The sequence below is a fragment of the Solanum dulcamara genome, chromosome 2 (genome assembly GCF_947179165.1).
Source record: "Solanum dulcamara chromosome 2, daSolDulc1.2, whole genome shotgun sequence".
NCBI classification, from domain to species: Eukaryota; Viridiplantae; Streptophyta; class Magnoliopsida; order Solanales; family Solanaceae; genus Solanum; species Solanum dulcamara.
The window spans coordinates 80611875-80666345 of NC_077238.1; the positions used below are offsets into that span (position 1 = coordinate 80611875).

Here is a 54471-nt window from a genome sequence, read left to right on the forward strand (position 1 = left end):
AAAATATGCTTTTCAGATGAATTTTCAAAATTTTAGGTTATAAAAGATTTTTAAAAAAATTATTTGAGTTAAATTCTCAAAATGACAGAATTGGCTGATGGAATGTGAGGTAAAAATGGCAGAATGATAAAATGAAGTGTCTGTTTGGCTTAGCTTATTTTAAGCAGCTTATAAGTTATTTTTAGATTATTTATACTATATTAAAAGCATGAAGACCTTTAAAATGTTGATTGAACTTTTTATCCTTCATTAAAAGACTGCACTTTAAACAAAATCGTCTTTTCACTATTTTTGTTAAATTATTATTTATTTTTTATTTATTTAATTTTAGGATTCACTTTCGGAGTAGAATTTCTTTATACCAATTAATATATTGATGTTGTCCTTTTAAAAAAAAATTAATTTAGTATCACTTTAGGAGCCCGTTTGGATGGTCTTAAAAAAAAGTAACTTTTATGTATGAAGTGCTTTTAGAACTTTAAAGTGTTGAAAGTTATTTTTATAAATAAGTAGTTGGGTGTTTGGATAAAAGTGCTTAAATGAGGAAAATGATGTGAATTTTAGGGTTAAAAGAATAAAAAAGGCAGTTTGGGAATTTAGTTAAAATATAAGGGATATAAAAGTAATTTCCATGGTCAAAGAAAATGACTTTAAGCACTTAGCAAAAAAAGTTAGGAATCCTAACTTTTTATTTTTGACTGACTTTAAGAACTTTATGGCTTAAAGTTAGCAGTAAACAAACACGTCCAAAAGCTAAAATGGGGCTTTAAGTTGGTTTTGACCAACTTAAAGCCCATCCAAACGGGCTCTAGATTTAGGACTACTATTCGACCTAAACTTCCAAGCAAAAATATGAGGTTAAGTTTTACTATTTAATGTCATTTTAGTTTTATAATTCTTTTACTATTTAGGTTTACCTATGTTATTTTAATCTACAAAATATCGTATATTAGTATTTTTCATTCCATATTCATTAATACAAATATTGATATATGAATCTTGACATTGTGTATGAATGCAGAACATCTATATTATATGTATCAAGTTTTAATCTCGTCGCCTAAATCTTTGTTTTACACACGTCTTTCACAGTATAACATATTTGCATCATATCTGAGCTTTATGCATCAACTAATTATTTTATTTATCATGCTACAAAGTATTGATTGTTGTGATTTAGTATTGTAGTTTCAGATGATCAACTCAATTTTAAAGGTGAAAAGTCCAAAAAGAAGGTGGGAGTATATATCAACATACTGAAACCCTGCATTATAAATGATACTATGACAAAGTTACATTGTTATTTATAGAATCAATTAATTTGTCAAGTTGAATAACCTATTCAAATCAATACAATCAATTAAAAGTTTTATAATTAAATACTCTCTTCGTAAAACCATTTAATATTGAATATAATTGTAATATTGCATATAATTATTCAAAATGTGTGCAACTAATCACCCTATATTTGAAATAATGTGTTGTAAAAATAATGAAGATATTGATGAAGCTGTTAAGGAATTGCAAAGAGAAATGAAGAATCACGATTTTGTGAATGTATTTCAAGCTAAGTTCTATTGGTTTAAATTATAATACGGTTTGATGTATTAGTTCAAAAAAGCTCACTTTCGATTTTAGTGGCAAAATTCTAACTTTATGTTCTCTGTTGTGACTTCTCAATTTCTTATGATGCTCTTTAATTATTTTTTTTCTTTCAGTTTTCATGTTGCTTATGATATATCACATAATTTAATGGAGATCAACTTAAAATTTTAAATTAAAACTAAATAAAAATACATATTTATTTATAATTTCACTTAAATAATAATTATTGATATTGATTAGTGGATGTAATAATACTGGTGGTGATAATAGAAAATGACGGATAATGGTGATGACAGTTGATTTCGGTGATTGGCGATAGTAGTGGTTGTAGTTGGCTAAGGATGGTGGTTGTGGATAGTAGGTGGCGGTAATTGACGATGTTGATAGTTGTGGGTGGTGGGTGAATTTAGATAAAGTAGCGGTGAACTGTATCTTTACAAAATATGTAACAACGGATGTCAAAATAAATATCAGCCAATTATTTGAAACCAACAACATCAAAAGGGAAGGATAAAAATGTATAACTGTACTTCTTTTTCAATGTTCTGTACAAATTACACACAAAAGAAGATATAAATCCAATGTAATTTAAAGCATTCATAAATTAAAATCTAATCAATTAAAAAACACATGAAAAATACCATAAAACACGAACACAAACATAAAATTTAATTAGAATAACAAAACAAATTTAGAAAACATACTCCAAATTGTCATTTTAGGTTGATGCTTCAGAAAATAATCTAAATTGTTGGATTAAAAAAAAGTAGAATATGTTAAGATTCAACAATCAATATCACTTTATGATTCAATAATTCAAACAACATAATAATATGATTTAATTATTTTTCTTATTTTTGTAAACTTCGTGTCAAGTCAAAATTAGACAAATAAATAAAACGAATATAATACTATTTATGAGATTTTTAAAATTATGTACTCATTAAAATAAAATATGCGCATGAAACACATCATACACCAAGAACATTATCTATAAAACTTTTATATGAAATGCAAATAAAATAAATTGTTGTCTTCAGTATTAACATATCTCTAAGTACAATATTTTCTTATCGACGTGGCACACACGTGCAAAGAAAGTATTTAGACAATATCATTTTTTTTTATTTATTAATATTTAAAAATACTAATTTAATTATTTTTCTAATATTTAGACCACTTTCAGTTACTTTTGGATTTAGAACTCTTTGTATATATAGAAAGAAAAACATCAAATTATTGAAAAAAATAAATGAGTTACTTACGGTGATCATTTAAAACACTTGCTTTAGACTTAAAAGTCTAAAATACTATAAAATCAATTTGACTAATATTTTTAATAATTTGAAGTCAATTATAAATATGTCACTTTAAGATTTCATTAATAGAATTTCTATAATTTAAATATAACAAAAAAGAAGGTGAGAGACTTCCAGTTACTTTAGGATTCCTACCTATATAACGGGAGTATGACTAAAAGTTAAAAGAAATCTTATTAAATAATATGTTTAAGTTATAACTCAAATTAAAAACAAAGTGTAACTTTTTTAAAATGATAAATGTTGACCATGAACTTTCGAATAATTATCAAATTAATTATTATCCTAATATTTGAGGATTTTAAAATCAATTAAAGTTATAAATATTAAATTTTTATTTATTTGTAAGATGTTTGAACTCCTAATATTTAATACTTTAAAATTAACTTAATTTTTGCTTTTTTTTTTCTTATTTGAATTATATTAAAAACCCTAATATTGAGACTTTAAAATAACTTACAATTTTGTTAATTTATAGCAATTCTTTCTTTATTAAACTAACTAATCACTAATCGTCATTAAAATATATAAAAGAAGTCCAATTACTCACAAACGTGTACAAGAAAAAAATATTGAATGATCTTAATTCATTTTTGCTTAAAACTTACGTTAATTTCCTTCTTTTTAATTATACAATTCGACAAAGGACAAATAATAAATACGAACAACATATTTTGAGTTTTTTTCCTCCGATTAATTGAGTGTTCTTTTTATTCACACTTTTTTGTCATTTTCGTTAAATCTACACTATTATAAAATTATGAAATCATTATAGACAAATGAGGCTTGCTCAAATAGTTGATAACCTCTGGCATTGATCGGTAGGTTGAATATTCAAGTCACGTTAGAGGGTAACTGAGAACACTATAGATAAAGAAGTTGTTTTTGATAGACATTTGGCTAAAAAAGAAAAAAAGAATTAACTAGCATAAAAAAGTCATGTCGAAATACTATAGAGAACATGTTAAAGCATGCTAAAAAAAGGAAACTACAATAAAAATAACTCGATAATAAAGTGCAAGAAACATAGCTAATAACGGGCATCAAACATTATAGATTTTAAAATCAATTAAGATTTTGATTTTAAATCTTTCAAACAATATTTATTGTCCTAATATTTAAGAATTAAAAATCGATCAAGATTTAATTTTATATAAATTATTTTCTTATCTGAAAATGATAAACAACTAAAACGACGAAGAATAACATAAACAATAAATTATTTATTAAAAAAAAAAGACCACATGAAACACAATAGACAATAACGTATTTGAGATAAATATTTATTTATATTATTTAAATATATATAACATTTATTTTAATGTCAATTATTGTGATTTAATAATTTTAATCTTCTTGAATATCATTTTATTAATGGTCGACTTGACGTTATGTACACGTGCAAAGCACGTACACTAAATTAGTTAGCTAAAAAAATGGCTGCCTATAAGCTGTTTTCAGCTTATAAGTTGTTTTAAATAAGCTAAGTCAAACAAATTCAATTATTTTTTTGAGTTTATTTTAAGCATAAAATGACTTTAAATTGGTCAGTCAAACACTTATAAAAGCTAAAAACAGCTTATAAGCAACTTATAAGCGCGGGCTCTAAGTTCCTAACTTCATCTTTTAATTTCTCCTTTCAAATTCACAATTTTTTTTGACGTTTTAGATATTCCGTTGGAACTTACAATAATTATAAGGGGTAAAATATAGCATTAAATATTGGTTCTAAAGAAAATTTGTCTATTTTGATGAGATATTATTATGAGAAAATAATTGTTATAAAGATTAATACATGAACAGTATTTTTAAAGATTAATACATGAACTCATGGTAGGGTTAGGTGAGAATCAACTTCTTTTGTTCCCTCTTTTTGGTTCTTATGGAGCAGAACACTAGAAACTTCCTATATATGCACCACTTTCCGTCCAATCTTTTAGCAATCAAAGTATCCCTGAATAATATTCCATTTTTTTTATTTAAAGAAATCTCTAGTACTATTGAGAATATATTTGTAACCAGAAGCATTAATCATTTATCGCTGTTATACTGTTCGATAAGAGTAACAACAATAATACACCGGATAAGCGGGTGAATTTCAAGTCAGGGAAAAAAAAATAAGGAAGGAAAGCGAAGTCAGCATCCAACTCTGGTACTAGCAAATGTGTTGAAGTGTGGTGTAGTGGTGCGATTGTTGGGTTTCGAATTTGAGCTTTAGGTATGGAAAAAATTATGTTGAGAGCGTCACCTCCGAATGGGTTCTGCAGTGCGCGATTCAAATTTAGTCGGAGCTCCACGGACTCCGAACACCAGATGAGAAATCAAAAAAAATAATAAAAAATAATACAATATTTGATGTGTTCTTATAAATGAGGTCTAAAGAGGGTGATCAGTGATCACATCTACACAGACCTTATTTTTATTTTGTGAAGATAGATAAGTTATTTTCGATAAATTTTCGTTTATAAATAAAATATTTTAAAGTAGATACAAAAAAAATATAGTAGTAAAATGAAAAAAATTAATACTCTTATTATACTATAATATAAGTAAATTATACAAGACTCTGTATAATTAACATGTTATAACAAAGTATGCATTTATTTATTTTTAGCTTACTAAGCTACTTTATGTACAGCTACATATAGTTATTTTTTTAGATAGGAGATATAGTGGTATAAAGGCATAATATATATGTGCCAGCCTCAAATGTCCATGAGATACCATGGGAATGAGTTAAAGTGTTTAGTCGTTAGTTGAGATTAAATTAAAGTGTTTAGACATGCATTTTTAAAATTAAAGTGTTTACTTATCAGTTGACGCTAGATTTAAATATGTATAAACATATATATAGATATGCATATACACATTACATATTGATCAAAATAATTAAAATCAGAATTATTTTTTATTGTGAACTATGTCTACTGTTGTGTAGTATCAAAATCTCTATATATAAAGACCATACCACACACACACATAAACCAACCAGATCCAAAACACAAGATATATATCTTCATCAACATTCAAGCCAAATGATTGAAAGTGCTAAAAGACCAAATAATATACATTATGAATTGATAATTAGAAAAACTTTGCAACTTGTAGTCCTAATATCTTTCATATCCTTGTTTTTCTCTTACACCTATGATTTCTCCTTCTTTTTCACCTATAATTATTTTCACTTTTTCTCAAATCTTTTTTTCCTACTCTGCGCACATGTCTTTGATAGGAAATACATGTTTTTGCTATGTAATAGTATCCTTGCATTTCTTGTCAAGAACTTGAGTTGTTGTAGCTTTGATAAACAAGAAGATGTATTAATCATAGGTGATTTTTATGATGAGGGAGTAGCTTTTGAAGAAGAAGATGTAGAAGAAACAACATGTTTATTATCAGACAAAATACTAAAAGGTATGCAAACTCAGGAAAGCGATTTATGTTATGGTCTCTGGCAAGATAAAGCAGACACCAAGAGCATTGCAGAAGAAACATGTTTATTGTCAGACAACCCAACAGAAGGTATGCAAACTCAAGAAAGCAATTTATGTTACGACCTCTGGCAAACTAAAGCAGACACCAAGAGCATGGTAGAAGAAACATGTTTATTATCAGATAAACCAACAGAAGTCATGCAAACTCAAGAAAATGATTTATGTTACGGCCTCTGGCAAGCTAAAGCAGACACCAAAAGCATGGTAGAAAAAACATTTTTATTATCAGACAAATCAAAAAAAAGTATGCAAACTCAAGAAAGCGATTTATGTTACAACTTCTGGCAAGCTAAAGTAGACACCAAAAGCATGGTAGAAGAAACATGTTTATTATCAAACAAAACAATAAACGATATGCAAGCTCAAGAAAGAGATTTATGTTATGAGCTCCAACAAGTTAAAGCAAGTGCCAAGAGCATGGTAGAAGAAGAGGGGAATGAAGATAATATAAGCATAGAAGAACTCAATAGGAAGATTGAAGAATTCATAAGGAAGATGAAAGAAGAAATTAGAACTGAAGCTAGTTAGGCATTCAAGGGTGTAGTCTATGGTAAATATGGAGAAATATGAAAATAATGTGAGATTATGGTTCGAATTTCAGTAGAGATAAAAATAAAGTGGTTTCTTCTTATCTGTTTAATTTATGCGAGATTAGGATTCAAATTTCGGTGTAAACAAAAATTTCGTTTTCTTTTCATTTGTCTAATTGATAAGAGGTCTTGGTCCAAAACTCAACAAGACAAAAATCACAACAATTTTTAATTTATGAGAGAGGGTTTAAATCTCAACTCAACAAGACAAAAATCACAACAATTTTTAATTTATGAGAGATCAGAGTTTAAATTTCAGTAACAATAAAATAATATTAATAATTTTTTTTATCTGTCTAAATATTTATGTTGATAAATAATAATATGTATCCAATGAAATAATTAAAATGAGCAGAAATCAATTCGAACATCATCTTTATAATTTTAAAAAAATATAGGACTGAAGCTCAGGAACAGCTTATAACACTTTAATCCCTTCATTAGGTCAGTAATTTTCAAGATGTCATGTCACTTGGACCTTGTCTAAATAATAATAAAATAATATAGTTTGCTTTTTGTTTTTTATTTTTGATTGTATTATGTTTGATTTGATATGTTTGCCTTTTAATTAAATATTTATCCCAATAATACAGGCATCTTGGTTTAGAGTCTGGAGGAGTATTGAAGTTACTAGAAAAAGGAAATTAGCTAAGGTAGACAATGGATCTTGTAAAAACCCCACAAGCTAGCATAGAATAAACCATATAATGGAAAGTAAAGAATTTTTTTTTAGTAACAATCTCTACTAAAAATTCAATTTTTAAGTAAATTTAGCAATTGGTTATGAGTCAAAAATGATGTTTTTTTTTAGTTCTTTTAGTTACTCTCTAGTTATACAGTTCATTATGATGTTGGCCTTTTGTGATTGATAAAAGTTGATGTAGACAAAAATAAGATGAATTTTAGTGGAAATTAGAGAAGTTAAGCATACCAATATATTGAGCAGAAAATTCTTATGGGATTGTGTAATTTTACATCTTGGGCCTGCCAATGTGGTCTGATATATACCAAATGGGTCTTGGCCCAAATATTACTAAACATAGGCAGGGCAGGAGACGGCTGACGAAAAATTACACTATTTATACATGGTTAAAATGATCTTTTAATATTATGAAATAATAATGATAATTTATAGATAGTAAAGAAAGAAAGTTTAATAAAGGGAGAAGGAGGGAATTTGCAAAGGAAGAGAGATAATTTTTTCAGATCTGTGTGCTGAATTGGACACATTCGTTAGCTATTTATAGCCAAAGTTAAGTATGTCAAATTTGACTAAAAGGGGTTAGGGAAAAAGTGGGGGTAGGGAAAAGAAGAGTAAAGAAAGGGACATTCATATTATTACACTCCTCCTTTGATTTCCATGTAAAAGAAAAATAAATTTTATTGAAAGAACGAATATATATAGTTATTCTCAATACGCATTGATTGATGTCTCATTAAGAACCTTGCTAGGAAAATTCAATGGGACAAAACATAGACTAAGAAAAAAAGAGTGTAGTGTGTATTATACTCCCCCTGATGAAGACATCATTTAATATCTCGAAGATGACGCATTCCAATCTTGTATCTCAAAGGTTGAAATTGGCAATGCCTTGGTGAACATATCTGCTAAATTATCACTTGAACGAACTTGTTATACATCTATTTCACCTTTCTTTTGAAGATCATGGGTAAAGAAAATTTTTGGTAAAATATGTTTTGTTTTGTCTCCTTTGATGTATCCTCCATTTAATTGAGCTATACATGCAACATTGTCTTCATACAATATTGTTGGAGCGTCTCTTGTCAAAGAAAGACCACATATTTCTTGAATGTGCTGAATTATTGATCTTAACCAAATGCATTCTCGACTTGTTTCATGAATGGCTATTATCTATGCATGATTTGAAGAAGTGATAATCATAGTTTGTTTTGTTGAACGCTATGATATAGTTGTACCACCACATGTAAATAAGTAGCATGTCTGCGATCGACCTTTATGGGGATCAGATAAATATCTCGTATCTGCGTAACCAATCAATTATGACGTGGATTCATTTGAGTAAAACAATTCCATATCTATGGTCCCTTGGAGGTATCTGAATATATGCTTAATTCCATTCCAATGTCTTTATGTTGGGGAAGAACTAAATCTCGCTAATAAGTTTACTGAGAAAGCTATATTTAGTCTACAATGGTTGGAAAGATACATTAATGCACCAATTGGACTAAGATATGGTATTTCAGCACCAACAAGCTCTTCATCATTTTCATGAGGTCAAAATGGATCTTTATTAATATCAAGAGATCTCACGATCATTGGGGTACTCAGTGAGTGTGCTTTACCATGTAAAATCTCCTTAAAATATTTTTTGACTATATTGATTAATGGACAAATATCTCATTTGCAAAATATCCATGCAAAATTTTGTCTTTCCGAGGTCATTCATTTCAAATTCTTTTTTCAGACATTTTACTTCCTTTGAAAGTTCTTCACGAGTTTCAATAATATTCAAATCATCAACATATACGACTATTATGAAAAAATTCAGATTCAGACCTTTTCATAAAAACACAAAGGCAAATTGGATCATTTTTATATCTTTCTTTTAGCAAATATTCGCTAAGACAATTGTATCACATTCGCACTGATTGTTTTATCCCATATAAAGATTTTTGAAGTTTTATTGAACAAGTTTTTTGGGAATCTTTATATATTTCAGGCATTTTAAATTCTTTAGGAATTTTCATAAAAATATCGTTATCTAGAGAGCCATATAAATAGATTGTAACGACATCCATTAGATGCATTTCAAATTTTTCATGAATTGCCAGATTTATAAGATATCTGAAAGTGATTGCATCCACCACAGGAAAATATGTTTTCATATAATCAATGTCAGTTCTTTGCAAAAATCTTTTTGCCACAAGTCGTGCTTTATATCTTACGACTTCTTTTTTCTCATTTTGCTTTCGCACAAAGACCCATTTGTACCCCAGTGGTTTTATACCTTCAGTGTTTGGACTATCAGTCCGAAAACTTCGCATTTTTCAAGCAAAGCTAATTCAACTTGAAATGCATCTTTCCATTTTAGCCAATCATTCATCTGTCTACATTTATCGACAGATTTTGGTTCAAGATCCCAATTTTGTTGCATTATTTCAATAGCAACATTATAAGCAAAAATATTATCGACAATTACATTATTTTGGTTCCATATTTTTTTTATGAGACATAATTTATTAAAATTTGTTCATCATTTCCAGGTGCCTTAACTTCTTCCAAGGTTTTATCAATTGTTATGTCTCCTCGCTTTTCTTGAGCAGGTTCTTTCATATCATGATCATCTTGATTGTTTGCTTCTTTTTTTGAGAATTTTTTTATCTTTGGAACCGATCGGTTTACCACCTTTTAAATGTGGTTTAGACTCATTTGCATTCATTAATTGTCTTACTGGGACATCAACTCGAATTGAAACATTAGCAGCTGGAATATGAGATTTAGTAACTTTTGATAGGTCAGTGAATGCATCTGGCAGTTGATTTGCAATATTTTGCAAATGAATTATCTTTTAAACTTTCAGTTCACATGTATTTGTACGAGGATCTAAATAAGGTAGTAATAATGCATTCCAATCTATTTCCTTTTTCAACTGTTTATTTTCTCCCCCTAATGCTAGGTATACTGATTCATCAAAATGACAATCAATAAATCTTGCAGTAAATAAATCTCCAGTCATGGGTTCCAAATATTTTATGATAGAAGAAGATTCATATCCAACATATATCTTCAATCTTCTTTGGGGTCCCATCTTTGTGCGTTATGGTGGAGCAATTAAAAATATACTACACATCCAAATATTCTAAGATATGAAATGTTCAGCTTCTGACCAAACGTCAATTGTAATGGGGAGACTTTATAATAATTTTTGGGTCTGATTCGCACAAGACTTGCTACATGCAAAATAGTATGATCCCATAATGAAATGAGAAGTTTTGTTCTCATAAGCATTGGTCTAGCAAATAATTGAAGATGCTTAATCAATGATTCTGCTAGACCATTTTGAGTATAAACATGAGGAACCAGATTCTCAATTGTTATCCCAGTGGAAAAACAATAATCATTAAATGCATAAGATGTGAACTCACCAGCATTATCAAGACGAATTGTCTTTATTGCATAATCTGGAAATTATGCTCTTAACTTAATTATTTGAGCAAGTAATCTCGCAATTGTCATATTACGAGTTGATAATAAGTACACATGTGACCATCTTGTAGATGCATCTATTAAAATCAAATAATATTTAAATGATCCACATGATGGATGAATGAGCCCACATGTATAACTCTGTATACATTCTAGAAATGCTGGGGATTCAATTCTCACTTTGATTACTGATAGTCTAGTAATCAATTTGTCTTGAGAACATGCAACACAAGAAAATTCTTTAAACTGAAGAATCGTTTGGTTCTTCAAAGAGTGTCCATGTGAACTCTCAATTATTTTGCGCATCATATTAGAATTGGGATGGCCCAATCGATAATGCCAAATAATAAAATTATTTGAGTTAGTAAACCATGACATGTGTTTCAACTATGATAATACTTGTGAAGTATAAGCCGGATGAAAGAGCGGGTAACTTTTTAAGTATAAACTTTTTACCCGACATCATTGTAGTAATGTAAAGATATTTATTATTTTCATCATTTGTAGTCTCAATATGATAATTATTTTGATAAATATCTTTGAAACGTAATAAGTTTATTTGAGACTTACTACAATATAATGCTCATTAATTGTCAAATTTGTACATTCGATAAGTACAACTTTAACTTTTTCAGATCATTCAATTAATCTTGTACTACCAGATATTGTATTAACATTAACTTTTTGCATAATCAAACAAGAAAAATATTTTTTATCTCTTAAAATAGTGTGTGTTGTGACACTATCAATAAGACACATATCATCATAATTGATTTTGGATATAACTGATGACTGGAGAATTTTCATATTCTTCATAAACAAAATGATACATTATAAGAACGTGAAAAACTAACAACATAAGAAACTTTATGAAATTGCACTGCCTTAAGAATTTATTTTTTTTACGAAGGACAACATAATATCAAACATAATAGAAAAATAATAACTATTTTATAATATTTATCCCCAGTTAGATATCAATTCTTCAATCAATATTCATAAAATCTTCAGTTTCCAAATGAGTAATATTTGATAGATCTTCAAAATCATCATCTTTATAAGCAAGATTTGCCTAAATATCTTCATATTTATTTGAGGGAGTTGCTTTATTATCATCATTTCGAAAATTCAAGTGCGCCTCCACATTATTATCTCTTCTTTTGAGAGAGGCTTGATAAAGTTTCAAAAAATTATCAAGCGTACGACATTCACATGCCTAATGACCCTTCATACCACAGTAGTGACAAATATTGAATTTACCTCTGGAAGGGTAATTTTTGAGGAACTTTATTGTTCTCATGTTTATTTTCATCATGATGACGATAATTGTTTCGTCCTCTACCACATCCACGACCGCGGTCGCGATAATTATTTTGTCTTGATTCAGATCAATTATGTGCTGCTACAACATTCGCTTCAGGAAATAGAGTAGTCCCAATGGGACGACCTTCATGATTTTTCATCAGTTAAGTATTATTTTGCTCAACCACAAGTAGACATGTAATTATTTCAGAATATTTCTTAAACCCTTTTTCACGATGTTGTTGTTGTAGTAACACATTTGAAGCGTGAATAGTGGAAAAAAGGTTTTCTCAAGTAAGTCATCATCAGTGATAGTATCTCCACATAATTTTAACATGGAACTTACCTTGTGAATAACAGAATTATACTCTGTCACAGTTTTAAAATTTTGAAATCGAAGGTATATCCAATCATATCGAATTTTTGGTAACACCGTAAGTTTTAGGTGGTAATATCGATCCTTCAAATTAGTCCATAATTCAAGAGAATCTTTCACAGTTAAATATTCAACTTTTAATCCTTCATGAATATGATGGCGGAGAAAAAACATGACATTTGCTTTATCTTGGCTTGATACTTTATTTTCTTGTTTAATAGTATCACCAAGACCTTTAGCATCAAGGTGAATTTCAGCATCAATGATCCATGAAAAATAATTTTTTTTGGTAATGTCAAGTGCCACAAACTAAAGTTTTGATAAATTTGACATGATAAAAACTGAGATAAAAATTAATTTAAAAATAACAAAGACAACTAAAATTAAATTTCTTCAGTAGATATACCTGATATGAAAGTTAATTTGTCTGAAAAAAATTAGAGTTTCGTGCTGATAAGGTGTTATGAAACAACAACAACAACAACAACAACAACAATAATAATAATAATTTATAGATAGTAAAGAAAGAAAGTTTAATAAAGGGAGAAAGAGGGAAATTGCAAAGTAAGCGAGATAATTTTTTCAGATTTATGTGCTAAATTGCACACATTCGTTGGCTATTTATAGCCAAAGTTAAGTATGTCAAATTTGACTAAAACGAGTTAGGGAAAAAGTTGGGGTAAGGGAAAAGAAGAGTAAAGAAAGGGACATCCATTTTACAACACTTTTATGTATATATAATAGATGACTAGATTTTAAATCTCTTTCGGCTATGTGTTTATTTTTTCGAACTCCATAGTGAAAATCCTAGATACGCGCTAAAATAGGAATGCTTTATTTGCAATAGAGTGTATCTGTCTATCAGACATACACGAAATTTGTATCTCAAATACAGTCACAGCTAAAAAATACAAAAATCGTAGTAGAATCTTTATCGAACGTGACAATCACAACCCCTATCTTTATCAAATGTAACTTAACTATAGATACATGGAGTTTATAGAAAGGTGAATAAAGAGCAAATTTGCTATGTAACAAGTAATTATCGTTGCATTTAGTAATGTTTTGAATCTATAGTTATGTACTATAAATATAATAGCTACATATCCTTAGATTGATAAAGTTGATATCCTCTACATACTTCTAAGTCATAGTCAATTGCAAGCTGTCTATTTTCCAAAGTTTAATATTTTGTCCATATATATAAAATGTTATTGGACTACTGTGCTATTTTTGCAAGCTGGAAGCCAAACATTGTTAACTTTAGCTTTTTATTGTCCTTGTTGACATTTAAAGCAACATCACCTTATCAATATGGTACAATTTCCTTCATCTAATAATGTAAATCTTTGAGAAGGTCCTTTTTCTAAATGTCCATTTTGTGTGGCCATTTTTGTTGAAATCTTGATTTACAATCGAAAAGAAATCATGTACGAATTTGATGAAAAGTTTTATTAAGGACAGATCATACACGAAGTATCCTAGAAGAGTTGCACAAGAAAGTGTAATGATGAAAGCTTTCAATTATTAAGATATAATAATGCCACTTAAAGCAAATAATGATACAATTCACCTTAATCATATTTAAAAACACCAAACACTACAATAAATATGTGTAAATGTTTAATATTTTTTAGAAGGCCAAATATTTTTCTTTCCTAGTCAGGCTTTCTAAAATAATAAAATAATAAAATAAAAAAACAATTTTTAATCTATTGATTATTTATACATTGAACATTTTTCTTAATCAACAACCACTTTCTTAGCACCAAATTAATCTCAGAAATATCAAAGAATTATCTTCATTATGAAGAAGAAATAATAGTTAACAAAGTGGTTTTATTAATAAACTTTTTAAGTAATTATGTAACAAGACAGTTAACCAGTAATCTGGTCACCAAATTATTCTCTCTTAACAACTTTTTTTCTAAACGTAGGAAACTATACATTATTTTTTCTGTAATCTATAAATAATGACATACAAAAAGATAGCCAGATAGATCCAAACTTTGTTTGAACTTTTGGTGTGGTGGCCCAATTAAAAGGTAAGTATGGGCCCTAGTAAAGGCCCAACATGATAGATTCACATAATTGAGCATCCAGATGCATTATCTTCACTAAAGTAGTCACATTTGTTCACATAACAGCCCTTTGGGAGTCCGTACGTTGCGGGCCCGGGACCGGGCCCGATCTCAGGCCCGGGCGCATATCCATATGAATGTGTGTCGTAACATGGGCCCGGTGGTGGTGGAGGTGGTTGTTCTCGTCTTCCGTACCAATCATCATAACACGGGCCCCCAGTATAGCCTTCGTAACATTGCCCACAACAATGCGTCCCCGGAGGGGGTTGGTGTGGATATCCTTGAATTGGCATCACGATCACTGGCTCTGGAGCTGGTGGAAATTGTGGTTGTGGTTGTGGTTGTCGGGGTGGAGCTACCGGTGTTGGTTTAGGTGCTTCTTTGGGCTTCTCAGGTTGCTTAGGCTTTTCAGGCTCTTTGGGCTTCTGAACCTCCTTAGGCTTCTCTGGTTCCTTGGGTTTCGCCGGTTGTTTGGGCTTTTCAGGTTCTTTAGGCTTTTCCACTACTTTGGGTTTTTCAGGTTCTTTAGGCATTTGCACCACAACCACCTTGGGCTTCTCAGGTTCTTTAGGCTTCTCCACCACTACTTTGGGTTTCTCAGGCTCTTTGGGTTTTTCGGCTACTTTGGGCTTTGGAGGCTCTTTGATCTCAATGCTCTTGATTACTCCCCCTCCTTTGCAACACAATTTGTCACGAATCTTTTCAGGATTGCAACAAAATACACTGATGGTGACAATATTGGCCTTCTCATCATACATTTGGTCTCGAATTTCTCTTGTCCAAAATATTTAACACCAAAATAATTATATATAAAAAAAGAAACTCATGTTTTATCCACACATATCTTGTTCTTATAATAATAATTATATGATCATTATTTAATGAAATATAAAATTAAAGAAAGTGACTTTTTTTCAAAAGAGACATTTAACTTGTGTGACAATTGTAAAAGGAAAATTTTGCTATAAATTAAGAGTTGCAAAAAAGAGACTCACGAGGGAATTTGCAGAGAATTTTTTTGACTTTCTTGTAGCAGCGTGAACATTGAAGATCAACCTTTAGCACCATTATGGTGATCTATTTATCAAAAAAAAAAAAAGTAAAATAGTATAGATTAATATATATTGGTCAAGTAAACATAATTTCACATATATTATAATAATTCAAAAACATCTGAAAGTGTATGTAACTCTTCAAAATTGCTACCGCATTCAGACACAGAGCTAAGATTTTTAATTTATGAGTTCTAAATCATATTTTTACTCCCACATACATAGGACTTAAGTCAAAATTTACTAAATTTTATTGAACGTATAATTACCCCTTTTAACTCCACCCTGATCACACTGGTGTCAAATTCTTTAAAATATACTCTCTTTTTTTTAGAAAATTCGACTTATACTTTTTGTTTTTTTTAAAGAATTCGAGTAACATGAGCTAAAAGTAACCTATTTTAATGTCTATAGAGGAAATTAGAGAGTAAAAATACATACCTTCTCAGACTTGTCACCACCCATAGTTAAGAATAATCTTGATACTTGAAAGTGATGGAGGATCAGAATTTAGAGAGAATTATTGAATTGATTCTCTTGGTTATATAGCTAATCAATGGTTTTGGGGAAACTTGGGAAGGGAAAAGAAAAGAAAAGAAAAAAAAGGTGTAGTTTTATATAGTATGAATATGAATGATGGAGAGATGACTTAAGATAGAAAAAGTTGTATAAAGTTGAAATTCATGAAATCATCAAGATTGGTAGCCTCTATTGGTGATGGGGTGGGGTAGGAGGAGGCGGCTATATAAATTTTGTTTTTTATGATTTTTTTTTATTAGCATTTTTAATTTTTTTTGATTATTGATAAATTTTAATTTTGATTCTTGTAATATCTGAATAAATATAGTTAATTTTTAATTAATTAAATTATGCGTTTTTCGTACTCTTATGTTGGAATATTTTATATTTGAACTATTTCAAAAAAATTATTACCAACAAATATTGAATAATAAAGCAAGTTTAACATAATATATTGAGTAATTAAGTGGTGATAAAATTAATAATTATAATAAATTTATAAACATTTATGTGCAAAAACTAAATTAAAATATGCCTTGCCAAATATTACCAAATAAGAATTTACTACTAATCTAAGGGTCAAAAGTGTTAAAACTATAATGTCAATATTCAGGTCATCTTGTACATGCTTTTACTATTACATCAGGTTTTTGAACTTTCTATTAGTATAAGTATCATATAACTTTGTATACTAAAATTTAATAAATGTTGAAAAGTCATTTAATAATTTTTTTCTTCTAATATTTAAACCTTGATTGGCAATATTAATTGCTAACTATATACTCCCCATGCATGTGATATGGCTTTGATAGTCACACATCTACATGCCTTTGTCTCTAAGCAAAGAAAAAAAGAGCTTTTTAAATAAATTGGAATAGTAATAGAACTAGTACTAGAAAGGTGGAGACTGGGGAAAATAAAGCTTTAGTTTGGTTAGTGTAAATGTGTAATAATGGAATATGCACCCCCACATGCTGCTATAACTAACCTTATTTTGTGGTTCTGGAGATTTGTGTAATATGGTCAATTGATCTCAAATGCCTTTCAATGCTTCAATTTGAATATTTCTTATCATACTAGATTTTTTTTCTTTAAAGTAAGAAAGACAGAGATGTGGATAATTATAGTTTTGCTCCTGTAGTTTCTGGTCATTTAGTTTTTATTACTATTTGTTGTTTCTTGTAATTCGATTATCATATTGTTTGGAATGCTTTGTTACATTTCACTTACGTTACTTCTCTTTTCGGGGATTTCTTTAGATTGTTTTTCTTTGAGTCGGGGACTATTGGAAATAATCTTCTTAACTTTAAGTTAGGAATACGATCTGCATACACATTCTATTCTCTTCAAATCTCACTTTGTGCAACTACACAGAGGGTATTGTAATTATTTTTAAATGGTTTTTACATATAAAAAGACACCCATACAGGTTGTATCAGTTACAAATTCGAATTAATTAAAGTAGGTATTAAACGTTAAATGAAAAATAAAAAAAGGTTGATATGATTAGGTATTTTAGAGGATTCTTTTACTACTATAGTTATAATAAGTAGTATTAAAAAATTTGGAATCTATTATAAAACATATGTGCTATGTTCAATGATACTAAACTTTTCAAATTCTTTATATTTTTCAAAAAAGAAACTTTTTTCTTCTTTTTCACTACTTATTTTTCTTATTTATTGTTCCAAGAATATAAACACTTTTCACTGGAGTTCGAAGCTTCTAAGCAACAAGTTAGATACCAGTGACACATAATTTGAAAATGATTTAAGTTATATATTGAGAATATAATTTTTAAGTATTAATAATGCAGTTTAATTTATGATATTGAATTTATTATTAATTTTTATTAAATTATAATTAATATTTATCATAAAGTATACTTATATTTCCTATGAGTGACTTGATTGTGTAGTAAATATTACTATTATTTACCTCGTTGATATTTGAAATTTCGTATTTTAAGAAAAATATTTTCTCATCTTTTATTTAAAGCTAATTAATTACATGTGTCCGTAACAAGTTATACTCAAACCCCAAAGGATTGTGAATGAATAAAAACCTTTTATCTTTAATTTAAGATCGATATGGTTCAAGTGGTCAAATATTAAGTATATAAAAAAAAATTCATAGAGAACATCCGCCCTTTTAATAAATTTTATGTAGTAAAATAAATTTAAATTAATCAAATTTCAATATATAGACGTCCAACGAAAACGAACACTGACAAATTATACTTGGGAGAATTTTTCTTTTGGAATGAGACTTCCCATATGCACTGTTCAAGCCTTTAAGTGATTTGGTACTATTCTGTTTATCTGTACCTTCCAAAAGTGACAAATGTGATAGTTAAATTCATCTAAATAACTTAAAATTTCATGATTAATTTTGAAAAAGAGGTAAAAGAATAAAATTAATTATACTTTAGTCCAAGCTATAAATGATGGTGAGAGAACAAAAGAGAATGAAAGTTCAAGTTAAGCACGCAAGAAAATTTTAAAAAAATTCTTTGAATAATTTTTTCTTTGTCGGTACATCTACGTAACACTATTCATGTTAATTTATGTTTCATTTTTCTTGCGACCTTCGTTTAAAGCAAATTATGTGGGATAAATTTATGCAAGGCGAAGCGAAATAAATTAAAAATTAAAAATTATATAATGTGACTCATGTGAGATAAGAGAGGATAGAGTAAATTAAAATCCTTATGAGTTTATGCGGATTTATCTTGTGACTGCTCCGCACCATTTAATTTACCTTCGAAAAATTATTTATAACTATATAAATAATTGTAATTTATTTTAAAGCATTTTAAAAAAAGTTCTTTTTTTATAATTATTTTTATTAATTAAATATCATCATATAAATTATAATAAAAATGAAATGTCTGGAATCAATTTAATGGAAGCTCTGAATAATTAATACTATTGGCCCGCTGGTCATTTTCACATCGTCATATAAGCTAAACAAACAGAAAAAAGTTGTTGGCTGAATACATTAATTAACGGCCTTCCAAATTTGTTAGCAAATTGTATTTATATATTTAAATTATAATTTATTAATTAAATAGAGTATTATTATTAGATATTTTTAATTTAATTTAATTTTTTATATATATTTGTATTTTTAAATGTCCATTCCGTAAATAAATTTATCACATCTTTTAGTTACACGAATTGGTCTCAATAAATTATAATGTTTCAGTTAAAGATGATAATTAAATATGATAATATATTTTAGATGATTAACTACTTATTTACATAATGATCACTTAAAATGATACGTAATTTATTTTTAAAAAAATTTAAATTAAAAATATCTAATAAATATGTTTTATTAGGCCAAAATTATTTGTACATTGTCTTTTGGGAAACGACAACTCAGCTTCTCCAAAGATGACACGACATAGTTTTCTGGCTGCATCATTCTTTTTTATTTGACTTTTTGACCTTTTGTTTAGATTTTACGTTAAATTCGAGAATATAATTGACACAAGAAAAAATAACTCTTTTATTCACTTGTTTGTATTTTTAACATGTCCTTCATAATTTGGTCAAATTCGTTTTTTATGAGTTAAACACGTAATAATATTTTCAACTGATTTTGTGATTTTAATTGAAATTATTACTTTCGACATTAATCAAGTATATATGTGATCTTTTGAAAGATGAATGTACATAATAAAACAATAAAATCGCGCTCATTCTAAATCTACTATAATAACACGCATTCTAATTTTATTGATTTAGATCTTGAATTCGTTTTTACTACCTTAACTCAAAAATATCTGTCAAGAATAATTTATATCCCAACCACCCTGAGTTTTTTCAAAGGATTAGCCCCAGATGGATTTTTCAGTCATCCAAAACAAGAATAAAAAAGAGCAGTCCGATGCACTAATGCTTTCACTATGTGCAAAATCCGGGGAGGGCCCGACTAAGAATAAATTGCACATATTTCATACTCTTTCTATTTTAAATTGTTTGTCCAATTTTAACTTGGTACAGAGTTTTAAAAGTAAAAAAGATTACGAATTTATGATCTTAAACTAAAGATATACATAATATACCAAAATGTCTTTTAATCTTATGCTCTTAAACATGTCTTGTGGAAAGTTGAAATTAAAGAATTTGCCAATAAAAATGAAAAAGACGTCTTTTTGAAAAAAAAAAAAACTAAAAAAAAATAGAACAAACAAATTGAAGCAAAGGGAATATGAGGAGGAGGAGGTAAGGGATGTTGTGTAAATAAGATAAACATTTCAGCTTGTAAATTATTCTTGATTGCTAATGCATAGTGCAACGAGCACCTCCGTTTTCAACATTTCTTTGAGTTGAGTTGAAGATCTATCAAAAACAGTTTTTCTACCTTCACAAGGTAGAGGTAAGGTCAATGTACACACCACCTCCCTAGACTCCGCTCGTGGGATTACACCGGATATGTTATTGTTGTAAATCATATAAAGCAATGTCAAAAAAGCAAGATCTTAGTTCATAAGAAGAAGAAAAAGAAGGAATTGGAATTTGATCAAATTGTATGTTAAACAAAAAATGGACAAATGAGAGAGATGGCAAAGTAAATGGAGTCACAAATCAAGCTTTGCTACTATATAAACTTCAAAACATTACCTCTATTGCCCTTCTTTCTTTTTTTTGGCCTTTTAGCTGCAGAAACCATGAACCAACATGCTTGACTTCTAATATTGTGCTACTAGTATTCGAGTTATTTAAGACTATCGAAAAGACTAAGTTTATCGAGCCTTCACCTCTGTATCGACTTGTAAAGAACCACGGTCACGTATTTGGACAGGAACCGGGTAGTTGAACCGAGTGCTACCACGGAAGGGGTACTCCTGTCTTTCTGCATGTAGAGATGGTTAAGTACCACGTGCTGAGGTCTTGAAAGTGGAGGTGGAATATCCATGTGAGATGAAGGAACGTTAAGCAAAGTCCTTTGTAGATGGGGTGGTACCACGGGTGGTTCCTTTGCGTAGTCCTCCGATACGAGATGCAAGTTGTTGTAGCTGGAATCAGGAGACTGAGGAGGTTCGAAACCAGAAATGCTTTCAATGTCTTCTGGAACGTAATCCTGCACATTACATCAGCAAGGACAAACTTTGTCAAGATATAGCACGTCAACGCAAAGGAGAAAACATTGACGTGACCAGTGTTATGCCCATCTGGAAAATCTAGCTTTCGTCAGTGTGAGATTAGTCATAAAGGCAGCTAAGCAAGTTGAGTAAGACTGTTATGATTCATTCGAGCAAGGTTTAGCTAACACTAATCAGAGAACAACCTGTGTCATCAAACAAAGTCGAGTTAATCATGCTTGCACTTTTTCGTTTTGATATGGTAAACCCTGTCCCTCAGAACCCTTCCTATCCAGGAGCCGCTGGTGGAACTCTCTCACTTCGCTCCCTTTGACTCGAATCCAACCAAAGGTTGGTTGAACCACGCGACAAAAGTGTAATAGTCTAGTGAAACGATTGTCCCTGAAGAGAGGTCTGGACAGTGGCGGAGCCAGAAATTTTACCAAAGGGTGTGACAATATATATATAAAAAAAGGTAGACACATGTAGAGAATAAGGGGAGTCAACCTAATTATATATACATAAAACTAGAATTTTGACCGAACTAAACAGTGTAATTTTCCAGCTGACACCCCTTAGCATAAGGAGGCTCCGCCGCAGGGTATAGAGTGCTGGTGTTTACAATATGAAAAAGAATTGGAACGGATCATGCTTCTCTTGCTGCATATTTAACCGTTCCTCCACAAGTGTTGTTAGTTTTCATCGAAGTGCTTGAATGCCGTTTAATCTAACATGAATATCTACTTTAGAAACAAATCAAGTTATGGACATAAAAATGAAAAAAAGAGTCACATGATTACAGAAACTAAAGGACTCGTAAACAGCCAAGACCTCTCTTTGCAAAGGGGGATGATGGGGTTACGTTGTATAAGTAAGGTTTACAAGCCTATAATTAAATAGCAGCAAATCAATATGTGAAAAATGTTTTAGACCTATGAAAAATAAATAAACATACTAAATATACCCTGCTTGTGGCCTAAGTGATCCAAGATTTGGTGGATGAGAATGAAAAAATAAAAAAAAAAGAATAGCTTTGTGGCCATTTGCTTGCAGGCAACCCGTGTGACGAGCCATGATGTCAATACTGAACGGAGAAGAAACAGAGAAAAAAGAAGTGTCTAAAGTGGGAAATTATCAGTAACACCTATACGCCCGTGAAAATAACCCCTGAGGTTGGGCTGCATAAGGCACTAAAGAACAGATTTCCCCAAAGAAAAGTTCATCTCTTCACTTTGAACCTAAAAGAAACGGGTATCAACACTGTACAGCTTTCCCCATTCAAACGACTTACCCCCGGACAGACAAATGAGAAGGTATTCTAGTTTTACACAAAAAACATAAAATATCACAATAAAGAGTTTAAGACCGCTTACACATAATCTATGCAAAAGCACAAAATAATAAAAAATAACAGAAATTAAGATAGACGTTATGGGAGAAAAATTGAAGATGTTAAAAAGTCTACACAGGATACAGTGACTCGATGAGAAAGAGAGATCATTGGGGAACACCCACAATGTTAGCCATACCATACGGACATTAAAGACTAGAGCTTTTCTTTAAAGGTAAATGAGTTAAACACATCATTTAAGCAACACAATGATGCATATATGATAGCCTCCACCAGGATCAATTATGCCCGGTGATGTTGTACATGTTCCCTCCAGGGCTATAAATTATTGATATTTTTACTTAACCATGATTTTTTAAAAATGTAATGGATGCTATTCAAATAAACTCTTCATGAACTTCCCCATGATTCTTATTTGGAAAAACAGACATTAACTTCATGAACTCTCACCATATTTTCTATCACACAGACATGAACAAACTAGACAACTGAGTGACAGCTAAGGTTGAGTCTAAGATAAAGCAGAACTCAGCAGAGATTAGACAGACAGACACGTAAAATCTTTTTCCATATCATTTCTGAAAGCCAAATCCTTAGACAGCCCAAGAACACAGGCATAAGCACAATCCATGAGGAGATTTTGATCTATGAAGAAGAGACAAACGGAATTTCAAAAACCTCTCAATTCCAATTATCTAAAACTATATGTATAAGAAGGAGCCATGAAGAAACAACTCCTTCAGAAATGTCTCGATCTCATCATGTTTTTGAAGTCATCTTTCATATTTGAGATGTGAGTTCAATAGGCAGACACTACTTATTACATGTAGACTAGCTCTCTAAAGTGTCGCAAATTACCTGATTAAGAACATAGATCTAACAGAAACTTGTATTCATGAAGAAGCATGAAGCTTCCGATCATGCAATCACATAAAAATAATTACTCCTCCCATGTCTTCATAGACAACAAACTGTTTGACTTGGTGCAGTTAATTTGACTAACATACTATATCTAGTAACGTGATTCAGGAAAAGCATCTTCAGATCGATCTAAAGGGAATTCAATCATTCCGTATTGGATCTGTGTTCCATCGAAGAAACCGTACAACACAAAACTAGACTTAGAATTGAATGGATTACCGATAATGCAGTAACAGACATGACAAATGTACCTTCATGTCTAAAAGGTTGTAAGTATTCCCTGCTTCATCCTGAACACATGGCAAGTCGGGGGAACACCTCCATTGTCCGTCCACTATAAACCTATATTGGTAGACCCCTGAGGGAAGCACCTTCAAAATGGTGAAATCCTTCCCTGATTTTTGCAGAGGCATCCTGGAAAAAGAGTTTGAAATTTCAACATTAACTTGCAACCTTGACGACTAAGAAGAGAGATCATGGATGAGAAAATTGTCTTTTTTGCTGTAGAACGTGGATGAGAAAAGTGAACTTATAACCTTGACTTCCAATTATCCCATGATCCCTCCACAGCGACTTCTTTGCCATCAAGAGTCCAAGATATAAGTGTTGGAACTCCTTGCTCGTCACAAGGTTCTTCATGACCTGAGGTGGTTTGCGACCATGAAATGCTTGGGCCGTGCCCCTCATCAGGTCTCTGTAGAGGAACCACTGGCATCTGGGGCAAACATTTGAAAACCAAATGATGTCGATCATACAAATTATCTCTTATCAGATAAATCAACATGATAGGCATTAATTCCATGATAGTTGGTAACAGAAAGCTACATTAGCCAAATATCAAAAAGTGGAAAACATAATTTAGGAATTGCTTCAGGGAGCTCTTCTAAATCTCAAAGCTTTTATTTTTTCTGCTTAATGTCAATGTTTACATCGGCTGCTTGTAGTTTTATAAATCAGATAATCCTCAAGGAGAAAAGCTCTAAATTAATTATAAAAATCTCTTTAATCAACTCTCTTCAAACTTTTAGGTATACATGAGGTTCCTCTTTAAGAAAGTCCCCAAGAGGGTGTAGTTGATCCATGATTTATGTTTCATCTTTCATTTCCTTTTCGTTTATTTCAGGAAATCTATCGATCAATTCCAATAGTTACTGAATGTAATTTTCACTTTTCACCAAAAGAAAATAGACCAATTTAAAGTGATGACCTTTATTATGAGCTAACCATCAATTCACAGTTTGAATATGAACCACAAAATAATTCCAGTCTAAACCAACTAACTTCATGAAAAGATTAAAGCTTCAACCTACACAAGCAGCAACAGCAACAACAACAACAGTGAAGTCACAGCCAGAAACTACTTAGGTTCAGTTATATAAGTCCTCACACTCATCTCGTTTTGTTTCGACCCATATCTCTAATACCCAAAAATATTGAAAAATAAATAAAAGGAAGGAAAATAGAAATACTACCCCATTCAACCCTCGTTTGTGAGAAAGAATGCAAAGGCTAACAACTGACCTCACATCCAAACATCAAAGGTGAACGGGAAGTCTTCACATTTCAAAAGCAATTCAGATTGGAGAAGATAGTTTTCATCAAAAAAATACCAGCGATTTAAAGTAATGACCTTCATTCAGATCTATAACCATCAATTGCATAGTAGCAACATTCATGTGTGAAATGCTAGAAAGTTCCAGTTTAAATCAACTTAAGAAAAAGATACAATTTTACGCTCACACAGCCTTAACATTTCAAAAACAACTCAGTTATCAGAATTCAGAACTAGAAGTTTTTGCCAAAAAGTACAGCAATTTTAAGAAATGACCTTTACTTGGATCCAAGCATCTATTGCATAGTACATCATTCATGTATGTACCACAAAATAGCTCCAGTCTAAGTCATACTTGATTCCACAAACTTCAAGCAGTTAGATAGACAAAAGATTAAAACTTTACACCTAAAAAAGCACAACAACCACTATGCCGCGATCCCAAACAAGTTTCACCCAATTAACAGGAAAAAAAAATTGAACTTTACACAACTACATAAGCAACGACAACTAATATGCCTCAACTCCTAACTAGTTGAGGTCGGCTATATGAATCCTCCATATTCATTCGCTTCATTTGAACCCACTTCACTATAAGGCACAAGCAGTTAGATAGACAACAATTGAAATTTTACACCTAAACAAGCATAACAACAACTACATCGCGATCACGAACCAGTTTGAACCAATTGAACAGAAAAAAGATCACTTTATACCTACATAATGAGCATCTAATATGCTTCAAATCCTAACTAGTTGAGGTCTGCTACATGAATCGCTTCATTTGAACACACGTCATTCCAAGCAATTAGATAGACAAATATTAAAACTTAACACCTAAACAACAATCCTAAACCAGTTTCAGACAATTAACATTATAAAGATCACTTTACACCTACATAAGCATCAGCAACTAATATGCCTCAAATCCTAACTAGTTGAGGTCAGCTACATGAATCCTCAATATTCATTTGCTTCATTTGAACCCACTTCATTCCAAGCAATTAGATAGACAAAGATTCTAACAACAACAACTACTCCGCAATCTCAAACTAGTTTCTAACAATTTAATAGATAAAGATTTGAACTTTACACCTACATAGGCAGCAACAACAAATATGCCTCAAATCCTAACTAGTTGAGGTCAGCTACATGAATCCTCAATATTCATTCTCTTAATTTAAATCCACTTCATTCCAAGCAATAAGATAGACAAAGATTAAAACATTACACCTAAAACAAGCACAGCAACAACAACTACACCGCGATCCCAAACTTGTTTCAACCAATTAAACATAAAACGGTTTGAACTTTACACCTACACAAACAACAACAACAAATATGCCTCAAATCCTAATTAGTTGAGGTCTGCTACATGAATCCTCAATATTCATCCGCTTCATTTGAACCCACTTCATACCAAGCAATTTAGATAGTCAAAGAGCAAAATATTACACCAAAAAAAGCACAACAACAACAACTACGCCACGATCCCAAACTAGTTTCAACCAATAAAACAGAAAAAGATTTGAACTTTATACCTACATAAGCAACAAACAAATATGCCTCAAATCCAGCTACATGAGCCACTTCATATCAATACAAAAAAATAAAATCAAGAACAATAAGATAAAACAAAAAAGAAATAAAACAACCCATCCACCCCACATTTCCAATAAAGGCTAAAAAGATAAACAAACTAACCTCAGGTCGAAACATCAAAGGTGAACGAGATGCCCTAGGGCTGGACGGTGGAGATTGACCCATAAACTCTCCATCAACCTGATGAACGGCCATGGTATCTTGGACCCCACCAGAATCAACCCCAGATGAGATATTTCCCTCATTTTCTTCTCTTCCATTAACATTCCCCATTTTCTTGAAACTTTAACACCACCCACAAAAAAAACCACTTCGAATCTACAAGAAGAAGAAAAAAAAGATTCTTTTTTTTGTGTAGTTCTTATAAATACATTTCACCCACCACCACTATATATGATTATTAAGGACAAGAAAAGTGATTAGATTAGAAATTTTATGGGATTTATTTGGCTTTGTATTGTGCTTTTCTCTATGATTATTATGGGATTAAAGATTAGATAATTAAGTTTTTGCAAGATGAGTGAAGTGAGCAACGCACAGAATAGCCGGTAAAAGAAAGGCAGAGATGAAAGCAAATATTTGTGTACGAATTTGGAACTAATTTAATTGCTTGTGTTTATGCATAATAATTCCAACTATAATTATTAATTAAAAACTTACTTTGCATAATAATTCCAATGATAATAATATCATTTTTTGCGAGTTTTTGCGAGTTTCATATTAGAACTATTATATGTTTGTGTTTTTTAATAGAAATCATCACTAACTATTTATTAAAATACAACTCAAAATTGATCAGATCAAGTGTTTGAATACAATTGTCGAAAGAAGCATGATAAATTAGTTTGTCCAAAAAAATTATTCCGCATAGCAGTTGACTCATTAATTTCGAGGCATATTTTGATAATAGTTATTAATAATACAAATAAGCAACTCAAATACATGATAGTTCAAGTAAGAAACATATAAAAAGGGGATACTTCAGTATTTTTTTCTTTTTACCACTTTCTTTTTTAAAAAAAAAATAATCCAATTAATTCCTTTGATTATTCGTATAGAGTTTCGTTTGACACCACTTTTAAAAAAAAAAAAGAGAAAGGCTCAAATATGCCATTGAATTTAAAGAAAAAAATATTTTTAGTTTATAAATAATGGCATGGATGAGCTTTTTCTCAAACGGAAATGGAATAAATTAGTCAAACTTTTAACGGATTACATAAATGAGCCTTTTCTCAAAGTTCGATGACATATTTGAGTTTTTTCTCTTAAATAAAAAAAGAGAGTGTACACCATACACCATCAAATACTAGTGAGGTGTGTTTTGATAAATAGTTGATGATGATTTAGATAAAAAAAAAACGCAATTACTTAATAGTTCAGATAAGAAACTTATAAAAAATGTGATTCTTCAAATGTATTTTTGACCACTATCTCATAAAAATATATAAAAATACATTTTAATGAACATATAATGCAGGCATTACTTTGAGGTAAATATTTGATGTAAACCATCAAAAGAGGTTAATTTCTCATATTGTATTTAAACTTTACTTATTATTTCAATTTTGACGTACCCTTGATGCATCAAGTAAGTACATACTTATTATGGGCATCATGTATACATCATTTTGTGGTAAATTTAAATTTAGTCAAACTTTAATATAAATATCGAATATTGAATGAAAAATCAAACTTAAAAAAGGCGTAAATTGCTAAGTAATAAGTGAATGTGTTTAATCTTTTACATAATAATTATCACTTAACCATAATAATTATTAAGTAATTTACTTCAACTCATCACTTAATCATAATAAATTGACATAATTTAGTGTATAAAACGGATCCAATAAAACTTTCCACCTTGGATTCTTGATGCTCAAAAGGGTTGTTGCACATCCTATTCAACATTTGAGTAGTTTTGGACAAGTTAATGCAAAGTCGTTGTCCAATGAGAGCCACAATGACACATAACAACTTACTCCCTCGCTTCACTTCTACTTATTTACTTTGAACTTTACACGCTTCTTAATAAATAATAATTATTATAAATATTTACCATAATATTCATATTAATTGATGTATAAATTTCGATCTTGAAAAATAATTCGACGAATAAGTAATTAATGCTAAATGTAAAAAAAGAAAAAAATATTTTTCTTTCTTAATATGTTAAAAGTAACAAGTAAAAGTGAAAATTTTAATTTTTGGAATACTAGTCAAGTAAAAGTGAAGGAAGAGAGTATTATTATGGTGAACCAATCTAGGTTGTGATAGGATGGTACAAAATTCTTTCACCTTTAATCAGAAGTCTCGAGTTCGAATTCTTGATAGTAATGGGAAAAAGTCATTGCGAGCACCATCCCATGAAATGGGACCCACAATGCACAAATCCGGATTTAATTAGCTCCAATATAAATATCAGACATCGGGTGACGAAACTAAAATCACATTATGGTGGCCATCTTGCGGATTACAAAATCAAATTGGGCCCTAAGAAGTACCAAGTCTAATAAGCATTTCTTGTTTGTGTTCCATTCTATCTATCAATCTGTTGATGAGACAAAGAGGTTTCATAAAAAATGATAATCTCAAAGCATTTCAACGCTTGCTACGCCTTTCCTCGTCTCTAAGTTGTATATCGAGATTTTTATACTATTTTCGAAGTATTTAATCGATTACTGCGCTCTTCCTCATCTCCGGGTGCCTATGTAACCACCATAAGGCTTCCGTTGTTCAAACCCCGCCCTTCACTTTTAAGGTGATAATTGCCCTATGAAGACTCTCTTTCACCACAAATCCGATGGATTACCTTTAACCAAGTGGCCTATGACTCATTCTTTAACAAGTACGCCGTCAGGAGCCAAGAGGAGGACAACAAATTTAAATATCCATATGAGATAAAGTTTAATAAGTAGAAGATAGTTCCAAAGGCCAATCAAAGAAACTTCAATAAATTAATAATTCTTGATGTACATTTGATGCATCATGTATCACATACAAAAAATGTGTACCTGAAAGCCAATTTTCCCATCACAAAACACTTTTGATCCCATGTTTATTCCATCAATACTAAAAAGAATTGCACCTTTATAAACTTCATTGAAGTCACAATGACTCGAACTTTCTATCCATATTTCTTCCTTTTTCAACTTTTGGGAGAGGGAAAGAATCAATATTTTTCACATTAGGGGTCGTCGCTGCTACTTGCTATTCATGTACAAGTAGGTTTCCTTCGCAGAAAAACTGGTTACTGTTGGAACTGACGAGAAGCCTGTATACTTGCCCTCCATCTTCGCCGAGCATATGTCAGAGATGTATCTGAGAAGATCATGTCCTTGGACAAAAGGCTGAGCTGCATATTGTTCAAATGGCATCCACTGCAAGTAGAGGAAAAACAAAAAAGTATAACGAAAAACACGAACTTGGAGCATGCAGCTGTGAACTGCTTATTTGACGCATTTGAACTTTGCCTATATACAAGTTTTCACATAAATTTCTTCTTTTTTCTCTGGAAAAAATTGTTTTATAATGGTGGTATCTAAGTCAGTTTGCACACATCTCAACTATTTCATCGGTGCCTTCTATCTCCCACCACTATAGGCAACCAGGACTTGGGCAGATGACAAGAAATCGAAATTTGAATTCTAGTCCCCTATGATTTTCACTCACTTGACTAGCCACTATGCCGCACCCATAGGTGCAAGTTTGCTCATATTCTTTTAAGTAGGTAAGTTTTGCACGTACGTTTCTTAGAGTAAGTTACATTGATCCAGGTTAACTTCCTCCTTTCATCTACAATAAGGCTTGTGTCAACTGTTTCTACTTGATTACTTTGTCCAACAGCAAAACCAAATGAATTCAGCTAAAATATTCTAAAGAAACTGCAAGATTTCCCCTGAGGGAAAAATGCTGTTTGTTAAGGTTCCTGGAACTTCTAATGGACTGCGAACGAAAAAGGAGAAATGCTGAAGTCTAATTTTTTACCAGTTTCAAGAAAAAAAATGGTGAAGTCTATGAGCATTATTTATTTAACAGCATTGACATGGAAAATCCTAGTTCAGAACATTATTTTGAACACCATGTACCTGGGCTGCCTCTATTTCTCTCTCTTGCATCTGGATATCAAAGGAGAGAGGTTGCAGCATACAGACGAAAAATAGATCTGATTTGTCAAAGAATGACTTGTGGCTTTGCCTGCAATTCAATAAAGTCGTCTTTCATACACAAACTAAGCATCTTAGTATGAAATGCAGTAAGGATAAACAGACTGAACATGTAAGGACGACAAAAGGTTTCATATTTGTATGTAAAAAGAGGAGATTGTAGCATTTAGTAATGTTGGAGTCCCACCTCGTTTGTGGGTCATGAGCTAATAAGGCTTTTAGAGTTAAGTTAGGCCCAAGATCTATTTATTATTTTTTTGGTAAAGGGCCGAAGATCCATTTCTTTACATGGTATCAAATTCCAATTTACATATCCGATGTTGGACCCACATATTAAATTGTTCACGCACCAGATGTCCAGCTATGGGTGTGAGGGGGGGGGGGGGAGGTGATTCTGGAGTAGCTTTATCGAGATCAGAAGCAAATTGTGAAAAGGCACAAAGAGTCCCACATCGAGGGTCAAAGGAATGGGAGGTCTCTTTATATAGTTTTGGGAAATACTCACCTCAAGAGCTAGCTTTTGGGGTTGAGTTAGACCCAAAAGTTGGCTCAAGATTCATTTCTTTGCATGGTAAGGGAGTCAGGCTCATCCCAATTCATTGGACAGCTCCAAATGTCTGGGGGGTGGGGTGGGGTGGGGGGGTAGTGTTGGAGTCCCACATCATTTGTGGGATGAGAACCCAATGGTCTTGGAAAATCCTCCCCTCACGAGCTAGCTTTTGGGGTTGAGTTAGAGCAAGATTCATTTTTTTACAAGTAACATCATGATCCTCTCAGTGACTATGTTGTTGGCATTCGAATCAAAAGGGAACTAGAGCATAGACACCAGTACACCACGATATACATACATATTATCAAGAATGCAGTACATTTAAGGCATAAGAGGAACTTAAAATAACTAAAAGCGAAAGAGAACCTGAATGCCAGTATTTCTACAAACTTCGCGTTAACCTGTATCAATGGATACCAAGTGACTGTTGTTACTATATCCCAAATCAAACTAATATTTGGAATGACTAGTTTTTATTCAAACATTAAAAAATAATATCTGAATTCTCTCTCACCCCTGTCTCTTCTTTCACTTCTCTGACAGCTGCATCAGATATATCTTCACCCTGAGGATGGAAAATTCAACATAAGAGCAAATATTCTTGAAGCTCATTTCCTTTATATTTCCTCTATTTTACTTATAATTTGACTTACTCATATGACATAGAAGTTTTCATTCACACATACCTCATCAACAACTCCGGTAGGAAACTTCCACACACCGGTTCCACGGAATCGTCCACTCTTTTCTTGGACAACAAGCACCTAAGATTTTTTTTTAAAAAAAAAAATTATTACTACAAGTACTCCAATAACTAATATGCACTATGATACCTTAATTGAAGTTTTTTTAGAAAAAAAACATGTGTTGTGATACATACATAGCCGGATAGATGTATATAAGTACAGAAATGCACGTAAGCTGGATACTATCTGAATGATGTACGTGGAGAAAGCAAAACCCTTTTCTAGAAAATAAAAAGAAAAAAGAAAGGGTGCAAGTGACCAACAGACAAGAGGTGGGGTAAGGTGGTCTGACATACTAAAAATGATATGTAGAGAAAAATTTCAACCAAGAGATTTTTCAGTAATAAGCCATGAGTATATAGCCTCGACATATACAAGTTTTAACATATCTCAGGTATTCTCTCCTTACACAGTTATACACACTTCCTCAGTTGCTATCTACAACCTTTGCTTTCTTTGACTGTCTGCCTTCAATCTTTCTGTCTTCTGCTTTTGTCTTTGGCGCTTCTGTCCCTTCTAATTAGTACATCAGTGTTTTGGAAGTTAACTAGTTCATTCACATTTAAGATGAAAATACAAGGAGTAACACCAAAATATACCTCATTCCTTTCATTCACGACGAAAGCACCAATACCCACTCTATGTGTAGCATTTGCTGGAATAGTGTTAGCAGTTCCAGGCAGCCAACTCACAAGCATCAAGTATTTTGGTTCTGCATGGTGGTAATAAAATCCTTCCTGCAAAGCAATAGGATAATTGTATCAGAAATTGAGATCGAGCCAATATAATTTAACTACCATAAAAAAGAAACAAACCTACCTTGACAGCAGGTTCAACAAGCGTTACAAGCTCAATAGGCAATTTGATCCAAACACCTTTTTTACCCTGCAAATATGTCCACCTATTATCAAGGATGAAATATTAATCAAAATCTTGCTATAGAAATTTATAAGTCCAATTGATCAAGCAATACAATCAGCCTTTTCAAAGACAGGTATTTCTATTCTCTAATAGACACGTGTCACCCCCAACCCCAACCCACCCCAATTTTGAAGCCCCGAATCTGGCAGTATCAAATGACTTGACATCTTTCAAACACCAGGTCCTACTTCTATAGCTGTGAATGAGCTTGTGTTCAGCAGATTTTAAATGTTCCACAACATTTTTTCAAGGACGAAGTCACCGCATGCACAATAGACAACACCATAAGGTGTAACATCAGCTCAGGTGATATTCAATTGATAGCCACATGGCAAACACAGAGTCCTCTTCTTCTGCTTCTATTTTTACTCCAGAAGAAGAGGACTCTTTGTACGTTGTCATTTGGCTTACATCTCGAGCACTCACATGTAATCCAACCCCCCTCCCACAAAAAAATGGGTACATCTTAAACTTTTATGCAGTTACATTTCAACCACCATTAAAACTGTATAACAATCCTAAATTTGTGATTTAAGATGTTCAGGAGCAAGAAACAAAAGGCTTAGATGTTAAGGAGCAAAAAAAAATGAAGATGTGCATGAAAGGAACTTTTTTTTTTTCTTTTTTGCAGGCATAGAGAACAAACCTACCAGATTTAGCAAAAGATGTGGCAACTCAAGAACAGTTCCCCAGCCCCACCCACCCATTAAGGGGGAAAAAGAAAAATAACTCATCTACAGTTTTATATGATTCTTTAATAATTGTTGTGTCCCGGACAATTTTCACACACTCGACTATTCTAGAGAGTACTTATTATCTCGCACCAGCACATGTACCCAGAAATTCTGCACACCAAAACTAAGACACCAAAACTAAGACAGATAGAAATAAGTCTTTGTTGAAATTTGAACACTGGTAGCCAAAGTTTTGCCCCACCCTTAGGTACAGTACTTCTACCTTAAGATAAAAGAACCTTTTGCCAACTTTATTGTTACTTTTGGGTAAGGAGACACCATTCAAGAACCTGCAACACTTACGACGAAGTATGCCAGACTCGCTGAAAAAAGTTCTTTTTATTTTTACAACGGTGGTAACCCGGGCTACCTTCTACACACCTCAATTATCCCATTGGATAGTTGCTATGTCCCATACACAGTTTTAGATAACTCTATCCAATTAGGGCATGATAAAGAAGAAGGGGGAAAAAGGGAATCTTCCTTTCTCAACTTATTCGCCACCTTTATTTTGGATTAAAAAAAAGATATCTTTGCTCAACTTATTCACTACCAAGGGGAATCTTACATGTACATTTTATATAATATTTTTAGTTTAAGATCACAAAATTCAAAAAAAATTCTTTACTTTCTTTTAAAGTCCATCCAAGTTAAAACCAGACATATGAATTGAATTGGAGGGAGTATATTTGTACTACCTGTTGTCTCCAATGAGAAAGTGAAGCTCTAAGCAAAGAAGCAAAATTAGAAGGGTCCAAGGGCTCATTAGTCATTTCAATCGTCACCCCACCATAATCATCCTCTTTTGCAGCTAATATTCTATCCGCTTGTTCCATTTCTTTCTCCTTTGCCACTGCCGGAGTTGCAGAGCAACTCATTGATGACCTTGTATTTAGGTTGATTCCGTACCTAATCTTGGTCAATTTGCCTTAAAATATTCAAAAAAAATGGTTACACTTGTTCAAATCTCTAAAATCACAAAAGGGTCGAATAAAGAAACTAAAATATAGTTAAATCTTTGATGACGACAACAACAACATACCCCGTCCAATTCCACCCCTTGACCCCTACCTCTAACCTCATAAATGTAAAGCGGGCGGTTGTTTCTGAAAGATAATCGACTCAAGTACAACAAGCAGTTATGCAAAAGGAAATATGGCAGGAAAGAAAACAAACACAATAGACAACAAATGGTAATAGATATCAAAAAGGCAAGAAACTACATGTATCCGACTAATACAACGACAAACACATGCTACTAGACTCCTACCAAGCCTAATCCCGCCAAAAAGCAAGACTAGCCTTGATAATTTGCCTAAAATATTGACAATAATCAGTTACACTTAGAAAAAGCTGACCTAATATTGAACAATTTGCCTAAAATAATGACAATAATTGGTCAAACTTAAGCAAGATTGAAACTTTCACAAAATGGTATACTAAAAATAGAAAAATAGGAAAAGGGTCACCTTGATTTTGGCAAAAACTGAGTTTCACCGGACGGCATGAGAAGAAGTGACGTTTTGAGCTAAAAAATGAAGTTCTTGGTGAAAGAAAAGGAGTGCGACATATAAATTTGATAATCATTTAAAATTTAAACAGATTATTATTGGGACAACATATACATATATATATATATATACATATATATATATATATATAATATAATTAAAAATCAATAATAATGGAAGAATGAGGATGAATCCAATTCAGTAAAATGAGTCAACGTGGAGGCAGGGAGAGAGAGAGGCTGAGATTGGAAGAGGGAGTGAAGAAATAATTTTAAAAAAGAAATTCGAATGGTAGTTGTGTACCAAACTCTTCAAAATGTTAAGTGACAGTGAACCACCCTTCTTTTTTTTAAGTACCGAAATCCCACATAGAATATGTTATTATTATTCTTGTATAATTTTTTAGTATCTTATAAAACTAATTACTTTTTGGTATTATAAGTATATATATAACATATTTGATTTTAAAAAATTATCTTTTTAAAAAACTTTGGACAAGATTTTTAATTTATTAATTTGGACTAGATAACAATTCAATTTTGATAGACTGAAATGGATAGAATTGAGCTAATAAATAAAAGTCAATAAGCAACTCTAATTTTAATTAGCTAATTTTGTAGCCTTATGAACTCTAAATTCATTCACATCAACAACAACAACAATCCAGTGAAATTCCACAACGTGGGATCTGGAGAGAGTAAAGTATATGCAAACCTTACTCTTATCAAGGTAAGAAAAAAATAAAATTGATATTAGTGCATTTCTAACGAGTCATTATATAATTCATTTGTCCTTTTCCAAATTGGATTTTCTTATATATGCCACTTAAAATTAGTGGCTTCAATCTCACCCCCTTAATGTGTTTCAAATTATTTTTCTTGCTAAGATTTTAGTTTATGAATCAACAAGATTTAATACAATTAGTATTAATGCTATACCACTGATCAAGTCATCTCACAATGACTTTCTCCTCATTAGTTTGAATTTCACGTTATAATGACGATTGTATGCTCTATCAATAATAGTGGTGTTATCACAATTAATAGAAAACATAAAATTGATTTCTCATAAAAAATCAATTAATATAATAAAATCTCCAAATCAATTCATATTTTCGCTAGGTGAAATTAAAGCAATAAACTAAACCTTCATGGTAGAGTTAATCATTATAATTTTTTTTCAACAAATAACACCAATTTTTCTCATTCGGTAAATGTATCAGATTGTACCTACTAAGTACTTTTACTGCATATACAATATCAAGTCAAGTACAATTAGTCACACATCTCTATTTTTTTTAAAAAATCAGGCTAGCAAGACTCTTTTTTCACACAGTTGAGTCGAAAGGAGTTGCAAGACTCAACAACAACAACAACATACCTAGTGAAATTCCATAAGTGGAGTCTGGGGAGGGTAGGATGTGCAGACCTTACCACTACCCCATGAAAATAAAGAGGTTGTTTTCGAAAGACCCTCGACTTAAAAGTCACAGTCCCAAATAAGAGAGAAAATATATATATATAGCATAATGGCAAAAAACGAAAAGCGATGCAAATTTTACAAGACAAGTACAATAACGATAGTAAAGTAAGGTGATAATCAAGGCAATAATAACACAACTATAAAGCCACGCCTAGTGTGTTCACAGATCTATCTCAGTATCCTCATCTCCGCAATATGCATCTTCTGAATATGAGAGTTCTTTAATGGCCAGCACTCCACTTCATATAACAATGCTGGTCTAACCACCATTCTGTAGAACTTACCTTTAAGTTTAGGTGGTATTTTCTTATCACACAGGACTCCAGAGTCAAGCTTTCATTTCATCCACGTTGCCTCAATGCGGTGCGTGACATCATCATCGATGTTTCCACTACTCTGGATGATGAATCTAAGATATTTAAAGCTTTCTGTCTTGGGTATATGTTGAGTGACAAGCCTCACTTCCATACCCTCTTCGCTTATTGCAACACTAAATTTGCATTCTAAGTATTCTGTTTTGGTCCTGCTCAATCCGAACCCTTTGGACTCCAGCGTTTGTCTCCAAACCTCCAAGCTATTATTAACTTTGTCCCGAATCTCATCAATCAAAATTATGTTGTCCGCAAATAGCATACACTACGGGACCTCCTTCTGAATAGACCGTGTCAGCTCATCCGTCACCACGAAAAAAGAAAAGGACTCGGCACAGATCTCTAATGTAGTCCCATTTCAAGATGAAAATACTCTGAATCACCTCCCACCGTCCTAACCCGAGTCTTGGATCTAACATACATGTCATCTATCACTCTAATATACACCATCGGAACACCTTCAGCTTCCAGACACCTCCAGAGAACATCTTTTAGAACTTTGTCATAAGTCTTTTCTAGGTCAATGAACACCATATAGAGATCCATTTTTTCCTCTAAATTTCTCCACCAGTCTCCGCATTAGATGGATTGTTGCAGTAATCGACCGCCCCGACATGAATCAAAACAAAATTGTATTTCACAATTTTCTCAATATGACATGACTTGTCAAGATAATTTCATCACATGTTTTATGATATTTTTTGCATTCCAGGAATGAAATTTATCACATCTAAATATTTCATATCAAAATGGCTACTCAACATTTTTTTCACGGTTTTTTTTATGACACTCATGTTAAAGCCAAAAATTATATGCAAACAATAACATGTGATTTATTCCAAGATAAATATATGCACTTGTGATTATCTTTTTAGAGCATTGCTCAAAAATGTAAAAATTACATTTTTCATGATGAATATTTTCTCTTCATTACATGAACCCCAATATTTCTAGAATTTAAATATCATTTTTTCTCCATGGAAAAATAGTATCACTTTATTCATAAAGAATATTAGCTAAACAACTTTTAAATCTTTTCTCCGTTTAAATTGAGCGAGTAGAAAAATGTTTTACCTTGTTTCTCATCTTTCATCTCTTGAACATACCTAGCAACGTTGAAGTGGAATAATGTTGAGACATTCGTACTTTTTCAAAATGAATCTCATTTATGTTCTTCAATTTTGGATATGTATAAAAAAACACTTAAACTTATATAAAGTTGAACATGTAAACACACACATCATACATAACATATACAAATCAATTCAAGTGTGTCTCACACAAATTGTTATATAAATATATATTATATAAATTTAAGTGTCTGATTATGCACACCTATAAAAATTATAGATTCTAACAGGTCATAAGTGTCCGTTAAAAGTCAAATGAAAAGACATAATATATTATATTTTTTTCTAAATTACTAATGTGTATCATTATGTAAAATTGATACTATAATCTACCTATCTATTTATTTAAATATTATATTTATCAACGATATATAATACCATACGTTTAAGAAACAAATAGTAACAACCATCTAATCAATGTGTTAATCTTTTTGCCAACTCTTATGAAATCATTGATGATTTCCAGTACAAAGGGTCCGACTAGAAGTCAAATCAAATGTCTCAAATGGTTTTCCAAAGATCACAGTTGTACGATATTCCCCTGTCACCGTCCACACCGAATAAGAGAACCTCTATATATACTTTTCCTTCTCATGAAGCGGCTCTTTCAACACTCACACTTCACACTCAAAACCTTCCATACTCTCCACTGAAAACCCTAATTCATTTTTCTCCATGAAGAACCAATCATAATTTGATTGATTTATTGAGAAGAGAAAGTATTCGAAGCTTTCGTTTCAGAAATTGAAGCAAAAAAGGGGGAAAAATCGGCGTTAATGGAGGTTTCTGTGAAGGAAAACGAATTTGTGGTTTTATCGATTTCGGAGGTTTCATCTTCTTCATCTACTTCGTTTTCGAAAGTGGAACCGGTTTTTGCTCGGTTTGGTTCCGGTTCTGGAGTTCCGGAGCTCCGATTTACCCAGGAGTCTCAATCCGGTGCCGACATTGTGTTCGATCTTCGAGCTTCGCAGGCATGTATTTGAATTTACATATGCTAATCCGATTTGCATGAGCAAATTGAAATTCGATTGTTATTAATTTAGTTTTCATGTTAAGTTATGCATTTTGTTACTAATCAAAGGTGAATTTTGTTAAATAGGTTGATGTACTGTACTATAAATAGTTGAAGCTAAGTCTACACTTGTACTCGAAATGGATGCAGTAGTTGCTCTGCATGCAGGGAAATTCTCAATCTATATCTGTTTAGTTAAAAATGCGAGACAGTGAGAGCGCTCGTTGTTTATAATTACGATTAGTTCACACTTATACTCTAATGGATACAGTAGTTCTCTGTTTGCAGGGATACTCTCAATCTATATCTGTTTAGTTTCATGTGAGAGTGCTGTAATTTTGTTAGTTTCTTCGGGCTATCATGATTTCTCTCGTGTTTATAGCAACAAACGAGAATAAGAGTTGGTTACATGAGTTTATCTGTGTTTTTAGCAGAAAATTGAACAAGATGGAGGATAGGACAGAAGAGATGATATTTTTACTGATTTTCCTTCAGAACATGTTTGCTGCATGCGCTAAATAGGAACATTATCTTAATTTTGCTTCTTCTTTTGTATTTTCAGTTATTCAGGTTAGGACCTGCAGAGTCTCTGTTCTTATCTGAAGTTTTTGAAGACAATAAGGAGGTACCTGTTGATTGCATAAAATAATTGATGCTTGGACAAACTAGTTGTCTTTAAGCTATTAATAGTCGAAATGCTTTAAATTCCTGTTTGCATGAGAAAGATTTCTAGAGATGTTATACCATCTACAGAGATGACAAAATTTTCGTTGTTGAATGCTTGCATATGTATTTACCTTTATATGAAAGAAAAAATAGGTCGAATCAGGGACCAGTTTCTTGTTTGATTGGCACAAAAAATTAGCTAGCGATTGTAGTAGTTTTAACTGATTATCTACTAAACGTTTACCAGCGTCATGCTCCTTTAAGCAACACTGAGTATGGCTGAAAACATGTAATAGTGCACACTTATGTCCATCTTAATATTGAAAACGAGTCAGTATGTTATGTGTATGTGTCTACTTTACTGTTATAAGTTTACCTTATCCTGTTACGGGGAAAGTTGAAGGTGCAACTTATTTATACTTCATTGGAGTTAATGTTATGAAGTTTGTTGCTGTCATAATAATGTCCATTGGCATTGACTTTGGTTTTTTGAACCAGACAGGCTATTCCAGGGGAATCTCCATTCAATTTAAAAACAAGGAGGAAAGTAGGGCCTTCCATTGCGCATTTGGGCAATGGAAGACAGAAGTGGTTGTTCAAGGTCTGTTTTGACATTTATGTTATTACTCTAAAAGTTTATTGGTACATCTTGTGGAATACAATCAAATTCTCTCATTATTTGCTTCAATAGTTCTTAAATAGTGACTGAGATGTCAGTGATGACTCCTTTTTTTTGGTTGAGTAAAGCACTATCTTTTACTTGATGCAATTTTGGTTCTTGGTAATGTGGAACAGGATAAACATTGAGCACCTTATGGATAGTGAGATGATGTATTTTAGGAGGAGATTTTCTGTGTTGCCTTGTCAGTTTCTATGTGATGAGCTTTTACTATGCATTTCTTATTTTCTGTGTGATAAGCTTTGACTGTGAATACTAAATTGTGAATGTCTGACCCACTTACTGTTGAGGTGTCATTTTAAAAAGAATTACATTCCATTAAGTTGTTGTAACTTTGAAATTTCTTTGACGTTATACGAAGCACCACTTGTTAGATGAATTAAGATTTTATTGAGAATTTAAGTGTAGTGAATGAATTTTGATAGACCATTAGTCATTCTTCTGATATGTTATAAAGTATTATAAGCATTTTAAGTTGTTAGCATTATTATCATCATGGTCTATTATGCACATGATCTTAGTATTTGTAGTCCACATTATTGTTTATTGTCTTGTATTTGGGTATAATTTTCCTTTATTTTGTTCTACTCTATGACATAAGCTTGAGTTGTAAGTTTTACTTGAAAAATAAATAAATTGTGGACTCCATTTTGCATAATAGAAAGTCAATGTGAAGTTCAGGAATGTCTAGATTAATATCTGCATTTACGTATTCTTTTACTTGTGTAAGAATGTCTTTTCTTTCTTAGTTTCGGGAAATACAGAACTGTACTGCTCTTACTAATTAACAAAATGAAATAAAGAAGAAAGTGATCATTTCTTGTCAAAAACTTAGAATGTAGTATGTTAGTGACACATATTGATGCATGAGTGAACTTCTAAATTCTGCATCTAAGAGGATATTATTCCTTCTCTCTTTGTCTGGAAGTTTCAGCTACTATGTGAAGTTAAATACTGCACAATCAATCATAAGATATTGAAGTCATGATTCAGTCCATTAGCAGCATTAGCAAGGATGCTGACACAAATAATTGTAACTTGCAAAAAAAAAGAGAATAATAATAAGTACAACTTATTCAAGTCTTCTTTCTTTCAGGGCCTCCTCTGCCAAATGGAGCAGTATCAACTTCAACAAGTAAATTTGATGAAAAAATAGAGGCATCTTCTGCTAAAATGTATTTTCACTACTATGGGCAACTATTGCATCAACAAAATATGTTGCAGGATTTTGTAAGGACAGGTAATGTTCTGAACTTTGGTCTTTCCTGTGGTTTGACTTGTTTCATGACCTAGGAATTTCTAAGCCTGTTTCTCCATGAAATAATTTTCTCAATATTTCAAGTACTGAAATAATTATTTGCTAATAGTAACTTGGCCATGAATTTTTGGATTTCAAGTGAAATATTATTTGATATTCAAGTGAAATGTTGAAATACTTACCTGATGGCGTATTTCAAGTTCATTTTATCAAATCTTCAACTTACTTACAATCTTCAACTTTGCCTAACCTATTTCCAAGTTTAGTTCGTGTCGAAGCACCAACTTCAACCCTCACAAACTTTTTCCAACTTCATCTACTAACATTCTTCTTACAACTTCAACTCAAATATTATTCAATTGCGTACATATTTCTCACTGAGGCTCATCTAGTGTCATGAGAGGTTTTCAAACTCCTTTTGTCCTTGAATGTTTTGAACTGTTGTCCTTTTGCCTTTCTTAAGGAGGAGCTGAATAAAGCATTAGAAATCCAATTATAGGAAGATTGATATGGTAAATATGAAACTTGCAGGAACCTATTATGCTGCTGTAATTGAGAACCGTGCTGATTTTCTTGGTCGTGTAGTGGTTGATGTTGGAGCTGGTAGTGGTATTTTGTCATTATTTGCAGCTCAGGTTATCTTTTTTATCAATGCCACGAGGTTTCATTGAATAATATGACCATAGCTTAGCCGCTTCCGCTGATATTTGTACACTGTATTTTTTTTCCTTCCATTTCTTCCTCTTTGATAAAAACCCTCTCAGGCTGGTGCAAAGCATGTTTATGCCATAGAGGCATCTGAAATGGCCGAATATGCTAAAAAGCTTATTGCCGGAAATCCATCGTTGAATGAGAGAATTACAGTAAGTATACATTCTCTCATTCTGGTGTCTTTCAAAAAAGTTCTAAATATATACTCCTTCTGTAACTAGGCTGCTAAGGTTGCTCACTGTTTTTTGGTTTTCTCTGTTCTATGAATGTTTAGGTAATCAAAGGAAAGGTTGAAGAAGTAGAGTTACCTGTGAAAGCCGATATCTTAATCTCTGAGCCAATGGGTAAGCTTATATATTTCAATGGGTTCTGAAATTTATATTTAGAGCAAGGTAGGTTTGACAATGCTGCAAGTTTTGTTCAAAATTTAGTAATTCCCCCTGGTTGACAGCTAAAGTTCTTTTGCGAACTTGAATTAAAAATTGATTGATTATTTGGTGAAATGATTTAAGGAATTTGTAGGTATTACATGTTTCAACTGCCTCTACTACCTGGAGAATATACTAAAACACGACAACAATAGCTTCTTGGATAACTGCTTATGCAATCTTGAGGGAAAAAAGAAAGATAAGAAGGACGTTCAGTTGTGCTTATGTGCAACAAACAATTCCAATACTCTCAAGAAGATGAATGAATAAACGAAAATTCACTATTTTGCACCCAAGGGTGTGGCCTAGTGGTCAATGAAGTGGTTGAGAACCATGAAGTCTTAGTATCAATTCCCAGTATCAATTCCCAGCGGAGACAAAAAACACTAGGTGATTCTACTGGTACCTGTTGCTGGTGGTAGGTGGTAGGTATCCCATGGCATTATTCGAGATGCGCGAAAGATGGCTTGGACACCACGGTCATTAAAAAAACAAAAAAAAAAATCACGGAGATATGTTAAGTTTGGTAGTTTGCATGTTGAAGACTGACTTTAACACTTCTACTTCACTCTGAGCTGCAGCTAAATTTGTATTTGAATTGTCATAGTTCATTATTTGGCTTATGGGATTCCGCTGTTTCTGTTGTTTTAATATATGCTAGTCTTTTTTTTGTGTGTGTGTTGAGAAATGAAATTTTGCTCAAGTTTCATGCGACAAAATTAGATGCATGCAAAAGAGTTTGATAACTGAAACAATAGATTTTTGCAGTTTGCCCTTTATAAATGAGCCAACTTTTTCATGTAGAATAGTGCTTTTTTCCTATACTTTACCCAAATCATTAATTGTATTAATAATCCGAGTAACATGATTTTACTTTTGAAAATTTCTTTTTTCAATTATATGACTTGAGGAGAGGATGCTTTGTTCATTTCATGTAAAATTGTAGACAAATATTAGCCCAGCATTCCCCCCCCCCCCCCCCCCCCCAAAAAAAAAAAAGAAAAAAAAGAAGAGGTAGGGCTATCACATGTCTGTTGGCAACAATCTCTGATACATGGACACGTTTGCTTTGCTTGTATTGTGAGTGTTATTAAGTTTCCCTTTTACATCTTTCATTAAAAAACATTCGTTTTCATATTTTCATGAAGAGAGTTCAAGATATTTATCTGTAAAAATATGGTTCAGCCTGTCATCCCAGAATCCGATCCAAACTAACTACAATCCAGTGGTTAAATTATCCAAATGAAACAGGTTTAACCTGTTGGAAACAATCTCTGATACATGGACACTTTTGCTTTGCTTGTATTAGAGTGTTATGAAGTTTCGCTATGAAAAATGAATTCCTTTTATATTGTCCTGAACAGAGTTCAAGGTATTTATCTTTAAAGATATAGCGAAAATGTTATCTCTGAACCCAAACAATACAAACACAATCCAGTGATTAGAATATCCAAATGTAACAGGTTCAAACCTGCTGGGTGTGTGATATATTGATTTTGCTTTGCAGGTACTTTGTTAGTTAATGAAAGAATGCTGGAGTCTTATGTGATTGCAAGAGACCGGTTTCTAGTTCCAAATGGAAAAATGTTTCCTGCAGTGGGAAGGTAGTTTTTTTTTCTAGTCAGAGTTGACTTGTGAGATTTCACTGGGTATGTTGTTGTTGTCGTAGTTGACTTTGAGGAGCCTCGCCTTGTCAATTCACTAATGAAGCAAGTAGTTTGCTTATGAGGTTCTTTGGTTCTTATAGTTTTTCTTCCTGGATTATGTGCTTTACTTTTCTCCCTTCAGAAGTTTGACACATTATTTTTCAATAGATTTTTGTATCATAGATTATTTTCTTTTCGGACAAGCTATCAGCTTTTTCCTTCCGTGAATCATTTAGGAGGTCGGAGTACAATGATATGACTAAGATTGACTCGCAAAATTGTGGAAGCTCAAGTTGTCTATTTCATTCTCCTTTTTATATGAGATGAGCCTTCAAGCTTAATTCTAAGTCTGGTATCCATAAATATGTTTCAATGCTGCTGCCCACTTCTCCCTCCAAGCAATTTCCCCTCTCAGCCTCGTGTTTGGTTGATTATTCCCACCTTTTTTTCAGTCTTGGTAACTCTATCCCCTCTTTCTAATTGATTTTTATGTTTTATCATCATACGATCCAGTTATCCAAGCTGCCCCTTCTCAAACCCAATCTCCGAAAAGAAAATCTTTTTCTTTCATTTTCAATTGCTTTTACTCGTGTTTCGAACTTCTTTGTTAAAAAAACATTTTTCTTCCACTTTCTTCTATCAGGCCTCTCTTTTTTTCACTTTCCTCTATCCAGCCTCTTGACTTTGTGATACATAAACTAGTATGTAATATTTTCAAGTTTTTTTTTTTCACTTTGTGGTTTCTTATATGATTTAGTTTTCCAAATGCTTATGGTTCTTTTATTTTGTAGAATACACATGGCACCATTCAATGATGAATATTTGTATATGGAAATTGCAAATAAGGTAAATTTGATCATATCACTGTTTTCTTGTTCTCTAGGTCTATCTCTATAACATTTTCTTCTTAAACTGGGGCTCTTCCCCTATGGAATAGGATGGTGGGTGCTATATGAGAGGAGTTTCATTCACAAAGAATGTTGCCACTTAGCTAAAGGCTTCATGCATACATGCTATATTTCCAGATGCAAAGCCATTTGTCACATGTTGCTTAGTGGTGCCTGACACTGTCCTAAGAAACTATTTCAGCAATGTGAAAGTTTCTCCGGTGGAACAACAACATTAAATTTAGATAACAAACCAACAAGTCCAATAAAGTAAAGAGAATGAACGATTAACAATTTATATAGGATAATGATCTATTGTAGAGATGTGGATGCTAAGTTGAATGTGCAGTCGTACAAGATTAGATAAGATTAAAAATGGCTATATTCGCTAGAAGGTGCGAGCATTGATATCAAAGGCGAAAAGCGCAAAAAAGCTGTAAGGTCCGTTGGCACTTTAAGCACAAAGTGCAGATAAAGCATGTGCTTTAATGGAAAAAAGGACAAAGGGAGAAAAAAATACAAATATATATGTTTAGTCCAAGACTAAGAATTATAACCATGAATGACAACTATATGACCAAAGAAATTAAAAACAAATTATGATAAAGTGAAATATCAATTGTTTAGTGTCACTTCTTAAGAAGAGGTTCATTGGCAAGGAAAAGTTTGCTTTAGAACCTTGATGACGACACTGAAGCGCACATAAAGCGAGGCGAAGCGCTCAACACGTTTTGAGCTTCGCTTCAGGGCTAAAACGCGCCTTTGACTACACTGGGTGCGAGTAGCACTCGTTGAGGATAAAATGAGAGAAAGTCTCTTGAGATGGTTTGATTATGTCCTGTAGGTCGTACAGATGTGCCTGTCTGTAAGTGTGAAACTATGGTGAATGAAGGTGTTGAAAGAGAAAGGGATAGACCTAAAATTACATGGAAGAAAGTTGTCTTGAAAGGCCTACACTTATTTTTGAAATCAATGTACACTTAGCTAAAGATAGGACATAATGGAAGAAAAAGATCCATATGGGTGATATCTACTAGTTGGGAATAAGTTTTAGACTTATGGGAGAACATCATATATATATATATATATATGTATGTATGTATGTATGTATATATATGTGTCAAATTTATTTTTAATTTTTATTTTAATAGTGGGATTTCACTAGGTATGTTGTTGATTTGTTGTTGGTAGGATGATGATATGAGTTGAGCTTAAATGAAGAAGTGAGGATTCATATACCCGAGCCAACTTTTATAGGACTAAGATGTAGTTATTGTTTATAGGATAATGATTGTAGGAGATGAATGATAAGCTAGAGAGAGATCATGAAGACATAGTGATTTAGGGAAATTTGTGGTGTGTAGTGATGAAATGATAATGGCCTTTTCACAGGAATGATTGCATGTTTGCATGTTAGCTATGTGACTAACCAATTTTTCCACTTAGCCAAAGGTGTGCATAGATGCCATATTTCCATATTTCCATTTGCCCCATTAAAAGTATACCTTTCCATGCAAGCCACTTGTTCTTTGTTGCATGGAAAGGCCTTGATGCAACTTGGTTTGCATCATTGGTCCTTTTCCACTTGTTCAAACTTCAAAGCCTGCCATGCAAGCCTTCTAGACATAAATCTTGTGTATGAATGCCACATTTCTCATGCACACACGCTTATTTATGAAGATGGTATCTTTAATTTGACTTTTACTTTGTCATACAGGCTATTTTTTGGCAGCAACAGAGCTATTTTGGGGTTGATTTGACACCCTTGCAAAGATCTGCATATGAAGGATACTTTTCTCAGGTCAATCTCGTACATATTAGGAATTTAATGACTTGTCCTCTGATTCATTCACTTTGAATTATAAGCTTTTAAAACTATTTTTGTTGTTTTTACTTCCATAGTCCCGTGTTGTTCATGACCCTCATGTTGTTTTTTAGTAGAATTCATGAATATGCAGTCTATTCTAAAACATAAAATGTACTGTTAGTCGTTCAGAATTTTAGGATCGTTTCATAAATGCCTATCTTGTGTTGGACAGTCAAATTATCATGGAGAAAGGATAAAATAAACAAGCTTATGTTTGCATAATTTCTTAATCATGTTTGAATTGATGGTCCTTAATTTGATGTGCTGTGTTAAGAAGCATCTTTCAGCATCCAAGTTGAATTTCATTGTCAAAATCATAATTGTATGTGCTGAACCTACCCCTTTCCCCACTCCGATGTCCTTTATTTAGTTTCTTCAATTTGTACGAATGATTTCCAAAACTTGTACAAAGACGAGTTAGCCTTAGATTCACTCACTTGTTTGGATGCTCATGTTCTTTGCAGCCAGTGGTTGATGCTTTTGATCCAAGGGTATTGGTAACTCCTGCAATATCTCATGTGATCAACTTCACTTCCATAAAGGTATTACTAGAAAATTCATTCTGTAGGTCGTAAATTAGAGTTGAGAGAGACATTCTCTGTTTTATTTATGTTTTTCTCGGTAATTAAAGGAAATCCTACAGATTCGAAAATCAGTCTAAGAGAGTTTTCTAACATAAAGAAGAACCTTTATTTCACAAGGAAAGAAAAACATAATCATCAGAGATACAAAGGTAATGGAAGTGATAGACCTAAAATAGCTCTTCCTTCTATTTTTGAGGATAATTAACTCTATATATGTGCTTTTTCTTGACTCGTAAAATGAACAAAGTTCGTACTTTGTGGAGTGGGTGGTTGATAGCGGAAAAATAGCTGGTGGAATTACTCATATATACTAGCCACAATTTCTTGAAACATATTACTGGGTGAAATAATCTTTTTCCACAAATATATTACAGGAAGAAGATCTATATGAAATTGAGATCCCATTGAAATTTTCGTCTTCTATAAGCACTAGAATTCATGGGCTGGCTTGCTGGTTTGATGTACTATTTAATGGAAGGTAAACATTTGTATTTCTTGCATCATTGTTGCTGGGACTTCTTGTTGCTACTTGGCAGTAAATTGCATCATTTCTTTACTCAGCACTGTACCGAGGTGGCTGACTACTGCTCCTGGTGCACCTACAACTCACTGGTATCAGCTTCGGTGTGTATTGTCACAGCCACTTTATGTCATGCCAGGACAGGAGATAACTGGCCACTTTCGCCTGGTTGCCCATAAGGCACAAAGTTATACGATTTACCTAACATTGTCAGGTAGGTTTTTATGATTGTCGTTTGTAATATTTGAATCATATCTTGTTGATCCCTTTCTCCCGTAAAATCTAACATATCATTGATCAATTTGAATAGCTACTGTTGGAGATATGCTCCAAACTTCCTCTGGAAAACTTGATCTGAAGGAACCATATTACCGGATGTCCCAACCACAAGTATATTCATCGGCACAAGATCAACAACCTAATCAGCTATTGCAAACGCAGGTATTGCTTCCTTTTCCGTCATAGTGGTTAAACAATGGTTTCTTTCTCTCCCTTATCTTACTTGTATGGTTTTAAGCTGCAAGTTTCTCAAGGATTTTAAATTAATACTATTTTTCTAGGCACAACAAAGATTCTTTTTAAGTTTGTAGCTAACCACTCCTTGAATGTAGTGATAGTGTTGGGCTTGAAATTTCTGGTAATTGAGCTACTTGAGAAATGAGATTGAGTATCTTTACACTTGACTTTAGTCTGTTGGCTTTGAAGATCCTCCAGCTGGCCTGTTATCCGTTGGTTTGTCTATATACGTAGATACTTTGAGGAGCACTCACTGGAAAAACTATTATCAATTTATAGATGTACATTTCCAACTTTCGGAAACAGCCTCTCTATCTCTATGAGGTAGTGGTAAGGTCTGCGTACACCCTACCCTCCCCAGACCCCACTTGTGGGATCCCACTGGGTATGTTGTTGTTGTTGTTGTAGTGGAGTAAAGAGTTAAAGTTGCCTTTTCTATCCTGGACAGGATGTACCAACACAATCTTGGGTTGAAGATGGCTCAGTCCCAGTCCAACAACCTTCTCCAAATCATGGCGCAGAGCTACATTCACTTTGATGGTGATATCCAAGTTAAGGGATGTGCATCTCGATAATCCCCCTCTTTGTATTATTAGAGTGCTTGGCTAAGCTAAAGAATGCAAAATTTTAATCCTGCCAAGTTCTGACTTATCCATTCTCCCCTTGCGTTAGGATTGCTTGTAAATCGTTGCTCATGTGCAATTATCTTCCTAGTTTCATGTACTATTTATTATCTTTCATTAGCACTTTCAACCTGACAATGTAGGATGCTTTTGTATCCAGCTTGATATAAATGGCTATTTCAGCTGTGCAAGGCTCCAGTGACCCCTTTGCCGGATCTACAGGTTAGATGGGTTTCATGTCACCTTTTCCCGTGTATAAATAGCAATGAAATTATGGACCTTACTTTTATTTTCCTTTACATAATCTCCAAATGCTAAGGAAATTGTCTCACTATATACATTGAACTTAAGGACCTGGTCCAGGTGATTTACACATAAGGAACATGACATGATAGTCCATGGGAAAAATAAAAACTGGGACAGAGACCTCAAACTTAATAATTTAGATGAGAAGATGTTAGTGAAGTCGTTAGTGTTTGTTGGCTTTGCTTTATTATGATGTAAATGAGGTCATAACTAGACGTTTAATAATATTTTTAGGTGATCCGATGGTGTAACAATAATTTTACTATATGTATATAAAAGTTGAACACATAATTAATAGTCATGGACTAGGCGCAAATTTTGGATTTCAATTGCTGGAATAGTGCTTCTCTGATGATCATCGTAATTCGTAATGGACAATGTTGAAGAATCTAACTCGAGAGAATACTTACACAAGTAGCAAAAATTACAAAAGTAGTTACACAAAAAGTAATTATAGACAGGATGACTACTACACTTGGATTCTGTCTCTCTCCCTCTCTCTCTATACACACACACCCCCACCCCCCCACCCACACACACCCACACACACAAAACTCTCTTTTTAATTTAATAAAAATATGAAGTGCAAATCATAGGATTATGCATCCATTTAGTTTCTCCTCGCTTAAGAAATTGTAATATGAGTGAGGCATCGCCAAAGATGGTGGCGATAGTGGTGCCTGATAGTAACCATCTGGCATTGCCGAGGATAGTGGCAGTGGTGGTTCCTGATAATAATCAGTGGGCATTGCCAAGGATGGTTGCGCCTGAAAATAGTCATCTGGCAAAGGTGGGGCCGATGGAATATTATCATTTGTCCATATTGTCCCTGCTGATGGAGAAATCCTATTTGCATAACAAGAACCATAACAAGTACTGTACTGGCAAGGGTAATTACAACATGAGTTTCTGTTGTGTGCACAACAAGGACCAGAGCTAGTATTATTACCATATTGGCTATGGTAATAACATGAGTTTCTTCCCTGTGCACAACTAGGACCCAAACAAGTAGTTTTACCATATTGGCAACATCCATGATTAAGATTATGACTCATAGCAGAGTGACTACCACAGCATGATGAAGAAGCACCACAAAGTCCCCCACCATGGGAATGATCACCATGATCATGTGGAAGCACTTGATCATGAGTTTCTTTCACATTTTTGGTGGTGGTGTTAATCTCCACAACTTTTTCACTAGGGCCGTTTCTTGATTCTCCTTTGAAAATCACCTTAATAGTTTTGGTCACCTCCACGCTTTTAACACTGGAATCATCAGAAAATTTCTCTAGTTGTGTCATAATGTCAGGATCATTCAGTGGATCAATCACTTTTGATAGCGCATTATTATCTTTAAGAGGTCGTTCTTGTTCACAGCAGAGTTCTGCTTTTCTCCCAACCTTTTCAAACTTGGTTAGGATTTTTTTAGGGTCTACTTTGCCTGAGATGATTACTTTTCCAAGTTCTTGATCGATTTTCACCGAAAGAACCCCCTTAATTTTTAGCAGCTCTTTTTCCAGTTCCCTTGCACAATACTTGCAGTGCACTTGTAGCTTTAGAGCAAAGGTGTTGAAAGGACGTGCCATTGTTTTAGTTCTCACTTCTCTATCAGCAAATATGTACAAGCCTTCTTGTTTTTATGTTTCTTCAAAAATAATACTGCGGCAAAGAAAGGCAAGAATAGTTGAGAAACGGCATTACGACTACAACATACCTAGTCTAGTAGGGTCTGGGGAGAAACGACATTACTATAACTGAATATTATCCAATAAAACAATTCTAAAAATTGAATGATAGAAGGATGGTGATCTAAAAAAACACTCTAACTATAACTGCTGTATTATGAAGTCCTTTCTCGATTTGTGTGTGGCACCTTTATGTAGATCATGTTAACATTCTCTGCTTCTTGTTAAAATTCAGAATTGCAAGAAGTTAAATAAATATTTCCAAAGGAAAAAAAGCTTACTCCTTTCGATTTTGCTGGAGATTCTTGTCTTGAAGTAAATCAAAGTTAGATCTAGGATAATTAGGAGATGTTTGGATGATAGTTCGAGTTGCTTTATTTGGGATATTTATAGATGAATATTTAACACGGTATTTATAATTTGACCATTTCCATCATCTTAATTTGTGACATAATCCGCGCTTACGTTTTTATAGAGAACCATTTTAAAATCTTGAACTAACCCATAGTTATATGTAAGTGATGCGTGTGTTGACTGTTTAAAAAGAAGATAATTAACACTTTTGGTCCCTCAGTTATTAGTAAAAATGTGTGTTTTTTGTCTCCTAGGAAATATGTTATTCTTAGATTATTTTTAAAACTATATCACGAGTAACAATACTGTATAAATCGTACCGATTGATAATTTGGTAAATTTAATGAGTCCACATGCAGCACGATGAAAAGTGCACCACTTGATTGAAGGTTCAATAATATGTTTAATCAGATATCACAAAGATTAAAATTAAAATTTACTGATAATTAGTGGACCAAAAGTGCTATCATCCTTTAAACAAATTGTTTTCTTGCTACGGAAGTAATAAGATCAGTTTAGTCTTCAACTCAGCCTTTGATTTAATCTAAAAATATATGGTGGGAAAACAGAAAGAAATTCTTCGCAAGTCATTTGGATATGCATCTAAAAGGACTTAAGATTCTAATTTCATTTGTCTATGTGCTGATCAGACACGTACTGTCCGAGTCAGACACGGACTATCTTTCATCGAACTTTACTTAAATTAATGGTGACAACTTGTTGGTGTAATATACTATAATTACAATAAATTAAAATTGAAAATAAAAATAAACAAAAATGAATAAATAAATATTCAGGTTGAGGCGCGGATATCTCGCTCTTTTTAAAGAAATTCAAGTTCACTGCGGCATAATCTACATTGATTCAGCAGTAATACTCGACTTGTCCCCTTCAGGTTACAACAGCCCAACAAAGTGTATGACTCAAAAAATTTCGGATTAGTTGAAGAGTCCAAAACTCTACAAAAAGAACACATTTCTTCAACATATAAATACTCTCTTTTGTATAGTGAATATAGTTGAAGACTCAGAATAATTTCTTTGTCTCAACTCTCTTTCACTACATTAACCTCAATATAAACACAATATAAACTTCTCATCTTTTCTTACATTCTTTTCTCTTATTCATATCTTGTACACAAATCCATCACTATTTGTAGGTGATGAATTCTTCCTTGCAATGAATAGGAAGATTATGGGTAGTAAATTGATTGAATGAATTGCCAAATGTTACATAAGTTATAAGAATAAAGAAGTAGAATAATGGTGAAATGAAGAGTTGGTGGTTACAAAAGTTACTAACAATTAATGACCACATTCTACCACCATTGATGAGAGTAAAGAGATACAAATGTAATGTCAACGACCGAAGTCTTACATCCAAGCGAGAGGTCAGACCAATCTCATTCATCCTAGTCTGATCCGAACAGATCTTGTTGAATGAATTGATCCATTGTTGTATGCCCTACTTCTTAGTCAATTTATTCCTACTCGGACACACCGGAAACAAGCGGAACTTGAATTTTCACTTGAAATTGCGTATTAAAAAAAGAAGTTCTCCGTGTCGAGAGAGATCTGAGATTCCGTAAGTAACTTAGTGCTAGTGCTTTAGAACTTTCAAGAAGAAAATAAAATAGGAACAACCGCGTTGGTCGTACCGATACCGAAATAAGATCCATGATTCTTATCATTCGTTCTTTAGTTTAACATGATACATAATGTGACATATTATATATTTTTATTAATATTAAAATGTCACACTGACACACCCAAATCATGAGGAGTTTCTTTTAAAGAAAAGAGTTATGAATAAACAATTATGAACTCACATTTTTGCAAGTTTCGTACTTCAATTATCGATGTTTCTTTTTTCTACCTGAACAATCGTCATTTATGTATTAAAATATACTTCGAAGCTGATTATGCCGACTATCAGTTGTTATTTTTTTTTCTAGCTTAACTATCATCATCTAATGGTTGACGCGTGAATTTCGTGAAAAAGTGATAATACATGTATGGTTTTTACCATTATATCTTTAAATAATATATGTATATATTTCAATAAGCCGGCAGATTT

At 32.4% G+C, this 54471-nt stretch overlaps 5 protein-coding genes across 9 annotated transcripts; 1 reads left to right on the forward strand and 4 right to left on the reverse strand.

Moving 5' to 3' along the window:
* Positions 1-14694: 14694 nt before the first annotated feature.
* LOC129880994 (pollen-specific leucine-rich repeat extensin-like protein 1) lies at positions 14695-16622 on the reverse strand. Its single transcript, XM_055955286.1, has 3 exons — positions 16450-16622; positions 15952-16033; positions 14695-15728 (listed from the first exon to the last, which is right to left on the reverse strand). The coding sequence occupies exons 1-3, from the start codon at positions 16471-16473 to the stop codon at positions 14959-14961; spliced, it is 876 nt and encodes a 291-aa protein (XP_055811261.1). The 5' UTR covers positions 16474-16622; the 3' UTR covers positions 14695-14958.
* Positions 16623-21031: 4409 nt separating this feature from the next.
* Positions 21032-27618, reverse strand: LOC129880995 (SNF1-related protein kinase regulatory subunit beta-2-like). Its single transcript, XM_055955287.1, has 4 exons — positions 27148-27618; positions 24428-24606; positions 24143-24305; positions 21032-21618 (listed from the first exon to the last, which is right to left on the reverse strand). The coding sequence occupies exons 1-4, from the start codon at positions 27316-27318 to the stop codon at positions 21292-21294; spliced, it is 840 nt and encodes a 279-aa protein (XP_055811262.1). The 5' UTR covers positions 27319-27618; the 3' UTR covers positions 21032-21291.
* A 2349-nt stretch (positions 27619-29967) lies between these two features.
* LOC129880997 (nudix hydrolase 2-like) lies at positions 29968-35957 on the reverse strand. Of its 5 annotated transcripts, none has more exons than XM_055955290.1 (9): positions 35629-35957; positions 34858-35087; positions 33324-33389; positions 33104-33241; positions 32445-32522; positions 32273-32323; positions 32125-32159; positions 31131-31239; positions 29968-30422 (listed from the first exon to the last, which is right to left on the reverse strand). In XM_055955290.1, the coding sequence occupies exons 1-9, from the start codon at positions 35744-35746 to the stop codon at positions 30246-30248; spliced, it is 1002 nt and encodes a 333-aa protein (XP_055811265.1). In that variant the 5' UTR covers positions 35747-35957; the 3' UTR covers positions 29968-30245. The 5 variants fall into 5 exon arrangements, with proteins under 5 accessions (XP_055811265.1, XP_055811267.1, XP_055811266.1 ...); XM_055955292.1 differs by lacking the exon at positions 35629-35957 and adding an exon at positions 35430-35454; XM_055955291.1 differs by lacking the exon at positions 35629-35957 and adding an exon at positions 35202-35399.
* Positions 35958-39095: 3138 nt separating this feature from the next.
* Positions 39096-50241, forward strand: LOC129880996 (probable histone-arginine methyltransferase 1.3). The gene is made up of 15 exons (XM_055955288.1): positions 39096-39624; positions 40228-40290; positions 40830-40932; positions 42107-42250; positions 42800-42903; positions 43033-43131; positions 43254-43323; positions 44915-45011; positions 45845-45899; positions 47658-47741; positions 48272-48349; positions 48766-48869; positions 48953-49125; positions 49222-49352; positions 49876-50241. The coding sequence occupies exons 1-15, from the start codon at positions 39430-39432 to the stop codon at positions 49963-49965; spliced, it is 1590 nt and encodes a 529-aa protein (XP_055811263.1). The 5' UTR covers positions 39096-39429; the 3' UTR covers positions 49966-50241.
* A 479-nt stretch (positions 50242-50720) lies between these two features.
* LOC129880998 (uncharacterized) lies at positions 50721-52410 on the reverse strand. Its single transcript, XM_055955295.1, has 2 exons — positions 52323-52410; positions 50721-52015 (listed from the first exon to the last, which is right to left on the reverse strand). Exon 2 carries the CDS (start codon positions 51940-51942, stop codon positions 50947-50949), a length of 996 nt encoding a protein of 331 aa, XP_055811270.1. The 5' UTR covers positions 51943-52015; positions 52323-52410; the 3' UTR covers positions 50721-50946.
* Between the last annotated feature and the right edge of the window lie 2061 nt (positions 52411-54471).

Bases quoted from the DNA above. Each gene is read 5' to 3' on its own strand.
- LOC129880995 (XM_055955287.1), bottom strand. From the start codon at position 27,318: ATGGGGAATGTTAATGGAAGAGAAGAAAATGAGGGAAATATCTCATCT. The intron at 24,607-27,147 runs GTTAGTTTGTTT...TGTTTGCCCCAG, and splicing joins CTTTGATGTTTCGACCTGAG to ATGCCAGTGGTTCCTCTACA. The intron at 24,306-24,427 runs GTTATAAGTTCA...CTCTTTTTCCAG, and splicing joins TGGGATAATTGGAAGTCAAG to GATGCCTCTGCAAAAATCAG.
- LOC129880997 (XM_055955290.1), bottom strand. From the start codon at position 35,746: ATGATTATCAAATTTATATGTCGCACTCCTTTTCTTTCACCAAGAACT. The intron at 32,160-32,272 runs GTGAGAGAGAAT...CCATTGATACAG, and splicing joins AAGTGAAAGAAGAGACAGGG to GTTAACGCGAAGTTTGTAGA. The intron at 30,423-31,130 runs GTACATGGTGTT...CTCTACTTGCAG, and splicing joins GAGAAATAGAGGCAGCCCAG to TGGATGCCATTTGAACAATA.
- LOC129880996 (XM_055955288.1), top strand. From the start codon at position 39,430: ATGGAGGTTTCTGTGAAGGAAAACGAATTTGTGGTTTTATCGATTTCG. The intron at 40,933-42,106 runs GTCTGTTTTGAC...TCTTTCTTTCAG, and splicing joins GACAGAAGTGGTTGTTCAAG to GGCCTCCTCTGCCAAATGGA. The intron at 49,126-49,221 runs GTAGGTTTTTAT...CAATTTGAATAG, and splicing joins GATTTACCTAACATTGTCAG to CTACTGTTGGAGATATGCTC.
- LOC129880998 (XM_055955295.1), bottom strand. From the start codon at position 51,942: ATGGCACGTCCTTTCAACACCTTTGCTCTAAAGCTACAAGTGCACTGC.
- LOC129880994 (XM_055955286.1), bottom strand. From the start codon at position 16,473: ATGGGTGGTGACAAGTCTGAGAAG. The intron at 16,034-16,449 runs GTATGTATTTTT...TTTGATAAATAG, and splicing joins GTGGTGACAAGTCTGAGAAG to ATCACCATAATGGTGCTAAA. The intron at 15,729-15,951 runs GTGAGTCTCTTT...TTTGGACAAGAG, and splicing joins AATTCTCTGCAAATTCCCTC to AAATTCGAGACCAAATGTAT.